General features: G+C 33.3%; 2 protein-coding genes across 4 annotated transcripts; both read right to left on the bottom strand.

The window, feature by feature from the left end:
* Window positions 1–7,783: 7,783 nt before the first annotated feature.
* Window positions 7,784–23,219, bottom strand: LOC140059198 (uncharacterized). 2 transcript variants are annotated; one of them, XM_072105059.1, is made up of 5 exons: window positions 23,121–23,219; window positions 20,540–20,623; window positions 16,975–17,088; window positions 11,476–11,538; window positions 7,784–9,963 (listed from the first exon to the last, which is right to left on the bottom strand). In XM_072105059.1, exons 2-5 carry the CDS (start codon window positions 20,580–20,582, stop codon window positions 9,182–9,184), a joined length of 1,002 nt encoding a protein of 333 aa, XP_071961160.1. In that variant the 5' UTR covers window positions 20,583–20,623; window positions 23,121–23,219; the 3' UTR covers window positions 7,784–9,181. The 2 variants fall into 2 exon arrangements, with proteins under 2 accessions (XP_071961160.1, XP_071961159.1); XM_072105058.1 differs by lacking the exon at window positions 23,121–23,219 and adding an exon at window positions 22,393–22,801.
* An 8,348-nt stretch (window positions 23,220–31,567) lies between these two features.
* On the bottom strand, window positions 31,568–64,868 carry LOC140058724 (uncharacterized). Of its 2 annotated transcripts, XM_072104444.1 has the most exons (14): window positions 64,574–64,868; window positions 54,433–55,386; window positions 53,123–53,212; window positions 52,743–52,908; window positions 52,136–52,366; window positions 49,692–49,850; window positions 48,932–49,178; window positions 45,061–45,308; window positions 40,214–40,609; window positions 39,989–40,123; window positions 39,556–39,790; window positions 39,128–39,244; window positions 35,679–35,821; window positions 31,568–34,895 (listed from the first exon to the last, which is right to left on the bottom strand). In XM_072104444.1, exons 2-14 carry the CDS (start codon window positions 55,301–55,303, stop codon window positions 34,583–34,585), a joined length of 3,351 nt encoding a protein of 1,116 aa, XP_071960545.1. In that variant the 5' UTR covers window positions 55,304–55,386; window positions 64,574–64,868; the 3' UTR covers window positions 31,568–34,582. The 2 variants fall into 2 exon arrangements, with proteins under 2 accessions (XP_071960545.1, XP_071960546.1); XM_072104445.1 differs by lacking the exon at window positions 64,574–64,868 and having other exon boundaries at window positions 54,433–55,396.
* Between the last annotated feature and the right edge of the window lie 7,221 nt (window positions 64,869–72,089).

The raw sequence follows: 72,089 nt of genomic DNA, 5'->3' as shown, positions 1-72,089 counted from the left end.
TCAATGTAATTGTTGTATTTTTTTTTCTTTGGACTTATTTTGTTTTGTTAACAGTAATAATAAAAATCAATTTAATATTGAAAAAGACATCGCAGTTCAGCACTTCATTTCGTCATTTTAGGTCCTCCCCTATTTCAAAATTCTGGATTCACATAGCTCAATGACAAACCATCCCAGTCTAAAGTGGATCAACAGCAGCACATCTCATCCATTTATTATATTGTTTAATTAAATGAATCAATTTTAATGTTTAATAATAAGAAATACGACAATAAATCAAGTTTACATACACGCAGTGTACAAGCAACACATTTGTTCTGTATTCAGAACAGTTTATTCAAAATCTAAATCACATTTAAAAAATACTGAATTATATTAATTTTAAAAGTGTAAAAACATGGTTAAACTACAATTTAAAGGATAAATAAAATGCACCATAATTATTATGTTTATTACTATAATTATTGATCAATGATTATGATCAAAAATAATATGTTGAAGTGATGTACTTTTTTATTTCAGCAGCATACTGTATATGAACAGAATATCAAACATCTGTATGCCTATAATAAAAAAAAAAAGGAAGCATTTAAATACTATAATAATATTTAAGTATTGTATAATGCAAGTAACTTCAACCTTAGTAATGCTGAGACAAATTTTCATGTTGTATGGTGGGAAACAGTATGGTGGGAAACAGTTATGTTTAAATATTTTATTGCATTTAAAAAAAGATATGTAGGATTGTTTTACTAAATTTAAGTTTATACCAGTTGTTAGAGTCAATTATTACCATACTCTCTATATGAAAACTGATATTAAATGTTTTAAAGACAAATGCTTTATTGAATGAATGCTTTAATAATATAACATTCAATAACATTTTGAAATATTTTCTGCATGAATTTGTTAGTGGATTTATCTATTCTTTTTACTGTGATTGTAATGTTTATAATGAATGAAAAAAAAAATATCTACTTTTAATTTCTTAGCAATTCAAATGAATAGAATATTTCAAATCAGAATGTTAAAAATTAATTTTCATGTATTGTCAGTTTTTCTACTACGGTACTGATAAAATTCAGTTTGTCTCTCTGAAAATGTTTGACTAAATTGTATCCTTCTTTTCCGAAGATTACTTTTGCAAACAAATACTTTTTCTAAATAGGCTTCTTCTTGGGATTTTACAGTATCTTGGTCATATTGAAAAATGTCCTAAAAGATGTAGGCCTAGTGGGTTGTATGTAAAGTATTATTCTTCAATTGTAAGTTGGGCCTATCTGTTACTTACCCTAGTTAATAGAAATGTCCATGCTACTGTACTATAACATTGATCAGAAGATACACTGTACACAATCTTTGATACATGCAAAAAATATGGGAAAAATTGAGATTTAAATAGATGACATAATTAATAACATACAGTAACAATAGCTCTGGCTCTACTATACTGCCAACCTACTAACTGTCCGAACTGTCTGGATAAGACTCATTCATTCAAAAAATAATTTTTAAAAAAAGTATAGCCTAGTAGTGCAGTGGGCGGTGGTGGCAGTGGTATTAGTAAAAGACTGTATAATGACTAGTCCGCCAGACCTGACCTGCAGTTAGGCAGTATAGTTACGAGTAGGCCTAGGCCCTAGTATGTAAAATATTCATATTAAAAAAATAAAATAATAAAAAAACAGATAATGAGGATAGGCCTAGGCCTAGTTGTTTGTAGTAGGAAACCTATCTACCTAATATGAGCCCATGTCATTTGTATTCCTCCCCTGCGGTAAGGTAGGCTTAGAAAAAAAAAAGCTCACATTTCATTAGTGGACAATAACAAATGGACTCCAGCTAAGCTAGTAGTAGTACTAGGCCTAGGCCTGACTGAGGTAGCCTAACTAAAACAGGACTAGCCTAGGCTAGGCCTAGAGGCTAGAGAGACTTAAATAATTATACTAATTAGGCCTAGGCCTCCTACTAGGTAGGCCTAGGTAGCCTCGAAGTCTGAAGAGAAAGCAAATTAGTATTAACTAATAATACTATTACTTCTACTCGCGAAATAAACTACGTATGTACGAGTACGCCAACAAAATCACCTATTATGGACAACACAATGGATGGCGCACTACTCCAATAAACTAGCCTATTGTGGACAAAAAGTCACCTATTTTGGACAGCCAATTATAGTCCGGTCCCTAAGGGGAAATGATGTTACCATAGTGGATACAAGTGTGCCCTTTGGCATGTTGATAGAACATGATATGGAGATACCAAAACAAAGTTACTGGAAATCTGATTTGACCTCTGTGACCTCTGACCTCAATTTTTATATTTCTATCTAAACAGCCATATCTCGGCAACGGGTTGGACAATTGAAATGACATTGGTGTCAAATAGATCAGAGGGTACATATTTATATTCGCTCTAATAAAACTTTTTTCAAAAAAACAACTGGAAATGTAATTTCTGAATGTTTTGACCTTTGACCTCGGCTTACTATATCTCAATAACTACTGGTCAAACTTTCTTGAAATTTGTTTCAAATTGTTAAGAGCATACATATTTATATATACTCTAATTAAACATGTTCTTCCAAATTCACAGGAAATGTCATTTACTGACCTTTGACCTTTACTGTTTGAATAAGTCTGTATCTCTGTAACCAAATATCATAAAAAGTTCAGTTTGGTGTCAAATTGTTCAGAACGTAAACATTTATATTACCTCTAATAGAAGATGTTATCATGCTATTACTGGAAATGCCAGTTATCGCAGTTTGAGGTATGACCAGGTAATACTGTTAAGCGTGCGTGTGTCATACTTATATACCCAAAATATAGATTTAATGGACCAGAACTTCATTCAATATCCTAGTTTGTTTACCTTTTACAATTTTCTTTAAACTTAAATTTTCATTTAATTTCAATATATAATTCCATCGCATGGTAGGCCTACACCGTAAGAGCAACACTTAATATCAACATAAAATTAGATCAACTTAATCTATTTTTATTTATTTTATAAAAAGAAAGAAAATCAAGATCTTAAAGAAAGAAAAGAAGAATTAACCAATGCGTTTTTATACTCATAAAACATATGACCTAATTACCAATTAATTGCTTGAAGTATTCTGAAAAAAATGAAATGTTGAAAACAGTGAGGAAAAAGCGTAGGAAAGAGTAAAAAATTAAAACATATACCGTATGCTTAAAAATTTGAAATCTGAAAAGGAACAAAGACAAATTAATTACAAAGCTGATTTCTTTCCAAGAACATACTGTAGTGGAATATAAAAGGAAAACGAACCAGTGAGCAGTAAAAAATATTACCTATACTACCTATATTATCTACTCTTGTAGAGAAAGAGGCTTTAAGGCAAATGCCAAAAAAAAACAAAGCTCCAACACTGATGATGAACATGAGGCAATGACACATCCAGCTCATAACACTATAAAACAAAATCTTAGAAACCAGAAGAAATGAAAAGAAGCAATGATATATACTTTAATCCACAAAAATATGACAAAACTGGCTTCAACCATTACCAACAAAAATAATCCAAAAAAATCAGAGACCGACTAGAAGTAAATAAACCAAGATATAAGGCTTCATAGAGTAGGACCATCTTATAAAGTTTATCAATCAATTAAAATTAAAATAAAATGAATATCACTAAATCTTTGATTTAGAGATTATCAGAAAGCATTTGACTCAATAAAACAGGCATTACCATATTAGAGGGAATTATTATACCTCAACAAAATAATATTATGATGAATGATTACGATCGCTCAACAAAGAGAAGTTAAGGAAGATTAGTAAGACAAGGAGACACTTAAGATCTTCACTGCATTGGAAGAGGTGTTTAATCAAAGAGCTAATCTAAAAAATAGAGTAAATATCACTTATTGACTTCCAGCCTTTGTTTTGCTTTGGATTAAATTTTTTTTTCGATCCAATTTTTAGTGAAAGTGAATAACTATTGTGTGCCATTAAAATTGCATATTCAACCAATTTTTGTAAAAATTAGTTTGTCAGGGGACAATAATTATATATACAATTTTATTAATTAATAATTATAGCATGTGATATCATTAGCAAATAATTCGAATGTAGTTTTGAAACTTTCCAGTAACAAACAAATGCCATAATTCTGATAACATTACAATACACCCATCCTCTGGGACTTATTTTCAAATGTAGCTTAAAACTTTCCAGTACAATTCCGGCCATTTTGATGTGTATAGATGCATGCAGTAGCATTGGAAAAGCGAGAGAGGGGGAGGTGGTTGTGGTGGATGGAGAGACATATTTGTGTTATATGTTTGTCTACACTATCAAACTAGTTTAACAAAAAAGATGTGATGTCCCCGAATATGGTATATAGTGATATGATGTCCTCGTGTCCATATATGGGCACATCACATTTTCTTGTCACATAAAGTTTGATAGTGTAGACAAAGTTTAACATTTGTGTAACAAACATGTAAAAAAATATGTGTCTCTCCATCCACCCCAACCACCTCCCCTCTCTCGCGGTCTTTTTATAGATTATTAGTTGCTAAATATATGCAAAACGATGGGTCATAGCTAAAATTGACATTTCCAGTTGAATTCTGACAAAATATTTTGTTAGAGCAAATATAAACGTGTATATTCTGAACAATTTGACACCAAACTGAACTTTTTAGGACAAATAGTTACCGAGATATCGACATATTCAAACATTGAGGTCAAGGGTAAAAAAAGCCTAATTTATGCTCATTTTTTTTTAAAAGTTTCTATTAGACTAAATATTAGATTTATTTTCTTAACATTTTGAGGCCATTCTCAAATCTCTGAGATAGCGCGTTATTGAGATATTAGGCGATCAAGGTCAAAGGTCAAACTGAAAAATAAAGCCTTTGCGGCCATTTTTGTACAGTTTTTTTCATTGTAGCGAATATAAATATATATCTTCCAAGTATTTTGACAACAAAATTAATGTAAAATGTCCATGAGTTGTCAAGATATGCCGATTTTTAGTTATATAATAGAAAAATATAACAATTGAGGTCAAAGGTCACAGAGGTCAAATCAGATTTCCAGTAACTTTGTTTTGGCATCTCCACACTATACTTTACCAAACTGCTATATTGAATAATTTGTATCCAGTCTGGTAACATCCCACCCCTTTTTCTCCCCTTAGGGACTGGACTATTATGAAAGTTACCTATTATGGACAAACAACAGCGCCCTCTAGTCCCTATTATGGACAGAAAGTCCCCTATTATGGACAGAAAAGTAACCTATTATGGACAGATTTCACCAACCCTATTGCCAAATTTGGCATGGAGCTTCGTTGGGATCTACCAATTGATTTTTGCCTAGGAGCCACTCTGGTCGTAATATATTTTTTAAGATGGCGGCCAATAAATTGGAAGATCACATTTCATTTGTTGCAGAAGTCACATATAGGCAAACTATCAAAACATAAGTATTCATGGTCATTGAAACATATTTTAGATATGTTGCATGCAGCGGTGGCGCCAGGATATTTCCGACGCGGGGGATAAATTCCCCGACAGGGGGGGCTATGCGAGTGAAGCGAGCATCACTAGGCTAGAGGCAAGGGGGCCGCCAAGGGCCCCTGGTGGGGCATGTTATAGCGTAATTTGAGGCCGTTTTAATCAGATTTAGGGTAGGCCTATAGCCAACTTTTTCCATTTTGTATGGTACATAAATAAAATATATGAATAGTATCATAGAAAATATACGCGAACGTAAAACCTACCCACGGGCCAAGAGGTATATCGTTATAATCGCAGAGGCGTAGGCAGGTTGCTGTCTGGGGGTGCGAAAATTGTAAATGCGCGAGACTAACACTGTAAGAACATTTTGAAAAATAGAGCCTGCTAGGTCCACGGAAATTGCAATTATACATTGGTATGAAATAAAATTACAAGTCTATCAGAGAACCAGCCCACCGAGGTTGGGATGGAGCAGTTAAACAAAATAGAGTTGTTAGGTCCCCGGATACTGGATTATAGTATTTCGAAAAAAATAAACAAAATATTTAAGTCTCCAGGACCAGCAGTACCATTAGGCTTGAGCTGCTTAGAAAATTGTGAAAAATAGACCTGCTAGGTACCAGGAAATTGCACTTATATAGGCCCTTATTGATAAATGAAACGAAATTATAAGTCTATACAGAACCAGCCCGCCATGGATGGTTGGGTGGAGCTAAGAAAATTGTCAAAAATAGAGCTGCTAGGTCCCTGCAAAACATTGAAATATGAAACGAAATTATAGGTCCAGCCCGCGATTTTTTTTTTTTTCGTACGTACATTGAGGACCCCTCATGAAACGTCACAAAATAAACCTGAATTATTCATCAGTTAAATTTTCTTGTTCCGTGTGCACCCAAGCGTATAGCAACAAGAAGTATCCGGACAACTACCCCCTGTACAATTACCACCCGGACAATGACCCCCTGGGACAATTACCCTCTAGGACAACTACCCTTAGGACAACTCCCACCCGGACAACTACCCCCTAGGACAACTACCCCCTAGGACAACTACTCCCTAGAAAAACTACCCCTAGGACAACTACCCTCCTAGGACAACTACCCTCCTAGGACAACTACCCTCCTAGGACAACTACTAGTCCAACTGCCATGCCCCAGGACAACAACACCCTCTGAACAACCACACCTATACCATGACACATACACCTTAGGTTATAATTACGGTCTTGTAAAACTTACTGAACTTCAAAACATAGGGAAAGAGATTGATCTTAAATGAAAGCTTTTGAATTTTTTAATATGCGTATCGTCAGCAGTTATTTTACCATGGAGCTAAAAATTTGAATTTTATAGCTCCATGATTTTACATTAAACGAGAATCGATCAAATTATTAAAACGTATTCCAATTTTATTCTTGTGTGACATGAAGATGCCGTATATAGATCTAGGAACATACAGTTTACCTAGCTGCACCAGTCAATCAAACAGCTTTTCATTTAAGATCAATCTCTCTCCCTAAGTTTTACATGATCGTAATTATAACCTAAGGTGTATAGGTGTGGTTGTTCAGAGAGTGTTGTTGTTCTAGGGGGGTAGTTGTCCTAGGGACATAGCAGTTGGACTAGAGGGTAGTTGTAAGATAGTGGGACTGGAGCAGCCCCTTAATATCAATAAAATTGACCCGATTTTGTTCTCTTTTTTCTTTTTCAAAACAAATGTTTTACTGTAAAAGCTTAATGTCATGCTGTTTAATGACATTATACGTTTACTACTACAAGTCCAGTAATAATGGAATATTGGTTTGGCTGTTACTACTTCATAGAAAAACTTTAATTGATTTGTTTTTTACATTTTCTCCCCACTCCTGAGAAAATAGGACAATAAACGTTTTTAGAACCTAAAGAATAATTATATCCATGATGTGTTTATAACATTTCTACTTATTTCATTTTTTCCAATTCGTATTCTACAACCTCTCAAATATTGTTAATGTATAGTACAACGCCCTCATAGTCCCCTCGTCACACACAATTTAATTTTACAATATAATACAATTTGCACCAAAAGAATCGTAGTTGTCCAATGGGCCAATTGTAATTTTCCTAGTGGGTAGCTAGAGGGTAATTGTCCTAGGGGGTAGTTGTCCTAGGGGGTAATTGTCCTAGGGTAATTGTCCTAAGAGGGTAGTTGTCCGGGGGGGGGGGGGGGGGGGGGAGGGCTTCCTGTGGTTGCGGCGTGCGATTTCATAAAAGAATAGCGGCGTTTTGTGTGGATTGTCGAAATAATCAGCCTTTAGTTTATGGTGTTTTTAATAGAATTTATTGCTAAAGTATTACGTGTTAAAATTATAGTTTCTATTAATACTATTAGGCCTAATTATTAGTCTTTAAAGCCCATGTCTATTCTAGTAGTCTGTGTGACGTGTGTATGTTAGGTATGACACAGTCCGAGTAATAAGTCAGCAAAATTAAACAATAATCCTTACACAAAAATACATTCTTTATTCTTGTAGGTCACGTCTAAGCCTTTTTTGGTCTATGTCAATTACTATACGGATCAACGTAGAAAGTTGAAGAAATTAGTTTTGCGCATTTTAACATTTTTTATGCGCGTGCCCGTGTAACTTTTTGTGAAACATTCCATTTTTAATTCACAGAAAGTTTGCCCTTGATATGACTTAAATTGTGTCCATAAAAAATTACGCGCAAGTCACGTTGCGCAACTATGATGTCTGTAAAAAATAGGAGGTGCACACCTTTACGTAAATGTCCATATGCTGGCAAAGTTATGAAATGTTATGTTTACCCAAAATGGGGAGAGAGACAGAACAATAATATAAGAGAAACAAGACAATTACACTTTGTTGTGGATATTTTATAACCAATAAAACAATTTACCATAATTAAATCCACTGTGTTTTATTATGTTTAATACAACTTACTACAGGTATATATGATTAAAGTCTACACAGTAGTACAACATCTATGGGATGATTAGAAGCCTCAAATATGAGAGCAAATACTTCACAAAATGGTAGGTTAGGCAAAAACACATAGTACCATTGTATTTTTTATTTACAGTAAAAAAACAAAATTGCTTAGACTCATAAAAAGATAGACGGTAGCTATATTGAAATTGTGTTTAATCTCAGCTACTTCTAATATTTAAAAAATATATTAAATATATTTAAACACCTCTACATACAGTATATCCTTGTCTTTTGGAATTTCGTTTTATAAACAATGGTTCCAATCAATGACCAGGGGGGTGGGGCTGTAATTTATTATCTTTTTTGTTATTTTTTGTACAATATATAATATTATATTGCATACAACTGAAAACCAACTTGTAGAGTGTGTCGACTACAAATCCAATTCAAGATGCAAGTGGTGGGTTTTGATGATAGCCAGTGTGATATTATACAAAACACTTTGTTTTGTGTAAAACTGTAGCATACACTGAATAAAAGAAACTGATTAATCTCAAAGATCTTGTAAGACTCATTTAGATTAATAAAATGTGGAAAATCTGTTTAAAACTTACTGAATTTATTTTTTGTAATGTTTATTGTTTGAAGGCACAAAACATTGGTCAAACTAAGTTTATTGGAAAGGTTTAAAACATACAAAATGAAAGAAAGATTTATTCACAGTAACATGACTAAAATGTAATACTGCATATTATTCATTTATAACTACACTGCCAATACTTAACGGCATAGTTCTTCCAACATAGCGACACTTATCATTTATAGCATTTTTAATTTCTTTAGCATTTAACTGAATGCCAGCTGCACTAAACTGAATGTCCATTTGCATAAAAATTGCTGTGATCTTTCTACTATCTAAAGCTTTCTTTCCTTTCTTACCACCCATGTTACTGACAGCCATTTCTTCCTTGGTGAATAATTCACCCATGAGAGCTTTTGTTAATAACGTTGGCTTTCGATTTGATCTCAAAAGTCGAGTGTAAAGATCGAAAGAAAACAACAATGGTGGTTTTATGTCTTTGCTTCCAAGTTCTATAAATCCTTCTTCATCCGCATGTATCACAACTGGTGTCAGGTCAAAAGACAAAGGTATCTTTCCACGATTATGGTTAGAAGCAGATATCTGTATTGATGGTGTGGCACCAGAAGGATCGTTTACTACTTGATAGTTGGATTTGTCAGAAGTAGTAACAAGCATTGATGATGTGGTAGCAGACTTATAGGCACCTGCCTGATTTGACTTTGTGTGATCAGAAAAAAAATGTCCTTGACAGTTAGGGAGGTGTGCAATAGGAACTGAAGTGACTGAAGAAGTGTTGTTCACTGCCATTAAGATGGCATCTAGTGTTGACTGCATTTTTTCTTGTCTCTTTAACATCTCTTTCTGTTGTTTCTGTATAGCTTTTATTAACCTCCGATTTTCTAACACCTCATCACTGCAATGATATTTTGCAGAATTACCAAAATCTTTTTCTGGAAACATTAAAACAAATATTATTTTGTAAACTCAGTGGTTCTTCAAACTGCTGGACAGTACTAGAATAATGTATTATGCCTGAATAATTTAAGTCTATTGTATAAAATTTCAATGAATAACTGAATTTTATAATATCTTCAGACCTTAAAGGCCCATTTAATGATAAATAAATAAACATACATTTTTCTTGGATAAAACGAAAAGAATTAGGGTGTCTGATCATTTCGGCCACCAGTCATTTCGGCTGCCGGATATGGAACGCCCAAAATCATGAAACGACAAAAAAGACAAAATATGTATTGTTCATTTCGGCCGTGAGAATCGTCAATATTATTAGTAACGTATGGCACACCTTAATTGTCAAAGAGGGTGTATACATGTGCCAATAAATAGACGTGTGTAAATCACACAGCCGATGTATGACTAATGAAGGGATTAGGCCTAGTTTAGTAGTTTTAACTAAAGTACAGTATTTCTACACGACTTACTTTATTTCACAGTGGTTGTTGTGGGGGGGGGGGGGGGGGGGTTTGTAGGGTTCAGGAAGAAGCCGGCGAATGATAGTAAAATATAGATAGCGCAACTCCATGCAAATCTAAAAGTATGATTGTTTTTGTTGATTGCTTGCTTTTTGAATATGCACGTCTATTTAGGCAATAGACACATTTATACACCCTTTTGACAATGGCAACAACATTTTTGACGATTCTGGCGGCCGAAATGAACAATACATATTTTGTCCTTTTGGCGTTTCATGATTTTGGGTGTTCCATAACCGGCGGCCGAAATGACTGATGGTCGATATGCACTGTGACCGAACTTAGAACAGTTGTTTTCGTTCTAGAACTATAGGATAATGATAGTTATGATGATTATGTATGCTGTATTTGATAAAAATAATATTTTTGAAAATCCAATTAAATGATGTCATGATAAATAAAATCGTTGTATTGTAACGATATTATTGTGCTTACTAATCATGACATCATTTGATTGGATGTGTGGTAAAATTATTTTCATTAAAAGCAGAATAGATGATAATCCTATAGTTCTAGGATAAAAACTTTTTTAAATTCTTTTGATTTAGGTATAAAAATGCATATTTATCTTTTTATCGTCGATCATTTTTTATTATAATACCCGTCACAACCTTGGGTATTGCTAAACTGCAAAAACCTTGCGAAAACCTCCAAACTACTTAATAATATTGATTATATCATGACTAGAACTATAACACTGAACAGACTATTTATTCAAAAAAAATAAAGGAATGATAACTTGACAGAGAAAATTCATCTAAAAATGAATGTTTTTAACCGAAAAGTCAAACTTACACAGTGAAATAATCAACCTGAATCACAGGTACCTGGCATTAAATCAGCAAACCAATTAAAAGTTTGCCAGAACACAATATAAAAGATCTTTGGCAGTCAAGGTGTGTTGGCGGTGAAAGTAGTAAGCACAGTTTAATATTCTACTAACATTTTAAAATACAGTAGTTATCTTACCATCTTCTGTATAGGTCACTGATGTGCAAAGGATTTGGTCACCAGATGAAATTTCAAGTGTATCTGAATAAATTAAGAATTTATTTTAAAGGTGAATCACATACAGTACATTGACAGTAGTCCACTACTAGTTCCAAAAAAGTTTATTCAACTGTGTGCAAGCAGCATTTTTTGCACCGCGGCTTTAGGCAGCTATTTCCCAGAGGACTACTCATTCAGAAGCTATATCAAGCGGAAGCTATAGTTCTAGAGGCTGACAGTTTTTGAATTTTGTATCTCGGACGGGTCATGCTCAAATTACAAGTTTAGTTTATGATTATATTTTTGTTCTATAGTAAAACTAGACTATATGTTTAAGTTACACAAAATGTTTACTGACTGAAGAAAAAACAATAATTTAAGATGTATTGTCCCCCAAAAACATAAATAATTAATATTAATAAATCAGACTATATAAGTAGGTAATTTTGCAGTTTTAAGTTATGATCACTTCTATAATTAATAATTTAAAAAAAAAATTATTTCAATTATAAAAAAAGAAATGTTTTAACCAAAAACCATTGTCTGACAGGTATTTTTTGCTTTAAATTAAATTTTTTACAGGTAAAAAAAATTTTTTTTCTGATCCATTTTCGGTTAAAGTGAATTACTAACTATTATGTGACAATAAAAATGACACATTCAAAAGCAAATTTAAAAAAAAAAATGTTTAGGGAGACAATATATCTTTTAAACTGTCAACAAGCGAGCAGCATTTTTTGTAAGAAATATTTCTTGTTTATAGCTTCGTTTTGCCAATTTTAAATAGAAATTGTATTACTTCATCCATGTTTTAGCATGTCTTTTAAGTGTTCAAAGTTTTGTTTAGTGGTGTATAGGTGTCTTCTGTTTAAGTGATTCATAGGAGTTTTCAAGTTCTTTTGCGCTGTCAGTCATTTTAAAACTTTGTACATCAGGGCCGTAGCCAGGATCTGTCAAGGGGGGGTTCGGACACTAAATATTTGGGTCAACCCCACCCCCCCTCCCCCAGCCTGATGCGAAGTGAATTTTGTTAAATGACACCCCTAGATGGCCGGAAAAGACACTCTCGTGCAGCATGCTATATAACCAATGAGCAAAAAGATCGTACCTTTTCCTCCTCCTCAAACACGTCGATAATTTAAATGACGATAACTATTTGTTGCCGTATGCTAGATGCGCGTGCTCTGTGCGGAACCGCCGATTGTTTCATCATTTACTTCGTATTTTGTTTTGCGTTCAAGTTCAATGCGAACGTATATCTACAGCCCCGAAAAAAGCACACTGGGTGAAGGCAAATGCTATTTGCTAGCTCTATCTATAATATTTATTTACAGCAATTTGTTGAGGAATATAAATATGTAAATAGGTGATATTGATACATTTTAGTACGTATTGCGTCGGCGTGGTCTAGAAAAAAATAATCGGATGCCATAATGTGAACTACAGTACTTGATACCATAGATATTATAGTGTAAAATATTAATATTCACTATAATCCTCTATGATACATTATACTTCATAGTCACACATAAATACTGATGTACGTCGGAAGGCTATATACTTTATGCATGCTGCCTGACTGCCAGTGATCTAAACAATTATAGGTACGCAGTTGTCTGGCGGTGTCCTTTGTACGAATCGTTCGTGCGCCAGCTCGCTATGAGACGCGTCAATATCATGTTACATGCAGGGACCAAACATTTATTTTTCAGGTTAAAATCGGCAACTCATTTGCAGCTTTTAGAAATTTACAGACACGTATCACTAGTTGACGCTCATACAGAGAAGAAGGTTCACGAACAAGTTTACGAATTTTTCAATTTACAAACAACTTTCTGTACTGTGGGGCACGTATTTGGAGGATTTTTGGCGATGAGGGTGAGGTATTGGGCATGTCGGGGATGGGGGTTCGCAGTTGGTTAAGGGGGGTTCGCTATAAAGGGGGGGTTCGCCCGAACCATAAAAACCCCCCCTGGCTACGGGCCTGTACATTGATGGAATATTGCATTATTGAGTCATGATTGCTTTTGCTTTAAATCTTCACCTCTATGGTCTTCTTTATTCCAGTGTACGATTGTTTTGTTTTATGACTTTGTGCTAGAGTTATTCACAAAGACGCATTATCAACATTGGTTGTCATTTATTATTTTCAAAGTTTATTAAACTATTTGATTGAAAATATGATACAAAAATTTAACTTAACTTGCTGATTTTGGTCGAAATAAATGTCTTAAATATTAAGTTTCATTTATTTACAAAAATAATTAAATCATGAAAAAACACAGTAATATAATCACAATAGCTTAATTTAACAACAATGTATATATACCTATATATATCCAATCTGCAGACAGTACTGTTTCAATCTTATTAGATCTTGTCAGTGCAGCTCAGGTTTCGAAATGAAATGTACCGCAGAACTGGCACAATATATAGGCTGAGCCAGGTATGCAGGACATGGTACACTGGTTATGAACACAAAGAGTGCACAAGCTCAACAAGCGTGCTTTGCAAAATGCTAATAGTATTCACAACAAAAATGCACTGTTTCGAACTGAAGAGTGCTCTACAAAACAACATACTATATATGTATAATTTATATTGTAGCAGAAAATAGAGGAGCCTAATATTATCCTATACATATATATATATATATCGTTTCAAATTAATTAATTAAATTTCAGTATATCACCGGGCGGTTTAGAATTAATGTTCATTGCCTGATGTGTTTATGTAAAAGTATCTCTTTGGAGATCCCGCCTCGTGAATAAAAATACTGAAAGATGAGGGCGTATCAATTTGATCTCTGGTGCGCGTGCGTACAACTGAGGACTAGTGCTGTTCCACCGTACCACGCCGAGAATGTTAAAGAGTCGCTATCCTATCGAGTTTGAACAATACCATGAAAGCTCCAGTGGTCTAATGGTTAGGACATCTGCATATCAAGCAGATGGTCCGAGTTTGAGTCTCGGTTGGGGCGACTTTTTCTCATTCTCACAGATTTCCTCATCTTTATCGTTTCAAATTAATTAATTAAATTTCAGTATATCACCGGGCAGTTTAGAATTAATGTTCATTGCCTGATGTGTTTATATATATATAAATCCAAAGGCAAATTACTGAAAAAAATGACAATGCTGTGGGTAAAGTGGCTGGATCTCAATGGAGATACAAAAATAAAAAGCGAAAAAGCTAAATCAAAACGATAAAGTAAACAGCCAGAAAAGTTAGCAGAGCTTTCGGGCAACACTAGCCCTTCATCAGTGCAAGTGAAGGAATTTGGATAACGTCATAGTATAAATCTGGCAAGTGCTGCCTGGGTATATATATAATATATATAAATCCAAAAGCAAATTACTGAAAAAAATGACAATGCTGTGGGTATCAGTGGCTGGATCTCAATGGAGATACAAAAAAAACCCCGAAAAGCTAAATCAAAACGATAAAGTAAACAGCTAGAAAAGTTAGCATTAATATAAATGTAGTAAAGATAATTATAGACCCATTGCACTTGCCAAGTATCATTTCTAAAATCTTTGAATCCATTCTAGTTGAATACTATATAATGTTTCTTAATTCAGATGATAATCAATTTGCTTTCAAGAAAGATCACTCAACTGATACCTGTATTTATGTGCTTAAACAAGTAATAGATTACTATAAAAGAAATGATAGCCCTGTATACGGCTGTTTTACAGAGTTATTAATTGATTCAAAAAGCTTATTAATAAGGGTATGCATCTCACTATTGTTAAAATATTGATATATTGATTGGTATAATAATCAGCGCTTCATTGTACGTTGGGAAAAAACTTACTCAAAGCCTTTCACTGTATCTAATTAATTAATTAATTAATTAAAATGTAGGCTTAAAAATTAGGTATGTACAAGTTTGTGTGGGTACATGTTATACATCGCGATAGCACCCACACGTTGAGCCTTGAATTGAGTTTGCTTAGCAAGGCTAGGCTTAAATGCTAAGCATACATTTTAAATAGTGTATACTGTATTTCTTTATGATTTAAGTCGTAGGCTGCTACTACAAGTTACAATAATTATTATTATTATTCTGTAGTATTTCAAACAAGCTACCCTCTGATTAATAATGATCAATTTGATGATCTGGGCTTGCTAGTTCTAGAAAAGTCAGATCTGAGTTTTCCAGATCTAGAAAACTCAGATATCTGAGTTTTCTAGATCTAGAAAACTCAGATATTTCTGAGATCTGAGTTTTCTAGATCTGAGATACCCAATTGCCCCATCCTTATCTGGGTTGCAGGGGCTTGTTGATACCTGTGAGGAATATGCGTCTAATCATTATATCATATACAATTCAAAAACATCTGTATGCATGTTACTTCGTCCAAAACGATGCACATTTAATGGTGATCCTGAAGTATTTTTACATACTATTAATAATGACCTAAAAGATGATGCTGACATAATGCGGCTATATATTTCTCTGAGTTTAAGAGAAAATTGTATTGATAGGAAGTTTAGTAAAATGTTCTGATAAGGTTAAAATACATGTTGTTTAGATCATATTGGTTAATTATTGTGAATCATTATGATCTAATTACAATAAGGGCACCTTGAGAAAGATACAAGTTTGTTAAAATAACGCATTGCGTATGATACTTAATTTACTATGACTATGGCACGGCAGGACAGACATAACTATGTCAAGTGACCTCGCTTGTGTTATGTAGACATTGCTCGTGTTGAGTTTACATATCTCTCGTGTTATATGGTGACATCGCTCGTGTTGAGTTCATACATTTCTCGTGTTATGTTGACATCGCTCGAGACGAGTTTATACATCGCTCATGTGATATTGACATCGCTCGAGTTGAGTTTATACATCGCTCAAGTTAAGTTTATACATCAAATTTTATATGAATATACAGTGGTTAAATAAAAAATATATTATTATCATAAATAGCATGATTTCCAACTTTATTATATCAATTTTTACACTAGTCCTAGTTGAGGCCTACTTTTAGAAAAGATTTTTTTCATATTTTATTGCGATAAAAAACTTGATATGCACGATGTGTTAAAACTTGTGTAAAAAATATATATTATCTTTCAAAGAAAACATCAGAAAGTCTATCTATGGTTTCTCACTAAGAGTCAACCACTCTAATAATATTATTCTGGTACAGAATTAGTTAGCGAGTTTTAAGTTTATTACCTTTATTGATGTATTTATATTTGCATGGTGGTTGAGCCACACCTTAATTTGCTATTGGCTATACATACTCACTTGTTTAAAAATTTAAGCGTCTTTTGTTAGGATCTAGCCTGGAGTACTTGGTATTTATTTTATATGAGGCATTATCAAATATAATTTGTATAACTTTACTATTATTTATTATGCTATATTGTCTCACTCATAGGAGATTTGTTGTTTCAGAAATGGTTAATAAATAGATGAGAATTGCATTAACAATGTGCATAAAATTGGCCAGAAATTACCTCTGTCTTTATAATCTACTTCATTCATGTTTTCTGTACTTGTTGATTCATCAAATCCCATTATCGCCACAGCATTGTGGTTCACATACAAATCTTCATCCATTGGAATTTCATCTAAAAAAAATGTAATGAGTGAATGGTATTTACACTAAAAAGGATTTTTGCAACATCCTCCTTTTCCTCAAAATATTTTAGCAGAAATTTTAATATTAATAAACAATTTTGTTAATAGATGCCTTTGGTAATTTATTTCAAATGAAAAGAAAGTGTTTGACATTCAACCATTCTAATCTGCACCTCATTATTCATAAGTTAGAGAGCACCATTTCAAAACAAACCTTCCAAAAAAGCCAGAATGTTTACCACACATTTGTGTAATTGTCTTTTAACATAAAAACAACCTTCGACCTTCAAACATGTTTGTGTCATGATGAAAACCAATTTGGGAAATACCATTATAGTGGTACATAGCAAACAAAAAGAATTTGGATATCTAGTCTACTCAGACAGTCAGGCTACCCACTACCTGTTTTGTAATCAGGGCACTGTAAACTGTGTAAATAAAAATCCTGTTGCATTTCTTCCAGCCTTCAGACATCAATGACTTCAAAAGCAAATACAAAATCAAATTAATGTGAAACATCCTAGTAAAAACGACCAAAAACATTCAGCATCTGGCAGCACAAATCATAGTCTTTGATTTAGTGAATTGGACATCCACAGCATAGAGAGAGACAGCGACATACAGAAGTGTTTGAAGCAGTGTTGCTTCAATGATGATGATGGTGACTCTATGTTAGACAACAGAGACAAGTTAGTTACTGAAGAGTTAACCAGCATTGACGACTTTCTACTCAGTTAACTTTCTTTCCAGTTAATCTTAAGGACCAGTATACTGTAGATACCATTTTAGTTGTTAAATTGATGTTTAAAAGAGATATTACAAGAAACCAACCAACTAAAAAATTATTTTCCCAACATTTTATTGTATAAACCATGCTAAACACAGACTGCTGTATAGCAATTATTATTATATTATTATCATCAGAGATATGATGAAGCAAACATCATAATAGTTTCTATAAATTAGTTATTGACAATTAAAACGGATTTAGGTTCAACGATTTGTCCCAAATAGAGGTTTTTTCCAAACGTGGTATACACTGTCTAATGGATGTCCATCTTGAAAAATACCTGCACACAACAATACGAGAATGATTCGCATTTACCTATCTCCTTCTATGATAATTGTTTTTAATTGCTGAAAACCGGTTGAAAAGCTCGAGTACAGCATCATGTTGAAGACAGGCAGATTTTTCTTTAAAAAAATACTATTTTGATGTATTTAATATACGTTTATACAAATGTATTGAGTTGCGATGAATGGAACATTCCAATATAACTATTTGGTTTAACACAAGTACCTGTAGGTAAATTTATGGGCCCTTGGGGAATAAACCTAAAACCTTAATAGTATTACAATACTTGGACAGTAAATATATATTAACCATTTTTGGTCGCCATTTGAATAGCAATTTTTTTACTGTGAATGTGGGTACTGTTAGATATAAACACATGTACAAATAAACTTATTACTGTGAGTGTGGGTAGGCTCTACTGTTATACAGTAGTATAAACGCACAATATACAAATAAACTGACAGTTGTTAGCATTTGTATTAATAATTACAAAAAATGATAAACGTTGTAGTTAGTGTATTGTTACATGTACTTTAGTATTTTAATCGACTATGACAGTGAGAGTTTTAACAAAGTATTAAAGCGCAAATGTGTTACTGATATTAAGTGAGTGAGTGGCCGAGCGGTTAAGACAGTGGAACCGTAATTACGTAGCCATAACATCAGCAGGGGTTCGAGGCTCACTCACTCCATGGTTCTGGTGGTAGAATGAGTCTTCTCGGATAAGGACTATAAACCGTAGGTCCAGTGTACACATCTAGCTCGTGTGCACTTTAAAGAACCTAGTACATCTTTCGAGACGAGTAGGGGGTTACCCCGGTGTATTAGTACATCACAGCCACTGATCACCAACTGGGCCCTTTGGGAGACCAGTCTTTGACTGAAGAGGTTACTCAGTATAAATATAAATTTCAATTCAATTCAAGTGGTATATTATTTATAGGCCTATAAAACATGAAAAAAATATTTCGTTACTGAGTGGATAAAGAATATATTAAAAAATTGTTCCTCTTTGTACCCATCCTCTTTCCCATCCCTCAAACCTAATGTTACATACAAAACACAAATTGGGTTCAATATTTAAAGATGTATTGTCCCTTGAAACACACAAAAATGAAGGTCAAAATATTCTAAATTTAAATTGGCCATATCAAAGTTATTCACTTATAAGTCTAAAATTAGAGCAAAAAAACAAGTTTACGTAATTAACAGGTAAATTAGTTTGATTACATTTCGTCTGGAAAATTGTCGCGAGCAAAAGTAAAAAAAGATTTCAAACCACGAGTACGCATTATGCATAAAACAATTAGGATTGTTTACAACTCGTCACGGTTGAAAAGATATTTTTAATTTTTACACAGATCATGAGGAAGTTTTATGATTATGCATACAGAGTAGCCAAACAAAGCGCATTTCATTATGGGATATGTTTTGATTGAAAACTTTGACTGGAAGTCAAAGTTATTTTTTTAACAAAAAACCGTCTGTATTTCAGTTAAATGATTTTTTTTTCGACAAATTTTTGGTGATAGTTAATAACTATTTTGATACTTCAAAATGACCCACCTTTTTTCGAAATCTATTATTTTTTGGGAATTAGTCAAAGGGACAATCTTTAATAAATGAGTCCAGATAAAAAATTAGGACTCATTAATATGACAAGTTTCTCTTTTGGATGTAGGCCTAATTCCCAGGGTGCTCATTTTAGTTGACTACATAAATCATCGAGTCTATTTATTCGTTTCTGTAAACGACAATGTATTATAGTCCTGCGGTATGTTCATTGGAAATTGCCAGTTTTTTACGCTGGAAATTACTGTGTATTTGAGAATCATCTGTGGGCACGACCTACAGTAATCTTGTCCTACCATCTAGTCTTGTTATTGTTCTTGTTTTTGTTCTCCTTCACTAGGACGGTCATGGGTCCACTTTGGACGATTTTGTTTAGGACAACCTTAGCTGGGAGCAAAAAGGGGAAATCAGAGACTTTACCCACTGAGAAAACTTAATCATTTTAATGTTGACAAAACTATTAAAATATTTTAAAACTCTTTGACAATTGATTTGAATAAACCTTCATAATTGGTGTCTACTTTTAAGAGTGCTGTTACAACCGCTAAAGTAGAAAACGCCAGCTAATGTCGAAACAACTGCTAAATATAGAACAATCCACCGCTATTGTAGTAAAACCTCCAGCTAATATAGAAACACCAACAGCTTTTATGTAGTAAATAAAAATCAACACCAGCTAATGTAGAACGGTCAACAGCTAATGTAGTAAGGAAAATTGCCTCCCAGCTAATGTAGTTATTATCTGCAGCTAATGTAGAATATATTATATATATTTTTCTTATTAATTTACTAACCTTTTTCAACCTTAATTTCAGGGTCATCTAAACGAACTGACATAATGCCAGAAACCTCCTCACTAGATTCTGATGCAAGAAGCTCTGAAAAACAATTTTTGATAAAATTATGAATTAGGCAAGACAAAAACAAATTAATATCCATATATAATATTAATAACAAAAAGTAAAAAATAACTAAACCATTTAATATCTAATATAATAGCACTAAGCCAAAATTTGTTCCTCTATCTCCTCCTACACTGCAAGTCTGATACTAGCGCCTTTTTATTCCTCTCTATCCATTAGTCTATATTAGCACGGCAAATTTATGAAAAAATGTGTTTTTAGGCTAATTTCTTCGAACGCTGCTTTCGTAAATTCTTGGCCATTTTTCTATTTCACAATTAAGTCACTCAGGTAATTAGCAATATCGAGAAAAGAAAGTACCACATGTGATCAGCGCAGCTGCAGTTATAGTATAGCGGTAGTGCTGCCGTGTGCCATTTCAAATGCAACGAGCAGTAAGTATAATAAAACTGTATTCTTGTTCATGTTTCTGGCACCTTCCAAACATAAGATTGAGCATCCCTTTTACCATATTTGCAAACACCAAATGCAGTGATAACACTAGGCTAGGTTAAGTTTCTTACTAATTAATATTCCAAAGCTGCTATATAGGCAATAGTTGAATGCGGGATGATTCGGCCCAGGTGTGACGGGACGAATCGGCCCACTTTTAGGCGGATATAATGTCTGACTAAGAGAGGCTTCTAATTTCATTATATACGAAATATTATGTTTTGTATTACATTTTATGTGAAATGTTATTAACATATTTTGGAAGCTTTTACAAACAACAATGAAATGCAGGATTATGTCCTATACCAAACATGAGGACGGAATATAACTGACGATTTAGGCTAATTTCACTACAAATACAAGCAGGTGTATGCGAATTTGGTGTAATGGTTTGTAACCAGCCTTTCAACTAACAATAGATTCTGTTGACTAACAATAGAACAGCAACGGCAAAAACAAACGGGTGAATTTGAAAAGAAATAGGTTTTTAAAAACAGACTACTTGTATCAAAAAACCTGTAACTTAAATCAATTTTTGTTTTAAACTTTATACAAATCACAAATTATAACTCTTGCCTCTTGTACAAAGATGAAGTTTTTTTGACAAGTAGTTCTTGAGAAAATGCAATTTCAGTTTACTTTTACCCTAACCTGAGTAAAACTGCTCGCCGGCTTTTTAACAATTCTGTCCTATCTTTTAACACTAGCAGGTCTGAAAAGTATACTAAAAAGTGGTCCAGAATTGGGACATTGGTCCCAAAATTGAATGGAATGATCCTTGACCACATATCTATCTGTATAATATTCATTTTGGTAAAGATCTTGTAATTACTTTTTGACTAATCCTGCTAACAAAAAGACAACCACGATCGATTACATTAGTCATTAAATTGTTTTTAACATCATGGGGGAATGAAGATGTTAAAACAAAAGAACAACGTGGATTAAAAACAGATATATTGTACACAAAAAGCCTATAAACAAAAGTAGTAATTATTAATGAGTTGCTATAATGATAATTAAAAAACAGACTTAATTTATAATATTAAAATAACAAATGAAACCAAGTAGTTTTCAATAATAACAATGGTTAATCATGGCCTTTTTTGAATGATACATTATTATGACTAATTTTGTGCACCATATATCTTGAACCCTAGCAGTAGTAGTACTAGGGCCTTGGCCTAGTAGGTAATCGTAATCTGGCCTATAGGCCTAGCCTAGTATGAATTCGTAGCCTAGCTAGGCTAGGCCCTAGTCTAGGCTAGGCTAGGTAGGAGGCCTAGGCCTACCTTGATTGATGAAAACACTGGATCGATTCGAAACACTAAAAAAACAGACACTTCTTTTTAACTCCCAAATAGGCAACACACTCTGCCAGCCCCCTTTCCTTTGTTTTTCATTGAGAGTAGGCCCCTGTCTAAGGGGATGCTAGTCAAGTCGCCCCATCGCAAATTCGCCCCATGCAAAGTCGGATGCTAGAGAGTAGAGTCAAGTCGCCGCATCTGTGCATGTTGCCAGTGATAAATTTTAAATTATGCCGTAGCCTGACTCAAATAATCCCAGATTGGGAAAAATAATGCCAAATCCCCAAAATGTGGCCCTAATTAAAAAACATCTGTAAAACCCCAACTGACACAAAGTAGGCCAAGAATGTGATTACATGTCGTTACAAATTTATATTTTTAGTTTTGTGTGTATTTAAATTCCCAATATCTGAGGTGCGAAAATGGTAACTAATTGCAAATAATGTCACCAAACACCACCAGCTACCGCCCCCCCCCCCCCACCCCAGACCCAATTTCAAAACCTGCTGCTACAGCCACGGAAATTTTATGATATTTCCAAACATATTTCAGCTAAAAAATTCAAAATTTCCGTGGCTGTAGCAGGTTTTGAAATTGGGTCGGGGGTGGGGGTAGGCCTAGCTGGTGGTGTTTGATGACATTTGCAATTACCATTTTCGCACCTCAGATATTGGGAATTATACACACAAACAAAACTAAAAATATAAACTCACCAACTCATTTGCATAATAACGCACGGCATACCAACTGTTTAATATTTGTATTGTATAGGGGTGCAATCAATGCAGGGGTGGCGCCAGGATCTTCCCGACGCGGGGGCTACATTCCCCGACGAGGGGGCTATGCGAGCGAAGCGAGCATCACTAGGCTGGGGGCCAGGGGGGGCCGCCAAAAGCCCCCGGTGGGGGTCCAGGGGGCGAAGCCCCCGGAAGCAACGCGTTCTAGCGTCATTTGAGGTCATTTTAATCAGATTTAGGGTAGCCATTTTTTCCATTTTTTATAATGCATAAATAAAATACTGCGTGCAAAAAAACGATGAGCGATGACTGTTTCAATCCATATTTTTCAATTTAAAAAATAAAAGTTCAATTCAAAGAAAATTTAGAAAAATAGAGTTGGAGGTCCCGGAAATTGGACTTATTATACTTCAAAACATGAAACAAAATATATAAGTCCCTATCATGGTTGTGACTGAGCTAAGAAATGTAGAAAAACAAAATAGAGATGTTAGGTCCCGGAAAATGCACCTTGTACTTCGAAATATGACCAGCTTTATTGTTGGGGCTGAGCTAAGAAAATGTTTAAAACTAGAGCTGCAGGTCTTCAAAAAATTGCATTTTATACTTTGGAAACATCAGGCCTAGAGGCTTAAAAAACGCAAGTAGACCTTTTTCAGTCGGGGAAATAAGTTTATTCCTCCCAAGTGTATGCGTGCGTACCATCTGGACTTCCGAGTGGTGAGAAATTCATGACATACAGGACATTGAAAATGTAATAACTTAGCTATAATAAGATGTTGGCTAAGCGAAAATGGCACGTTTTTTTTGTTTAGTAATGGATGAAAAATTTATTTTAGGTGCCCCACGGTACAGAAGGTTACTTGTAAATTAAAAAATTGGTGAAAATACGAACAATTAACTTAATTCGTTTTTGCTGTAGTGTAGCGTACGTCGACACAGTAACCGTCGGTAAACTTCGCCTGGAAAATAACTACAGTACACATTTTGGTCCCCTGATGGAACATGATACTGTATCACGCGTCTCGACCCAACGTTGAACGATTCGTACAAAGGGATACCGCCAGACAAGTGCGTACCTAGCTATTGTTTAGTAGTAAGTTAGATCGCTGGCAATAATGAATGCATATAAAGTGCATAATATCACTCTGACGTACTCTCACGGTCAATGAAACGTCGCGGTTTTCTAGGCGCTGAAGCTAGCTACGAAGTGAACGCGAACGCTTTTTACTGTATATTATATTCCCCGACAAAAAGTACCCGTGTTCCCTTCGGTAACCGTCGGTAAACTTCGCCTGGAAAATAACTACATTACACATTTTGGTCCCTGGATGGAACTTGATATCACACGTCTCAACCCAACGTTAAACGATTCGTACAAAGGGATACCGCCAGACAAGTGCGTACCTAGCTAATGTTTAGTAGTAAGTTAGATCGCTGGCAATAATGAATGCATAAAAGTGCATAGTAGCCCTCTGACGTACTCTCACGGTCAATGGAACGTCGTGGTTTTCTAGGCGCTGAAGCTGTATGAAGTGAACGCGAACGTTTTTTACTGTATATTATATTCCCCGACAAAAAGTACCCGTGTTCCCCGACGGGGAAGTAAAATGTAGTACATGGTTTGAAATCCTTTTCGTTTGTTCAAAGTTAAAAATTCTCAACAAATTGTGAAAATTATTTATTAAAATAATGCATGTAATTGATATAAATAGAGAGAATACACTAGCCAGGCCGCGATTTTTTTTTTCGTACATAAGTTGTGGACCCCCTCATGAAACGTCACAAAATAAACATGAATAATTCATCAGTTAAATTTTCTTGTTCCGTGTGCACCCAAGCGTATAGCAACAAGTGCGGTACGATTCTAGGCCTATCTCCGCTGTTGTTGCGGCGTGCGATTTCATAGAAGAATAGCGTCTTTTTGTGTGGATTGTTGAAATAATCAGCCTTTAGTTTATGGTGTTTTTAATATAATTTATTACTAAAGAATTACGTGTTAAAATTGGCCTAATTATTAGTCTCTAAACCCATGTCTATTCTAGTAGTAGTAGCTGTGTGGGTGTGTGTGACGTGTGTGTGTTAGGTATGACACAATCCGAGTAATAAGTCAGCAAAATTAAACAATAAACATTACAGTTTTACACAAAAATAAAATAGCAGAATTAAAAAAATACAGTACACAAATTATACACATTCTATATTCTTGTGGGTCTAAGCTTTCTTTGGGCTATGTCCAATGAATTAGGCCTACTACTTAGTTTAATGTCTTGCCTAGCTGCTGTCGATTAGCCTCGACTCGACACATTTTGCATAGTGGTGGTGTGTGTGAAGAAGAGTGCGCGAAGGCAATCACGTGAATTGACTTCGAATACTAGGCCTACTGTAGAAAGTATCGTATCGCAGTTGTGTAATCACTTCTCTTGTTGCTATACGCTTGGGTGCACACGGAACAAGAAGTGATTCTATGCCTATCTCCGCTGTGGTTGCCGCGTGCGATTTCATAATAGAATAGCGGAGTTTTGTGTGGATTGTCGAAATAATCAGCCTTTAGTTTATGGTGTTTTTAATATAATTTATTACTAAAGAATTACGTGTTAAAATTATAGTTTCTATTGATACTATTTATTAGGCCTAATTACTAGTCTCTAAACCCCTGTATAATCTAGTAGTAGCTGTGTGGGTGTGTGTGACTTGTGTGTAGGTATGACAGTACAGTCCGAGTAAAAAGTCAGCAAAATTAAACAATAAACATTACACAAAAATACATTTTTTATTCTCGTGGGTATAATCTTCCCATCTCATGTGATCATATTCATATACGCGAATTTTTAAAGTTCCTTTGAGTAATGCATATTGTTTGATAATAAAACCAGAATTAAAAAATTACAGTACACAAATTATACACATTCTTTATTATTGTAGGTCTAAGCTTTCTTTGGGCTATGTCCAATTACTACTTAGTTTAATGTTTTGCCTAGCTGTGTCGATTAGCCTCGACACATTCTGCATAGTGGACGTGTGTGTGAAGAAGAGTGCGCGAAGGCAATCACGTGAATTGACCTAGAATCCTAGGCCTATATTATTGTAGAAAGAATCGTATCGCAGTTGTGTGTAATCACTTCGTGTTGCTATACGCTTGGGTGCACACGGAACACCAAATTTAACTGATGAATTATTCATCTTTATTTTGTGACGTTTCATGAGGGGTCCCCAACTTATGTACGAAAAAAAAAATCGCATCCGGCCCTCCGGTTTATAGCAAGGTTAAAACTAGATTCGTTTCTTCAAAAGTACGTCATGAATATGCAAATTTATGACGTAACGATTAGGATGACGTAATATGAAGCGCGTATAAGACTATACTATTGTCACTTTTCATGATTACTCCTGTACATTGTGGCATAACGGGTTAGTGCTCTTCTATCGTTTGGATTCTACTAGCTGGGGTTCAAGTCACGGATTTCTTTTTTTTTTAAAATAAATATAAAATGTTTTTCTTATATTTTGAAAGAGAGATATTTAGAGAGTTAAGTTAATTTAGGTCAGGCAGGGGCTGGTCCTGGAGACTTATATTCTTTCCATATTTCGAAGTCCAATTTCCGGGCAACTCTATTTTTCTAAATTATTAGCCCCACCCAACGATGGTGGGCTGGTCCTGTAGACTTATAATTTTGTTTCATATCATTTTTATTTAACCATGTTTCATGGGGGTAGCCCATCGAACAAAGCTGATCATTTAGGCCCTCGACAATATACAATACATAATTGGTCAATCACGGCTAGCCTCGTCGATGGAGTCATCCTCCTTCTCCCTTCTTCTTCCTTTGGTTCCTTGGAAAAAAATATTTGAAAAAGTTGCCCATTTGAAAAAAACCAATTGGAACAAACCAGTTGATCAGTTGGAAAACCTATTGGCCAGTTGGAAACACCAGTTGGCCAGTAGGAAACACCAGTTGACTAGTTGAAAACCAGTTGACCAGTTGAAAAAAACCAGTTGACCACATTGAAATTTCCAACTGGTCTCAACTGGAATTTTTTTGGTTGAATTGTATTAAAAGCTGATGAAAAGTCAAAATACATCAGCCGCACTGAATGTCCTTTGCTAACTTGTTCTAAATGAGAGTTAGTCGGGTCAAAATATGAAAATATAGGGCCTAACCCCCAAAAAATTGCAAGAAAATGTTTTTTGATGAATTACAATAAAAAATGGTCTCAAAAAACATATATCAAAAGTTTACCAAAATCGGACGACCGCAAAGGTTAAAAATTTGGCGTTAAAAAAGATGGCCGCCAATTTTTGAAAATCGGTAACCGCTTGTAGTAGACAGCTGTATTTGGTGTCAAATTGTTCAAAATATATATGTTTATATTTACACTTTTTGAACATTTTGTTGAAACATGACCGGAAATTTCATTTTGTGACCTTTGACATATATGGCATGACGTTTATATATTTACGTAACTACAAATCACAGAGTCTTGATATTGGTGTCAAAATGTTCAGAACATACATATTTATATTTACCCTTTTTAAACATTTTGTTGAAACATGACCGGAAATTCCATTTTGTGACCTTTGACCCATATATGACATAAAAAAATGTTCATATCTACGTAACTAAAAATCATAGAACCTTGATATTGGTGTCAAAATGTTCAGAACATACATATTTATATTTACTGTTTTTGAAAATGTTGTTAAAAAATAATCGAAAACACAAGGTTTTCCCTTTGAAACGATGTCTATGCAGAGCCTGTAATATACAGGATCTGGAAGAATTGCATGTGAAAATGGATTAAAAGAAAGGCAAATGACAGTGAAAACAATCAAATGCAAACAATGGCAAAGGAACTCGATTGTGTAACTATACAGTTTGAAAATAATGTAAAAATAATAGATGCAAGAGAAAAATATCACGATACACACCAAGAAATGTCAACAAAAGGAAGAATTAAAACCATCTATAGCACATTGGCCTCTGATATGATATCAATGAGTTAAAAGCTGAACAGTTACAGATTAAATCAAAGTAAATTGGAAGCAATATCAAGGGAGAAGTGAAACAATGCAAACTAGCACGTTTACAAAGATTAAAGGAAGGAGGTTAAAGGGGGAGAAAGATGTAAGAGCTGTGGTGCAATAATGAAAACAAAATATAATGGAATTCTTCTTGAACATACCTCAAATCTTGAGCAAGCAAACTTGAAGAAATGACGAAGAAGTGAAAAAACAGAGTGATGAAGACGTAATATGAACATAGACATTACAATGATAAAATAGTTAAATTATGGATTTATTAAACAACATCAACAAAGTATATTGTTAGAGCTAGAAATGCTATAGACTACAGGTGTTTAACAACTTGGAGGCAGAGCCGTTATCAAAAATACACATGGATTAGTTGTCATCCTCGCAAGAACTGCTTGACAAATCCAATCATACATTACATCTAGATGGAACGTCTTAAAAGGAGAAAACTATGGCACAGTTGGAATTGTCACGAAACATCTACCAAAAGTTATGGGAAACTGGGAACCATGATGGCAAATCAACAGATGAATTAATTATCAAATTTGAAAGTGTCATCATCATTCACCACAACCATTATACAGGCTCTGCTGAAGAATCTACACCGCATCCACTTTCTCTGCAAATAATTTCAGACGAAAGACAAAAACTGTGAACAAAATCCAAATACTTTACAAACCAAAGATGACATAATTTAACTTTTTGCTACAAAATATGGCAACAAGAATCATAAAAACATCTGAACTCTCCATCGAAATGTAAATGTGCATCAAATATTCCCATTCCAGATTTTTTTTGGAAAGTGTGTGGAGCATTTATACGAGGACGAAATTACAAAAGAGCAGAAGAGTGGTATGTCGGAACAAATAATTAAACTGAACGTCCACAAACCTGGCAGTTATTACAAATAAAGATTCCTCTATATTAATCTATTCTGTAATCAAGTTAGGAATAATTTAGGTGTTTTATATTTAACAATTTTTACAAAACACTACGTTTGAATCTGCAACACGCTGTGTGTCTAAGTGCGTTAAAGCTGATTATAGGCTTTGCATGAAAATATCATTCGCGTAAAACATGCCTCATGTACATGTATGTGAAAATATTTCATGCCATAAGTATCAAAGGTCAAAACCTTATGTTTTCGGTTATTTTTGAAAAAAATGTTCAAAAACAGTAAATATAAATATGTATGTTCTGAACATTTTGACACCAATATCAAGGTTCTATGATTTTTAGTTACGTAGATATGAACATTTTTTTTATGTCATATATGGGTCAAAGGTCACAAAATGGAATTTCCGGTCATGTTTCAACAAAATGTTTTAAAAGGGTAAATATAAATATGTATGTTCTGAACATTTTGACACCAATATCAAGACTCTGTGATTTGCAGTTACGTAGATATATAAACATCATGCCATATATGTCAAAGGTCACAAAATGGAATTTCCGGTCATGTTTCAACAAAATGTTCAAAAAGTGTAAATATAAACATATATATTTTGAACAATTTGACACCAAATACAGCTGTCTACTACAAGCGGTTACCGATTTTCAAAAATTGGCGGCCATCTTTTTTAACGTCAAATTTTGAGCCTTTGCGGTAGTCTGATTTTGGTAAACTTTTGATATATGTTTTTTAAGACCATTTTTTATTGTAATTCATCAAAAAACATTTTCTTGCAATTTTTTTGGGGTAATGAAACAGTTTGACTCGACTAAGTATATTCTGTCATTTTTAAAAAGTAATGCATCTTCAGTGGAACGATTATTACAATACGCAAATTGCAGAGGGTCCATAGAGTTCTTTCTAGTGGCTTTAACATATTAACTACAATTTTTTCTGGAACTTTCATTGTCGTAGACGTGGGAGCTATTGGACGAAGATCATTTATCACACTGATCACTGGTCGTTTAGGTATTGGTACAATACATGATTTCTTCCAGATATTAGGAACCACCTGTTCTGTGAGACAGAGATTGAACAATCTGTTAAAAAACAGAGGATAACTGATCGACACAGACCTTCAGTACCCTTGGCAGTATCATATCCGGACCAGATGCTTTCGATGTTCGATGTGCCGAGAATGTTAAAGAGTCGCTATCCAATCGAGTTCGAACAATACCATGAAAGCCCCAGTGGTCTAATGGTTAGGACATCTGTATATCAAGCAGGCGGTCCGAGTTCGAGTCTCGGTTGGGGCGACTTTTTCTCATTCTCACAGATTTCCTCATCTTTATCGTTTCAAATTAATTAATTAAATTTCAGTATATCACCGGGCGGTTTAGAATTAATGTTCTGTGCCTGATTTGTGTATATATATATATATATACACACAAGAGGCAAAGAACATCTGTGCCTGAACATTCTCGGCGTGGTACCGCGGAACAGCACTAGTCCTCAGTCGTACGCACGCGCAACAGAGATCAAATTGATACGCCCTCATCTTTCAGTAGTTTTATTCACGAGGCGGGATCTCCGAAGAGATACTTTTATATATATAAACACAAGAGGCAAAGAACATTAATTCTAAACCACCCGGTGTGATATACTGAAATTTAATTAATTAATTTGAAACGATAAATATATATATAAGCTCTGCTAACTTTTCTGGCTGTTTACTTTATCGTTTTGATTTAGCTTTTTGCTTTTTATTTTTGTATCTCCATTGAGATCCAGCCACTGATACCCACAGCATTGTCATTTTTTTCAGTAATTTGCCTTTGGATTTATATATATATATAAACTCATCAGGCTATATGAAGGGCTAGTACTGATGAAGGGCTAGTGTTGCCCGAAAGCTCTGCTAACTTTTCTGGCTGTTTACTTTATCGTTTTGATTTAGCTTTTCGCTTTTTATATCTCCATTGAGATCCAGCCACTGATACCCACAGCATTGTCATTTTTTTCAGTAATTTGCCTTTGGATTTATATATATATACAGTATATATACAAATCCAAAGGCAAATTACTAAAAAAATGACAATGCTGTGGGTATCAGTGGCAGGATCTATATATATATATATATATATATTTTTATATATATATATATATATATATATATATATATATATATATATATATATATATATATATATATATATATATATATATATATATATATATATATATATATATATATAAAAATATATATATATATATATATATATATATATATATATATATATATATATATATATATATATATATATATATATATATATATATATATATATATATATATATATATATATATATATATATATATATATATATATATATATATATATATATATATATATATATATATATATATATATATATATATATATATATTCAAACTTTAATAACATAAATACTATAACTACATGTACACAAAGTAGCCTACTGGTGTATTGAATCTTTGTTTATAAATACTGTATCACTGACAATCGAGTCATATAATATATACAACTGAATAAAAGATCCCTCTGCATATTGGCTATACCGTAACCACTTTGATAGATCATTAGATACCGAAAATTATAATCTTTATTATGATGACATCTTAAAAAATGTAAAAGTGACAAACTCTAAAAGTGCTTTTATATATTAGGCCCCAATTATTTGAAGAAAAAAGGTAAAGGCTATATGCTTATTGTCTTGGTATAAAAAATACAGTTCATTTGAAAGTGACCCTTTCAAAAATTATATTTGATATACAAATAGCGTAGAGGTTATACATTTTCACAATTCAACTTTATAATAAATCACAGCTATGATTCACACACAAAACAAATTATCATATGGTTGATAATAAAAAAATAAAGGTTATATGGATGAAAGAAAGTTTTGCAATTAACCCTTTGAAGCCGTGGCCGTACGAGTTGACTTTTTGGTCACTAAATTGCACTTTTTGAGCATTTGACTTTAGGCCAAAACATTTCTCATAACAATAAAACCAACTAGATTTGAACTCGTCACTATGGACGAGTTAGATTATTCGCAGCGCAAACGCTACGTGCACGTCATACGTTAGAATAGTACGCACAGAAAAACGATTATGCCATTGTGACCTGAAGGAAATAAAATGTTAGTGTGCCCTATATTTTGTGTCTACCGGTAAGTATATACAGTATACACATTATACTGTATACATACTACATACAGTGCAGAAAAGGTGGAAATAACGGGAGCCGCCTTTTATTCCCATTTTTAACATGATGGGGGCATGATAATAAAAGGTGTAGATAGCAATTTTGGAATGGAATTATCTGAGCAACGACATATTAATGTGTTGAAGAAATTTGGATTCGTAGAATATGGATGCGCGCTCTTGACATGTCATGAACTATGACGCAAAATATGAAAATACGACTTTTATAATTCAACTGGCCATATAACTTCACAACATCCGATACGCAACATTTTGTACATAAATTTGTATGTACAATTCAACAGCTTCCAGAAAACGTTTTAACCATGAGTATCACTTTTCATTCTTAGGAGCTATAACATATTTAAATTTAATGAAATGATGAAAATAAGTGAACCAAGTTATTCACACTTTTGAACATGATGACGTCATCACAATTTTAAAAATGGTAATACGGAAAAGTGGAGATGCGCTCTATTAAATATGATGATCTATGACGAAAGAGACAAAAATCCTGTTTTTTTATATTTGAGTGGCCATACGATGACGTCACAATGTCCGGTGAGCATTATTGATCGGATATCCACATCTCATTTACTTCCAGAATATGGAATAAAAAAAAAACTTCACCATGTAGTTTAGAAACTATGACTGTTTAAAAAAGGCATAATTTTGAAGAGTTTTTGAACTTTTTCATCAAAAACGCGAGCAAATTGTCCAATTCGAAGTGCTCATATGACGTGATTTTAAATAAAACGTTTAAAAGCTGGTAAAATTACTAGAAAAGGCTGAAAAAACATAATTCATGCGAAAAATTTTTTTCTTCTTATGTTTGCCAGAATTAGAGATACGCTGCAAATAAAATTCATTGAAAAAAAGAAGTATATAGAAAAAGAAAAAAAAACCATCGTGCCAATATTAACAAGGGGTTATCATCCGCCAAGTGCAGATAACCAATAATTGCAGAAAGTCATAAAAATGTATTTTGCATTTTTCCTAAACCTATTAAAAATAGCTTATTTAGCCTTAGTCACTTGAGGTCTTGCGTCGTCAAAGGGTTAAACTACTAATTACTTTTGTTTTAAATTTTATTCTACTTCAGTTACCTCAATTTAAAAAATGTGTATAAAAATGACCATAAGTTAAAATGAAATGCCTCCTCTATATAATAATAATCTATAATAGATTCCAGTTTAAAATTAACATGCATGACCAATCAACATGCAGTACATGACACCGTGCACTTGGCAAAATCACCTTAATATACACAATGCTTTAATTGTAATTTGTTTTTGGTTTATTTCTGTGCTCTGTTCTGGGTTGCCCAACTAGCATAGGTGTTTAGTACCTGTTTGGTCTTTCCTTGCCTTTTATATTTGTTTTGTCTTCTTTGTATTGTATATGGCAGAAAATTGAAAAAAATAAATTAATAAATACCAACCACTATGCAAATAAGATTTGAGAAAATCAGTGGCCTACCACACGATTTCTCAAAATTGTAAAACCAACACAAAACGGAAAAGTCAACAAAAAAAAAAAAACACCCTTAGAAATCAACCCAATTTTTGAATATTTGGCTTCAAAACATATTTTAGAGCTGCAAATCATAAAATTTCATTGCAATTGATAAAATATTTGTTTGTGTTTTTAAGGTGTTGTTTTATGATTACAGTAACTCCTCGACATTTCATTAACCTCAAAGGTGGTGGCCCTTTTTTGTTAGCGCTATACATTCCAAATATACTAATATACAAATATACTAATATTAATAAGTAGCAAACAAAATCCAAAGTAGACTTATAATTAAGAGATAAAGTGGGCGGTCTCAGGGGTGTTGCCCTATTGAACCGGGTAACACCCTTAATTTCATACTAAATGTTTTTTCTGCTACTAAATTTAGATCCAATTTCACTGTATAAAATATCCATATAACGTTATAGAAGTCCAGGGCTGGAAGAGAGTATTTGTAAATTGGCACCGTAAACTGTAACCAGCAGTGACCAATACAGCGCTCAATGTATCGACAGTCAGCATATTTGTAGATATGTTTCTGAACATGCGCAGAACCAATTTCTAACTGCTGCTTCTAAGTTGCTTGTTTTAACCTCATCATTGCTAGATAGAATATACAAACAAAAAATTATGGAAACCATTAAACCACCTTTTTGGAAAATTTCTGGCCACTAAGAAATAGACGATGGTTTGATCAATGTCTGATTATCACCATACCAGCATTTAAAACATTAAATCGCTCGTTTTACTGGTAACTATTCAGTCTCTATTAATGTTGTATGTATATTCTTGCGATGACCAGGGTGTGTCAATGGTCGAATTTCATTTCCAGGAAACATTACGCTGGCATTTGATAAACTGTAGGTTAGGAAATCAGCTGCTGAAGTTGTTCGTTCAAAAGGTTTTATAAACCCAGTTGGAGCAATCTCAATTGTAGATGATGGAGAATTAATTCTTTCAATGGTCTGTTGAAGATCTGGTAAACCAGTCCCAGCAAAGAAGTCCACTCCTGTACCACCAATTTCTCCCCCCCATGGGGAGCGGCATCCAGAAGGTCCCCTGCTTGGACTAAAATAAATATAAAATCCAATGTAAATATATATTGCATCAATAAATGTTTTAGAATGCTTTAAGTTATTAAAATGTCATTGCCATCACTGATGTAATGTTGTTCAGTATAATTTGTGAAACCAGACCCCTACGGGGACTGTGTTTCTTATGCTAAACAATTAGTCTAGACTAAATGTATTAAAAACATATTAATCTAGGCAATCAGATAATGATCTTATAAATACAAAAATGTTTAACCTTTGACGTGAAGGCCAAATTGTTTCATTGTGGTGGGCATAAGGCTAGTGTTATGGCTGCGGAAATGCGATCTTAGATAGAAGAATCCCTCATGCATGCAACAGCAATGCCGCTCTTGGAGTACACGGTTACATAAAGCAGAAGGTGGAAACATTTTTTAAAGTACTATAAGTTTGAAATAGATTCACAAAACCTTACAGCAGCGGCAAGATCACTTGAGATAAAACATAATCCATACAACTTCCAAACACCTTTAGGGGAAACATCGTAAACCAAGGAATGATCGGATGATAGCTATAGGCCTAGTATTTAATACTTGTCTTAAAAATTGATTTATAAGTCTTCAAACATTTTTTAAGGGCTGCTGGATGGTTTGAAAAATTTGCAGAATTTTGTTGTTGTTTTGTCCATGAATTTCATATCCAACAATAATGCATTCAGTGATGTATTGTATTATTATATGGTCGTTGGTACTGAGCGGCTGGTTTTATGCTATTCCAAAATCTATTTTAGAAACTTGTTGGCACTAGCAAACTACAATACCTGAATCTGAAATCGTTTGGTAGAAAACTTCCATGATTAGCTTCTCTTTTACAGTTGATAACCTGCTTCAAGAAATCCTTTTTTGTATTGCCATATCCATTAAAGATGTGGTCACAGAAAACTAGTTTACCATTCATATACATCTGAAAAAAACAAAGATTTGAATATTATTTATTTAATAATAAAAACAATACATATTATTAAAGTACTCTTATCCACTATTATTATCTACTGTATATTCTGGCTTGGGTGTTGGGAGTTTGATTGTATATTTCTATTGTTCTAATGATGTTCATACATTTGTTTTGGTGGAAAAAATATTATCAGCCTAGCCCTGGCCTACTAAATGGGTTTTTAGTCTTTAGTTTTATTACATACTCATTAAGAAGCTTTATCATCGCGGTAGCTATAGTTCTAAGGCCGACAATTTTGGGAATTTGTAAACTGCTGCTGGACCCAAAAAACGTATGGGAAAAGAGAGTCTATGAGCACATTAAAGTTCAAAATTGACCATTTTTAAATGCCATTTTTTAATTAGTAGATTAATATTTGTTGGTAAATAATACATTGTTGGAAAGGTACAAACACATGTCTTCTTTGAAATGCTGTTGAAAATTAGCAGAAGAATCAATTATTCAATGAAATACAACCAGATTACTAATACCCACCAAAATGGGCATGATGTGATTTATAATTAAATAGCTATGTTAGATTTTGTGTATTTTTGCTATTACAGTACTGTATTATTAACCAACATATTTTTATTTTGTTACACGTTGCCATGGTAACAAAATGTCCATAAATTATTAAAAGTTGTTTATTTATATTACAATTAACTATTGAAAAAATGGGCATAATGTGATTCATAATTAAAGAACTATCTTTGATTTGTATGTATTTTTGCGATTAAAGGACATCTTTTTAATAATTAATCATTTAATATATCAGAAGAAAGAACAATGATTAATTCTAAAATGTCGAGCGGCGTTTTTTGTAAGAAAAATTTTGTTTAACATAAGTACGAAAGCCTAACTAATTTTTAAATGATAATCGACTTTGGGAAGAATACAGTAATTATTAAACAGAATATCATCACTGACAAAAAGGCATGTCGGATTACTGCAATGACCGTAGCAGTCAATTCTATGGTTTCATTAAAAAAAGGACCAAAAAACTATCAATCAACCAAAGAATACATTTCTACTACAAAAAAAAAAGACAAATTGTGTGAACATAGTTTTATAAATTTACCTCTGCCAAGGACTGTATGTAGTCAATCGTGTGTTTGTTTGTCTGTTTGTTAGCAGGATTACTCAAAAAGTTATTGAAAGATCTTTACTAAAATGAAACTACAGATAGATATGTGATCAAGGACCACTCCATTAAATTTTGGAGGAAATCTGGACCATGGTCCCATATCTGGACCATGGTCCCATTTCTGGACCACTTCTTAGTATTATTTTCAGTGTTAAAAGTTAGGAGACAATTTTCAAGAGCCAGCGAGCAGTTTTAAAGTAATGAGTAAACTGAAATTGCATTTTCTCGAGAACTACTTGTCCAGAAAACTTTATTTTTGTACAAGAGGCAAGAGTTATAATTGGTGATTTGTAATTTTAAAACATAATTTGATTTAATGTACAGGATTTTTAATAGGAATAGGAGTAGTTTAAAAAAACCTATTTCTTTTCATATTTACCCGTTTGTTTTTGGCGCTGCTGTTCTTTTGTTAGTCAACTGAAACTATAGTTAGTTGAAAGCATGTTACATAACCATTACACCAAATTCACATAACACATGGTTGTAGTGAAATTAGCCTAATCACACACAGCATTAAGACACAAAAATTAAGAAAAAATTACTTTTTTTTTGCCCGGAGAAATCTTATGTAGAGAAATTTTACATTAGGCGAAGGTATGCACTCTCGGAGTGCCTTTTTTCTACTTTTTAAATGTTATAATGTACAAAAAAGAATTTCTGATTTCAATTGACCAAATAAATGCTGTGAGAGCAGTTGACGGAGTAAACAATTGTTATTTATTTTGAAATGTTATAGTTATTTATTTGACCAAATAAATGCATCGGTAGCGCTACACAGTTGCCCGCTGAATACAATACACAATAGACACGGATGAACGCGTTATTATGATCGAACGCATTCAATTCAATTTTATCAGTTCCTGAAAAGAATTAAGCTTTGAAATTTGTAATATACCATTAATAATAAATTACAAGCAGGTTGCTGCTCTCTGGTGGTAAATTTGTTGCTCTGATAGGTATTTAGTAGGACCCCGTTAACTTTTTTAAAAAAACATTTCACCATCAAACATGATCAATAATATGTGGTTAAATATCATCATGTATTTATTATTCAAATCCTTTAGAGAAAATATACTATAAAGAAGGTCCATTTATTTCATTTTTGAACAAATTTGTGAATATTTCTGTAAGAGCTCGACTACAAAATTAAAAACCACCATACCAGTGGTATGATGTCATTGTAATTCAATCAAGCTTTTCTGTGATTGGCAAAGCTCATGGTTGATTGATTTTGGATCCTGTAGCGAGTGTATTTGGTGTCTGGTGTGGACCCACCGCCCACCCCTAATTCAACATGCTGGATGCGCCTCCTCTGCTTATAATTTGTTACAAACAAAATGCAGCTTTAATAAAGTTATTGAAAAAAAAAAGAAATTCATAATAGATATAAATAAAACTGTCAATTTAATATACTCTACATATTGATTTCAAATTGTTAACAGGAAATATTGAGCAGGGCCAATCATTTTGTTTGTCTGAATCCAGTTGCTTGTCAATACAGATCAATGTTTGAATGTATCACAGTTTTGGTGTATGCCAGTTTTATGCAATATAAATAGTGCAACCTGATTCCAGGGTATATCCACTGAATAATTTCCAAATAAAAACAGAACATAATTTGATTTTTCAATTGTAAGAATCTGATGATCTGATCTCATCTATCCCATATATATTATACAAATTTATAAAAGTGTCACAAACACATTAATTGACCAATAAATGGCCTTGGACCAAATAGAAATTAAAGCAATCACAAAAATGATATATTTGGAATGGATTTTCTCAATAATTATAATAAAACGCTTACTTCATCCAACTAATACAAATTACTGAAACTAACAACAAAGAAAACTTTATGGATGATAATAACAAAAATATTTGGTTTAGACGCCCATATCGGAAAAGTTCAAAATTGAATTCGGAAAATATATATTTAATTTGATTGTAAAATGCATAACTTTATGGCAAACAAAACTGCTTTACTAATTTACATCTTGCAAAGTGTATTGTAGTGTCTAAAATGTCAGCAAACATTCTGAAAACACCTTGGTTCAACCAAAATTTGATTTCTATTGATTGTCATTAGCCACATGCTGTAGATTCAAAGCTGTATAACAAAATACACGACTCACCAGAAACATGCCAGGGACCGCATTATGACGCCTTAACAACATCGGTTGATTATGCTCAGTGTACAAAGCAGCATTTGTAACATCATATATTAGAAGACGATATGGATCTAGGTGACTCTGAAAACAACATAAATTATTCCAAGTACATTTGAGAATACTTGCTCACACTAATTTGTTATACTCCATTGGATGCCTATAATAAATGATATCACACCATACACATCACATAAATCCATCTGCATGATATATCATTAGGTTCACATTCAGAAATTACAGTGAGTTTCTTATATCATGATGTTCTATATGATTATGAACCTGCAGAAAGTAAATTAAGTCTTTATTACATTCATTCATTCATTCATTTTTTTGGAAAGGGAAACAAATATAGTACAAAACAAGTGTAATAATATAAGGACAATTAATATTACCTGATAACAAGGTTTTGTCCTGTTTTTGTTTTGATGTTCATATAGTTTGGTGAGCATTGAGCGGGTTGTTAAATCAGGATAAAGCGTGGAAATAATGCTGATAACTACTAACTGATTTGGAGTCACTTCCTTATTGATGAAACAATCAAACTCAATATCGGTCAAAATTGGGATATGATGACGACTACATTTGCAAGTGGATATACTCTCACCAAAGAATTCATTACGTAATACACTGATGTTAGGTAATGTAAGAAAAATATCTAACACCAGCTAACATGGTCAATATATATGTACTAAACGAAAATTGCCTCACAGCTCATGTTTTTACTATACCAACAAATGTAGAATTATTATATATTTTATATACCTTTTTTCTACATTCTTTCAATTTCTAGTGTACATTACAAACAAAACTAAATACAAAGGATACACAGTGCAGCCTTTAAGAGGTGTAAGAAGTTGCTTTTTCTCATTTAATTCCACTACTGATGCATTTGAATATTTTGCAACTGGTGATGCATAAATAGAGATTCCTGCTGACAATGAAGCTGCATAGGTCTCAGGGCTAAATAAGACAAGGAATAGGAAATTTATTAACAACTACTAGGTGCAACTGGATTAAAATCATTTCTTAAAAATTTACATGTATACATACCAAGTTGATGGAGCTGGAGTTTGTGGTTTAGAATGCACAGACTGTCCATCGACTTCTATTCGCACTTTGTCTTCTGTACGCTTTCGACTAGATGCGAGGCTGTATGCTTTTGAAGCTGTAGAATAGGAACTGATGGGCCGTTGACCACTTCCATATTTAATTGGTGGTGCTGACGGAACACGAGAAGATATAGATACTTCTGGGACAAATGTTGGATTATATTCCTTCATCTCATCTACATTTTCTTTTAGACAAGGAGCAAAACAACCGGGAACAGATTTTGCCGAGTGTGTAGAGCGTGTACGTCGCCTTGGACCAATACTCATGTTGCGTAGATGTGGTGAGGTGATACCAATTGCTAGCCTGTAATGCTCCATCCAATCGTCACATATATTCCTAGTTATTTAAAAAAATACAAAACAACAATGTTCAAATTTAAAACGAGAAGATAAGACTCCTTCAGCAGCAAAATAAAGTAGACATTTTACCATGCAAAAAGAGAGCTCAGAAGATTTTAATTAGCATAGGAAAGGTAGTAAAGGCAGCTAAGTTTAAATACCAGCATGCTTGTTTATGTTATGAGATGCATGGACTGGATTTATCAAACTTGCTTTAATAGCAAAAAAAAAAATAAAAAAATCTAAATCCTTAATTTTAAAAGTCAGGTTTATTAATATTTCTAAGCAAAACTATTTTCTTAATTTTTTATTAAATCCAAGACAAAAAACACACCATAATTTATTTGCTTATAAGCACTTCTTTAATATTTTAGCTTAACCAAAAATATAAACAAATAATAAATGCCAACCACATTTCTTTAAATGTAAATGCAATTTTTTTCTTAATTTCTCTATAAAATGTCATTTTTCTATTTTCATCATTCATACAATACATATAAATCCAAAAGCAAATTACTGAAAATAATGACATTGCTGTGGGTATCAGTGGCTGGATCTCAATGGACATACAAAATAAAATAAGCAAAAAGCTAAATCAAAATGATAAAGAGGAACAACAAGATAAACAGCAAAATAATTTAGCAGATTAGCAAAATTAACTTTATAATGAGAGCTTAGTAAATGGTACAGTGCCCAATCAATGGAAAACGGCCTATATCTCACCAGTTACGAAAAAAAACAAACCCTAAGGAACTCAGTATCACATCTAATGTTGTTAAAGTGCCTAGCAAAAATTGTACTCAGGTAGTTGTTTGATCCGGTCAAATTCTTTCTCGATTCACTGCAATTTGCCTATCAGAGTAATAGAAGTGTTGAAGATCTTCCACTTACATAATATTTACAAACATATAGATGTGTCCATATTTTTCTTTGCGTTTTTGCAATCAATTTTTGTTTTTCATACCTTCTGTAGTAGATTTAATTAATTTTGATGAACTTTAACTGCAAAATAACGACGCATGTGCACGTTAAACTTTAATAAAATAATTGGATGCAAATATTTACACAAATTTACCTATTTTTAATCGGTTTATAGCTCCTCAGGATGACTGGTGACTCCATTTTTTTAAATGTATTATGGAAGCTGATGAGTTGTAGATATCAATTCATGTACAATTTGTATCTACCAGACGTTCTGATGTCACCATATGGCTAAAAGGATTTTTTCTCTTTTGCACTAGTTACTCCCATTTAATAGAGCCCATCGCGCTTGCTTACCCCATTTTCTTCTACATTTTAATATATTCTTTCTCAATCAATTTTCTTTCACATGCGTTTCAAAAATTTGAATTTCTTTAAATTGAAATTTACTGTAAAGATGAAAATAAGTGACCCACATTATTTAAATTTTTAGACAAAACAAGTTAAGCAGCCATGTTCTGAAGTAGTGGAATACACTTAATATCTTTCTCAGAGCAACCATGGAGCAGAGAATTACAATAATCAAGATGGGACAACACCAGACAGATAGCAACATGACAGGTAGACTGATCGATTGTATTTTCAAATTTCGTAAATGTTAAAATTAATTGATTTGGAGAGAAAAGTAATCTTATCTTGTAATATATGACTCATGACACACACAAGCAATCTAAACAGTCAGAAATTAATTCTGAGCATGTTCAGAAACATCCACATAAAAGAATACACTGATCGCCAGTAAACTGTGCGTGGTATTGTTGACTGCTGGTTAATTGTACGCTGCAGTCTGTCAATTTACATAGGCTCTTCCAACCCTGGTTATTATTATGATGAAATGGGATCTAAATTTTAATTTAGTGGCAGAAGAAACATTTAGTCCGCCCTTGGTTTTACCGGCGAAAAAAATAGACTACAATCATATTAATTTTTGATAACACGCTATTTTATGAGCACTGTAATTTCCATTAATATTTTAACAAAACACACTGAATAAACAACGAGCTCAAACGTACATCTATTCATAATTTGTTTCACACTTTAATTCTGTTTTCGGCGCGTTAGGCCCCGTGTCTAAACTAGCCTAGCCCTACTACACAGTAGGTCGTTGTTAGCAGGCCTAATTAAATATTTTAGAAGTTAGTGTACCATATATTTCGGTGTATAAGTCGCACCTGTATAAGACGCACCCCTACCTGAGAGTAAAATATCGGTATTTTGTATATCGTCAATGTATAAAAGCCCAGCCTCAACAAGAAGGGAAGTCCCCCATTCCGTCAGTTCTTTCTAACTTGTTATTCATGAGTTTCGCACCCGCAACATGGAGTGCATGACCGCACGTGTGTGTGTGGGCTAGCCTCGCTCGATCCTTTTATCGAGAGAGGCGCACGTTTTCACGGACAATCTAATTCGATTAGTATCTATGTATCCTAGAAGTGTGTACGCTAGGTCTATGCTATAATCAACTGGAGAATATACTAGTCGAATACTGTGTACACAATGTGGTTGCCAAGCTTGAAGGGCTAGCTCGCGCTGGGGGTACGACGGTCGTGCGTATAACTATAATACTATTCCAATCGTAAACGTTTACAAATGAAATTTTATCGGAGCGCTTTAAAACAGCTCCATAATGAAAAAATCTTTTCATCATATTTAGTACAAAATCACGCTAAAATGCCTTGAAAACTAGCAGGTTGCTGTTACGCTAGTACACTGTAGCTAGGCTAGGCCTACTCTTTAGACTTTAGTAATACTAATAGGCCTAGGCCTTACCTTAAAAAGCCCAGGCCTAGCCAACGAGGTGGCGATATCTGTGTGTTGAGGCATTTATGTTCGGTGTATAAGACGCACCCTTAATTTAGAGGTTAAATTTGCGTGTCAAAAGTGCGATTATACACCGAAATATACGCTACGTTATTTTTATTGTTTCATCCTCGCACACTCCATTTTTACACCTTTTCGGCCAAAAAAAATCATAAAAAACTTTTTTTTAAAAGCGCCCTCAACGTAAAAAAAAAACTTTTTCTTATCTCCACCTCAAATTTTTGGCGAAATTAGGGGCGGCGGATGACAGCAAACAAACTATTTTTTTTTTTTGGCCTAATGATTGTTAGAAGTAACTTACTTTGCCTATAACATTTTTTTTTTAACATATTCAATGCTCACGGTTACAAAATGTTTATTATGGTATAGTTTTCCTAATTTGACAGAAATATACCCTTTAACCAATAGATTTAACAGAATTAATCAAAAACATTAATTTTCCAGTTTTCCAAAAAATTTACTCTATTGTTCTTTTCAATCTAAGGCCCTGTTCAGACCCATGGCGTTAGACCGTTTTAGCGTACAACGTTACTAGCAAGGTCACGTTACAAACCGCAGAGAAAAAAACGAGGTGTTCAGACCCATAGCGTACGATTATCGTTACAACGGAACTACGTCATTCAGGTTGTTTCTAGTTGCATATTCATGTCCTCTTACCCACGTGTTTTCATCATTATTTCCACTGTGTATAGGCCTAGATCTCAGCCCTACAATTATGACAAAATTTGCCGTAAATAAAACAACATACCTCAGCATTTATTTAAGAAAAATATTGTAAAGCCAAATTTCTGTTTCTATTGTTTTTATTTTGTATTAAAAAACATTTTCCCCAGGTTCTTGTGTTACGAAAATAAAGCAGGCCTCCTATTCTAATGATGAGAAAAAATTGATTGTGATTAGTCTATCCAGTCCAGTCAAAGATATATATTCTTTGTTCCAGTAGGTTGAAAATAACCCTTAACTTGCTAATAAAAGGGATACAGCTCCCCTTGTTTGTTTACTGATTTTTTTAGGAGTTAGGGGGTTTTCAGCACTTGTCCAGTCTAGTCTGCCTTGTATATGAATGAGTGACTTGATGTCCCACGCTAGTTTTTAGCTTGAATGAAATGCGTGAATGACTCTAGGCCTAGCTAGGCCTAAAAGCGGATGGGATCTATGTTTAAATACAAGGTGCATGTATTTATGTCATTTGTTAGAAAATATAATGGTAATCAGTTGATAGTAGTTTGTAGCCTTTGTAACAGTTGTATTTGTAGTGTAGTTAGGCCTTATTTATTCTGGCCTTTTTGTTATTGAAATCCATCTCACACATTGACGATACAAGATGTCAGCCTAGGTCAAACCTTGTAACGCGTCATAACAGGAAACGTTCTGATTGGATACAACGTTGACTTACAGTAGCGTCGTACGCTAAAACGGTACTATCAACCGTTTTCCACTACAACGCTACAACCGTTGTACGACGCGTTGTACGCTAATCCCCAACTGTTCAGACACACATTCTTTTAGCGTCGTACGCTAAAACGGTCTAACGCCATGGGTCTGAACAGGGCCTAAGTTTTCGAACAAGGTCATTATAAACAAAGGCCTTGAGAGAAGTTTGTTTTTTACCAATGTCGGATGGAACTCAATGAAAAAATTTCTTACTTGATTTTGCGCAAGATTCGACTATGTTCCCGCTCATCTGGTATGCTATAGTGTACCTTCTCAGGAATCTCCATGTTTCTTATCAGTGTAATAAACTCTGTCTGTGGGCTAGTTTTAGGCTTAGAAGCTTTTTTGCCCACCCTCTTACCATCCTTAAAACTAGCCATTTTCTTGGGAGGTTGTAATGTGAGCTTAACACTCTCCTCTGCTGCTTTTGACATAAACAATTCTTTAGTAACAAGATAGCCCTTAATAAAAGATAAAAAAAGGTTATCTGATTTAAGATGTTGAAAGTTGCATTGTTAAATTCATTCTATTATAATACTTTATAACAGTATTGTAATTTTTAATCATTCTGCAGGCCAATTGCCATTATTGTTTATGCCAGAAATAATTAAGGTATCAAAGATGAAGATTGCCATTTTCTCGGTACTCTACTTTCAAGAAATTCACACATGTTATTTAAATGTATCAAATTAACACAAACCCATACAAATAAAAACAAAATGTATAGTATTTTGAGTAAAAACGAAATTTTAAGATACCAGGGTAAATTAGCGAAAATTACTCACGCCATTGCAATATTCTATTTCAACGGCCGTCGGAAGCCTCTATATTCACGACGTCACATATACACACGATGATATCGAGAGCGTGTATGCCGCCCGATAGTCAGTGAATGATCGACGGCCTGGAAAGATACGCGAAGCGTTGACACTAATACTAATTTATTCAATATCTAATGTTGTTGAAATATAGGTCCCTAAAATGTACTTCGTTTGTTCTAAAACCCGAATTTAGAAGGCCTACCTCCCAAACCTTTACTAGGCCTAGGCCCCCAATCCAGTGCGCGGAGTCGATCCACCACCCACATCATGCGGCGAGGCTCCGTTTCATGTGCATCCAAGGACCAAAGCGATATCAACAACTTGCTGCGCTCATTGTCAAGCCAAAGTAAAATATGAATAAAATTCGTTTTCGAACTGCCTGATTCGTGACAAATAAATTATCATCTCATATTACTAATTTAATTCTGCTAAACTAAAAACTAAAGAAACTAACACATTTTAGCAGTATAAATTACGAACGATACAAAATACACGAACGGAAAATATGGATACGCATCATTGCGCACGGAGCTGTATCCCGGACAACGTTGCCAGGCCAACTTCGGTATTGCCAGAAAAAAACCGTTGATTTTAAGATTTTAAATCGTCATTTACTCGATGAATAACCGTTTATACGGTAATAATTTTATCTAAACAAATTCTAAATACGTTTCTGCAAATGCACAAGCATTTTTTAGAAAATACTCCATAGATTTCAAGAGTTATACTATAGCCAAAAAACTGCAAATTGTCCATTGGAGGGATAGGAATATATTCGCAAAGTGACGTCACCCGCAAATTTTTTTGATTTTCAAATGGGGCTTTCCCCAAAAGGGTCAATTTATATTTTGTAACAATATACATTCTAGCAACACCTAATAGCCCCCAAAACATCATTCTAAAATGAAAAAAATCGAAAATCCATTTCAGGTCCATTTTAAGGCTGACAATGTTGTTTGAAACAGCTTATGATTACATGGATTACTCTTGTTGAAACAGCTTATGATTACATGGATTACTCTTGTTGAAACAGCTTATGATTACATGGATTACTCTTGTTGAAACAGCTTATGATTACATGGATTACTCTTGTTGAAACAGCTTATGATTACATGGATTACTCTTGTTGAAACAGCTTATGATTACATGGATTACTCTTGTTGAAACAGCTTATGATTACATGGATTACTCTTGTTGACAATTTTGTTATACAGTATTGTGCAAGTTTCAACATTACACCTAAATATATATATATATTCTTGCCATTTGATTGGATGACTGTATGACACATGTTGTTAGATGGTACTATTAAACAATTGTGTGATATTACTTTTTCTAGCTTTATTTGTAGGAAAACAAAAATGAAAAAAACCCAGGCCAACTGTGAAAATCCCTGTGTTAAATCCAAAAGCGATGCCTGTTGTTTTGCTTGACTTTGGCATATAAAAATATTTAAAAAATAATACTTAAATAATGAATGTTTTGTATTTGTGCAATGGTAAAAATAACTTCTTTTGGTGAAAATAAGAATAGAGAATTTCATCTTTCCCCTCATGAAATTATTTATACCATCGCACTCGTTATTTGAATACTATTTGAGAGAAAGACATTTATCTATTATATTCCAACAGTCCAGGGAGGCTATAGATTCAATCATCATTTCAAAGACCACATATTTACATTGAAGAGTAATTCATCTTCTTGTTAAATTGAGGTAAAACTATACATTAATAGCTTCCTGAGTTTAATATCCACAAAGGAGTGTACTTTGACAAATTTTATTCTCTATTTTTATTAATGAATTTGTTAAACTCCTTTATGAAAACAATTTAGGTGTAAACATGAATGTTCTCTGGATGGGAGGCTCTTTTAGGCTGATCAGGGCCATAGCCAGGGTAAATGACACCCCTAGATGGCCGGAAATGGTGTTCTTGCACATAACATTCATGATTAATGGCCGGAAAAGACACTCTCATGTAGCACCTATGAGCAAAACGATCATATTTTTTCCTCCTCCTCACACACATGTACTATTTAAAAGAATGATAACATTTGTTGCCGTATGTTAGATGCGCGCGCTCTGTGCGGAACCGCCGATTGTTTGATCATTCACTCGATATTTTGTTTTGTGTTCAAGTTCAATGCGAACATACGTCTAGGGGAAGCCCCAAAAAGGCACACTTTGGTGTGAGAAGGCAAATTCAATGCTTATTAGCTCTATCTATATTTACAGCAATTTGGTGTAGAAAATCCAAAATTTCTTTCAGAACTAATATACGTGGTGTACCGCAAACTTTATCAACAAATATAGTTATGTAGCACAACCAAATTTCTGTTGCCCTTCTTTTTTCAGTAGACCATTTATTCCATCACCTCACATCGACATGGATACGTTGGCCTGGGGCAAGTATGGGTCAGGCATTGTTTCACATCACAAAATGGTGTGACTGATATAATAAATGTTGTATTACAGAAGCATTGTATGCTTGAACAATACTGTCTTCTGTTTTCCACTAATAAACTACAATTTTGTATGAAGCGTTGCATTACGCTGTAACGGTTTAGACACATAACTTGCTGCTAAGTCGTTCATACGTCACCTAATGTATCACTCAAGAATATTACGAATATCTTGAACGATACTCGCTCTATAGTCGATTAAAATGTGCATGATATGTTTAATAGCCTGGGTACAGAACAGTTAATATACACATTTGCGGGAAAAAAGTATAGGAAAATTTTTTTTGGGTTTTTCTGATAGAGTGTACCATATAGAATGTCAGAAAAAATTTTTTTTTACGCCACTTTTAACACACAAATTCCTGTACACTACATGATTCAATCACTTTTATGTTTGTTCGGTGGGGTTTGCTATGTTTTTTTGAGGTTTTGCGGGGTTTAGCAATACCCTGTTTTTTCCGCCAAATTGGACGCCATATTGGATTCTGGCATGATGACGTCATCGTATCGACTTGATTCATCAACTACTATGAGAAGTAGTTATTAAAGTAAGCCTCTACTAATTTTAATCATTAAAACACAACTGCAAGTAACAAAAACCGTTAATTGATTTTCCCTATCCCCTATATATAGGTATTTGTGTGTGTTAATAGGCATTTGTTTGTGTTATATAGGCCAAAAAATTTCCTATACTTTTTTCCCGCAAAATTTGTACTGCACCCAGGTTATAAAGTCCAACTGTATAGAATATACATAAAGCACACACTGAGAATTACAAGCAATCATTAAACAGAATTTCTTACCAACTCCTCTTGGCTCTGTGGCTCTATACTATTTATATTATGTCCAACTTGAAACTTGACAGATTCTTTCTGACAGTAAAACCCTAAAACCATCTGGTTTCGGTTGATGCATTTGAAGCTAATCTGTTCATTGAGTTGAATAAAGATTGGTGTTGCAAGCTTTGTATGAGGTAGTGGCCAGTTTATTTTTTGTGATACCTTTCCATCAATCTCCAAAAGCATTGCTGTTTTCTCCATAGCTATAAATCTGTATTTAAAAAAATCAATAATAAGGTTTAGGTCTTTTAGAGTTTAATAACACAGTTTAGATTGGAGTGGAGCTGTAGCTTGGTGGTTAACGTGCTTGCCTTCCAATCCCAAGGTCCCGGGTTCACTCCTGACCTAGTGCAGGGTTGTAACTCATGACTCTTTCAACTCCACTCCCTAAGCCTCAAATGAGACTTAGTTTATAAGCACGATAAATTATTAAATAGTTTATCCATCCTGTAATTGGCGAGTTACTCGCTGTTGGATGAGTATGAGAGAGAGAGAGAGAGAGAGAAGATTCATTATTTAGCCATAAATTGCTATAAATACCATAGAAATATAATCTAGTAATTCGTAACACTACATATTCTTTTGTGATGCGTCAAAAGTCCAAATCTTCTATATAGAATTGTAAAAAAGTAAAATCCACACAATTGAGGATGAAACTACATAAGATATAAGTTTTAACTTTTGAAGACATTTTAGTGAGAGATTATGAACCTTTAATGTATACCTTGCAACTCCATTAGGGTGATAGCAACATGCTTTTCCATAAGGTGTGAATGTTGCAATCATGGAATGCTCATCTGTGTCTGCATAAACAATGGCATAGATTCCAGGTTTATCAATACCATTTCTACTGATGATAATGGCAGACCTACCAGAGAGGTAACTAAAAAGAAAGTTTAAGGAAACGTACTGAAAACCAATTGTCTGGTAGTTGGACCAATTAATATAGGCCCTATCCGAAAAAAATTGGTACAAAAGACATTTTTACATTTTATGGAGAATAACACATCCAAAATCGATAATTCATTTTTTAGACAAGTTTTTCTTTTAAAAAACAATTGATTCACCCAAAGGTATTTTTCATTAAGGCAATTAAAAAACAAAACATTGAATATTAAAAAAAAAAAAATAAATATAAAGAAAAATAAACCTAAATTTAAAAGATAAACTAAGTCCTTCCGGACATCAATCAGGTATTTTTAAACTGGCTTTCAGGTATAACACTATAAAACCAAATTTATGCAGTTAAACTAGATTTAAATACTGTACTGACGCGGTTATAAGCCCATATTCGGGTATAAGCCCATATTCGGGTATAAGCCCATCTTCGACTTTTTTTTAAACCATATTTACTGAGGGTGATCCATCCAGCAATTGCTAATCATTAGGGACCCTCAGACAAACATATACACAAGATGCTCTACATAAACAAAGTCTTATTACAAGTCTTTGGGAGTGGAGTTGTAATTTTGTCCTTAGAAAAAATCCTGACATATGACGGGACTTCAACCCAGGACCCTTGGAGTGGTAGCCAAGCATCATAACCACCAAGCCACGACTTCACTCCTTTTGAATAATTTTTATGCAAAATGAGGCACTCGAGTATAAGCCCACCCGGACGACCGCTCTAAAACATCATAAATCAGACGGTTAGATCATCTGAAAGGTTTTCCAGAGCTTATTACTATGAAATGACTATTTTTCTTATAGCTTGTTTTAGCTTAGGAATACTAACGTTTCTACTATTAGCTATAATAGATATTTTCTGTGATATGAAAATGGTCAGAAAGAAAGATAGAGGAACATTTACTCAAGATTTTATAATTATTGCTTCTACACACTATATTTTATATAAAAATAAATAATATATGGACCTATTAAGTTTTTCGCCATTAAACGGTTACAAAAAGTCAAGCTATAAATACCAGGATACATCGCGTGCGGGTTGATATTTCCATATTGTGATGTGATGCACCCACTTTGATTGATTGCTTGTAAAGGTAAACAAATTGTTTTAATCCCCAATTTGTATTAACAGATTCTGCCAAAAAAGGAGGAAAGACAATTAATTCAGCAACAAGATGTCCGGCTAGTACTATAGCTAGCATACAGTGTTTGTACGTTACCGCTCTTTGACCAGGCCTACAAAACTAAGGCTAACTAAGCTAGATCTAGAGACGTCTAGAATATTCGACGATAGCTACTTAAGTAGTGCATTGTTTTTCTCTTTTTTTTATACTTAACCTTAAACATACATTTAAGACAAGAAATGACCTGGTTTTTAATATTATATATGCATTATTTTTACAAAACATCAAGAATTGATGGGTATAAAGTTTTGTGAGGCTTCTTGTAATAATCTTGGCAGCGGAGTTTCTCAAAGCATTTTTACTATGGCATTGCCCCAGATAACACAGCAATAGTCAACATGTGAAGATAGTGTTTTACATTTAATTTTTTTCAAGTTTGTTTGTTTACTCCTTCATCCGTATAACTTGGTGTCTTTTCTGCTAATTTAGGGCCAAGATTTAAAAATAAGCATTTAGTGTAGCAGCAATGTCATTAGGGTTTGAAGTATTTTTACTATTAATATTTGCAATGTTGGTGTCTTTACAACTTTTTAGAAACAGTAAACATAATATTAAGCTCTGTCTACACTATCAAACTAGTTTGACAAAAAAGTGTGATGAAAAATATGATAGTGATATGACATTATCATGTCCATATGGGCACATCACTTTTTTGTCACATAAAGTTTGATAGTGTAGACAGAGCTTTATGAAAGAGCAAAGAGTTTATGATATATTTACTATTTACTGTATGAAGTCAAGAATTTAAAAAGAAAACATGATTTAAAATCTTCAGAAAATACCCACGACTGAGCTATTTTCAAAACACACGCACTCCTACTACCAGCGTCTAGCTCGCTCTTTGTTACACTGAGTTATTCGCCGGGCTGTAGGGTATATATATCTGAGGTTAACAGACCACAACACAGTACACACACATGCCCAATATAGGGAATATCTTCGGCGTACCTCGGGATCAAATGTTCATTTCGATCAAACCATATCTAAAAAGTTTATAAAGTAAATTTAATAGGCAAACATTAATTCTTTCTACTGTACATAATAACATTTACACCTAAATCAAGTACAAAAAGGATACTAAACAACTGCACAACCATCAGGCAGGCTAGTGTAGAACTTTGGATGGTTATCTTGAATCATTGTTGGTATCTTGGGATGTGGTAATTTGTTCATAGACTGCAAACCTTTTTCTTTTGCATTTTTCTTACTTGTGTACTTCATTATGTTTTCACGCCTCGTGTCACCATAATATCGGTTGATAAGTGGCTTGTCATAGCCCAGTTCATGCATTCTACATTGCTGCTGTTGACTAAAGACAAAAACAAACATAAAAATACAGGTAGGTGAATGGGTATGACTAAAAATATTCAATCATTTATGGCTCCATAATTCTCTGTTGAATGCAGCCAACCATTTCTGTTCTTGTGTAAGTAGTTGCTGCATTTGTTTAGAGGTGATCTCTTTATGTTTTTGTCTTATTTCCCTGTTGTCCACTGTCTTTCCTGCTAAATGACTTGCCTTTCTACATTTTGCGTTTACTAAATTTGTTCTTTGACTTATTATTGCGTTTTTAATTTGTGACCCTTAGTGTGACACTAATTACTTGTATTTCCATTCCATTTTTTTCTCTTCCTCACTTTGTTTCCAGACTTTTTTATCTAAAATCCTATAGGTTCTATTCTTACGCTTGCAATATGCTCATTTTTAATCTTTCTTGAGCCCAGTGTACTAGAGTCTGCTTGGCTATTTGTATTTCTTCTACATTCTGGTGAATGATCCATCCTTTATCCTCACAAACTTTAGATTGCATTGAGAAGTTGATGACTTGAAGAAAGCTAGGTTGATGAATACCTGGAATACAATAAAATGATTGAAATCACTATGAAGGCCTATATGCTATTTTTATCATTTTATATCCAAGTATGCTTTTTTTAAATATTAAAGAAATAAATAAACTAATTAATTTTATAATAATTTTTTTGCATATTTGTATACACTTAAGTCATTTATTTTGAAAAAAATGTCATAAGAAAATATGAATTGAAAGCAACAAATAAAAAAGTACTTTGTCCATCAGGATAACCTTCTGAAAACATTGACATGCTATCACTCTTGCTTCGTGTTGAGAGCACTCTTAACCTGTCACCACTGCTTCCTAAAGAAAAAAGCCATTCTTAAATTATATTCAAATCAAAAGTGCTATACATACAGTACATTAATATGGTTGCTTCCATCCATGCTGACATTATAAACAATTGCCAAACGTTACTTTTTAAAAACATTATCTAATTGTGTTAGAATTTTTAATCAAGCAAATTTCAATTAAAATAAAATATAATCTTTCATACTTGATTTAAAATCGCCTTTAACTATACCTATACTATAACTTTCACACCAAAAGCAAAACTCCGGAGACATCCCGGAGTTGACGCCCCGCTGTTTGGTGTGAAAGGTAAAATCAAGCAACTCCGGAGTTTAAAACTGCAGGGTTGAACAGCTGAACATTCTCCGGAGAGCGAACTGCGGGGACACTCCAGTGTTTTGGTGTGAAAGGTACCAACATCAAACTCCGGAGTGTTTCGGGTCAAAAGGTCATCCTCACACGATCACTCATTGCTTTAGTTTTATTTCAAAATACTTTAAATATTTGTACAAAATATATATCGGGTTTAAAAAATAATAAGTAGTATCAATAAAACATTATATTACTTCTGAGACTTTTGAAAGTAATGATTAAATTTAAAATAATATTGTTAATTAAAATTATTCTAATGATCGTCGCTATGTAAACAAACAAAATAGAGGGCGACAGTTACAATTTTATTTTATAAACCCCGGTGTTGCTAGGTTGGTGTGAAAAGGGTATCTCCGGAGCTCCTCAACGTTTTGAATGGTCATAAACCCCGGGGTGTCTCCGGAGACACTCTGGAGTTTTGGTGTGAAAGGGGTATTATTTCTATGCAAAATTAGTATAAGGTTCATAAATTATAAGTCAGTGGTAAAACTTGTCAAAACAGTTTATCAATACAGGTAGACTTCTTTAGTCTAGCTGGTGAGCCAGACAAAACTGTCTTGAACACAATACAAGTAAAGGTTATAACCACTGGTTTATAATTTTTGTTACCTAAATTACTACATTGAAACCTGATGAAATTGTTTTACAATTTTATCCATGTTATTGTTATTTAAGCTTTGTTCCCACTAGGAAGGATGAAATGCAAAATCGTAAAGTGCAAAGCAAGCGAGTTGACCAAAGACAGGTGAAAATTAAAATAATCCGTTACTTGTGATTGGTCAAATTACGTTTTGCGTCCAAGTGGGAACCAAGCATAATCCTGTCAAATAAAACACAAAGATAAATGTATTCTTACTTACCATGATCTGGTTTAAGGCAATTCCTATTTTTTTCACTTCTTGATATAACTCTGGAATGGTGATGACCTAGACTAATATGTGAGGTCTTTGAGAAGTCATTACTTTTTACACATGTCATCATCATTGCCTCATCTTTATTGCTTTTATTACATGTATCACTGTCATCTACTTCTGATTTTTTTTTCCGTTTTTTTTTCTTTTCCCCCTCAACAAAAATGTCATTATCATTCTCTTTATTTTCAAAATGATCTTCCTCAATTAATTTTGCATTGACAGCATTTTTGGCATCCTCATTTTGTTTGTGTATCAACCAGTTCTCATGACACTGCCATTCTCGCTTTGTGTACTGAGCTTCTTTGATCAAATCTTTAAAGTTGTACAGCATTTCGTTGATAACCTCTCTAGGCATATTTAAATGCTCATTTTCAAAAATATACAAGACTTTTGCCAAATGTAGGAGAAGAGCTGGTGCGGCGACCACTGCTTCCTTATAAAACTGCCTTTGTGCAAATTCACCTTCAAATTCAAATGCTGCATCTTCTAGAGTGCCACCGTGAAGGCTTCTTAGCATTGAAATTCGTCGAAAGAGACTTTCACTTCCATGGATATCAGGGAGGATGCTTCCTTTAGTTTGGTCACCCACCACATCTTCACTGATTTCACAATTGTCAAACACTGTTCTTTCATTGGCAAGTCCTTCTTGTTTCATTCCAACAAGCCTTTGTTGTTTATCTTGTTGTGAAAGAAAGGCGGCTAATCTAGGATTTAAGTTCGCAAACCTAAGACTTCTTGGGAGTTCATCTGGAAATTTTCGTGACCTCTTCTTTAGTTTGCGTTGAAGTTTCTGATCAAAGAAATAGAGTTTTGACATAATGCTGCAATGGTGAGCATTAGTTTCAGGTACATTTGTAGGAAATATGCTTAGCAGAACCTGCACTGTATTGATTTGAATACCTAAAAAAACAGAAATTTAGGCATTTTAATTTTAAAAAGTCAAATTAATAAAATTTTTATGAAACAAGACAAGATCGAAAACATCGAGCCATTCGAAAAAAAAACTTGTCATCAAAATAAAATGGAGGTAACACATACGATAGATAATTGATTAACAAAAAATTGATAATCTTTTATCTATAACTATTTTTAATCAATTAATAATTAAGCACCTTCAGAAATCCATCGCCAGCTTGCTTCGTGAAAATCATCGCTAGGCCTGCCGATAAAAGTATGGAGGAACCATAAATAATATTAAATATTAACAATAGACATACTTGTCAATAATTGCAAAAGATCAATAAGTACATACAAAATAAATTGCAAAATATCAAAACCAGTGAAATAAAAATAAAATGTAAATGAATAAACTTAAAAATTCATGTTTCCGCAGCAATGGGTTTTTCATTCGATTTGTGTCCACTTTTTTATTTTATCTCTATGTATCAAATAATTAATACACAACTAAAAACACCCAAAATAATATAGCTTGGCATTTTATACTTTCGTTATGTGTTTGTGTGCATCATCTAATTCACACAGCATAATTTATCTTTAGCGTCTTTTATTTTCGTAAAGTCTGAACAGTCAAAAGTAAAGTCTAAAGTTCCATCCACTATTGCTTTTATTTTTTAGCCTATAGGAAGAAATTAAATATTGTTATTCAAACATTAATTAGACGGATATTTGATTATTTTAAATAAATTAATTAATATTGTAAATATTGTTATTAACTATAACAAACATCAATAATAATTGATTATTTGAAATAAATAAATTAATATTTTACATATTGTTATTAACTATAATTAGTAAGTATGGGTACTGGCAAGATAAAGTGTTATAAAAAATAAGGTTTTTAACTAATTTTTAATGTTAATGTAAAGCTATAAAATGTACATAGAAAGAAATTAAATATTGTTATTCAAGCATTAATTAGACAGGTACAGTATTTGATTATTTGAAAGGAAAATATTAAGTTAAGTTTAGTATGAAAGAAAAAGCAGTTCCAACTTCTTTGAATGTTATTGTTAATGAAAAAAGTAAAATTGTTGCTAATAAATATTCAACTAGTTCCATTTAAATTCTTTTTTCTTTTAATTCTTTTGGTCACCAAGAAGTGTCTCACAGGGTCAAACATTCAGAGTCCTTTTTTTTAAACATATTTTTCAATTAATTTTGAAACATACAGGTTTATATTTAATAAAAAATAATATTATAAAGCTACAACTATCTGGACATTTTCACAGTAATAGTAGGAATTTAGTAACTGCAAGAATTTTATTGAAAAATTTCGAAATCAACATAAGGGCAATTCCATGCAAACATGGACATGACCAAAAAAATTCAAATTAATTAGTCAGCTCAAAATTTGTGTTTATGTTACTCTTTGAATATGTGGGAACTAGGTTTTTAACTTTTTCAATTCATTTATGACTTTTTGCAGCCAAAAAATTACGTTTATTCAATGTTGAATATATATTTTTTTTTAGGTGTGAAAAATAGGTAATTACGTTAACTGATTATTATTTTCCCAACAAAGCAATATTTATAAAGTAACATGTCTAAGTAATACGGTAGTACACTTAAGATGTATGGAAAATATGATATAACTACAAATGTTGAATATCCCATATAGGAGTGCTGTGTATATTCTGTTATATATTAGGGTATGTAATGCGCGTGACAAAAAAAATGATTTTTTTTTTATACCATCATGATGATAATTTTTTTTAATGAAATTTTATAATTTAGCTATACTACTTTGAACAATTAAAATTTGACAAATAAAAATAAAAAATCCCCGTAAATACAAAATTGTTGAGACATTGAAAAGTGAAATGCGAGTGACATGTAATGCGAGTGACGTTAAAAAATGGACAATGTAATGCGAGTGACATTACTAAAACTCTTTTTTTTTGTAAAGTAAAATAGTAATTAATCTATCATTAGTTATGAATTAGTCCCAGAATTAGTATATACATTAATTTCATAATACAATGTGTGATTTGGCCCTTATTTGGAGGCACTACAGTATAATAATTATAGCATTAGGTTTGTTGAGGGCACAATCCCTAGCAACGACCTTTTTGCAGTTAAATCATTTGAAAAATCAATCATTATAAGAGCTCATTAAATAAAAAACACTAAATCTGGTGAGATTTAACAAATTTGGTACAATCTTTTGTGAAGATAAGAAGGTAAGAATAAGTATACATTTATATTTAATCACAATTTTTAAGTTTTTTTTCTTATATTGTTAGTGTTAATTATTTCAAATTCTATAATTTGAAAACACCGCATATAGGCCTAGGCTATAATAATTTATTTATATATTATTATTATTATTTATATATTATTATTTACTAGGCATATTTTACACCACCAGGTCTAAAGCATTGTAGTTTTAAAAACAAAATATATAATTGCTTATTATTTAAAAATAATTTTAAAATATCATTCACATTTGCATCCTGCCTTTAGAAATGGCCGAACGACAGAGAAAGTACCTAGAAAAACGGAAAGTCGAGGGAAAATACACCTCATACAGAAACAAACAAAATGAAATTTCGAAAAGAAGTAAAAAAGTAAAAGAAAAGAGAAAATTCTAGCTCTGCCACCAGCTTTGAAGAAGCAGAAGATTGATGCTCTTAAAGTTGCTAATAGAAAACGTGTGGCTATTAGTTCAGAGCAAAGAAGGCTGCTTTGGCATCAGACGGGCCATCACCTTTTAGAAGTGCTATGGCTTTGCTAAAGCCACTACCAGGGCAAAAAGAATGCTTGATGCTGGTTTGCGAAGAGCTTTGAGTTCCATAATTTGTAAAATGGCTGTTTGAATTTTCTATTTTCATTTTTAGTGACCGTATAAGTGTTCTGTTACTGTGTTTGTAAAAAATCAAGATATTCTGTTAGTGTTAAAAATAGATGATGTCCTTTAGAACTTCATCCAAATGAGTTGAAATAAAAGTTTTTACTTGAAAATTGATATAAAATTCTTTGAGTGGTTTAATGTTGCATTATTTAATTATTGTCTACTTTTCTTTCTGCTTTGCTTAGTAAATACTAAGTTCATTTCTTACGGTAATGCGAGTGACAGTAATGCGAGTGACGGGACTTTTTTGTTAAAATGTAAAATATTTTTAAAATCTATGTAATATTGAATTTTTTTATTATCCTATTTTATACTTTAAAAGTACAGCAATTAAAAATATAAGATCTTTTGATTCATATATTTTTAGTTTAAGGACACGTTCTTATTAAATCTAATCAAATTTTTGTTGTGTCCTTTTTGTGTAATGCGTGTGACAGAATTTCGCAATGGCGTCATTGTCAAAGTAAAAGACATACAATTTTTTTTATAGTATTTTATTAAAGACTTGCACCTAAAGTATGTTCATATAAAACATTGACTTAAAAATCCAATTAGTATAGAAAGTACAAAGCTTAGACTAACAAAAATGACTGTAATGTGTAATGCGAGTGACCATGGAATTGCCCATCTCAATATTTTTTATTATAACACAAAAGCCACTACTTATTTGGCTAATATTTAATTACTAATACTAGTACAGAGTATCAATTCAAAAAATGTACTCGCGCTTTATATAAACATCATATGAGTGGAAAAATTAAATTTGTCTGAGAATTTTAACAATAAATGTTGAATAATTAGCAAACACTAGACTCAAATAAAAAATTTGTGGTATTATAATTATATAGCTACAAACACCATAAAACCAACTAATTGCCACTTCTACAGCTTACTGTGTTAACATTTTGTACTTTTAAGCTTTACCATGATAAAAACTGTCGTTTAACAAGGATTGTTCATTTGGGGTATTGCTAAACCCCGCAAACCCCCGCAAACCTCCAAAAAAACATAGCAAACCCCATCGAACCAACATAAAAGTGATTGAATCATGTAGTGTACAACCCACTGGGTATATCCATGTAAAAAAAATAATACATTTTTACTGTTAGTTAACTAATTATTTTTGGGGTAAAACATCATTTTTTGGTCAAAAATGATTGCTAAACCCTGCAAACCTCCAAAAAAATATAGCAAACCCCATCGAACCAACATAAAACTGATTGAATCATGTAGTGTACAACCCACTGGGTATATCCATGTAAAAATATTAAATTTCTACTGTTAACTACTTATTTTTTGGGTAAAACATCATTTTTTGGTCAAAAATGATTGCTAATATTTAACCAAAAAATGATGTTTTATCCCCAAAAAAGTAGTTAACACTAACAGTAGAAATTTAATAATTTATATACCCAGTGGGTCGTACACTACATTATTCAATCACTTTTATGTTGGTTCGGTGGGGTTTGCTATGGTTTTTTGGAGGTTTGCGGGGTTTAGCAATCATTTTTGACCAAAAAATGATGTTTTACCCCAAAAATAAGTTGTTAACAGTAGAAATTTAATTATTTTTTTACATTGATATACCCAGTGCGTTGTACACTACATGATTCAATCACTTTTATTTGGTTCGGTGGGGTTTGCTATGTTTTTTTGGAGGTTTGCGGGGGTTTGCGGTGTTTAGCAATACCCTTCATTTGTGTCGGAGACATTTTTGGACATGAATAACAGTATAAATAAATTAAAAACTTTGTTATTATATTAAGCATGAATTCAATTTGCTATTTTATGCATAAGTACATGACAGTGACACCAATTGACACAAAACAAAAATGTACAACTACAGTATAACACTCATGACCACGCCTAAAACATCATTTGAGTAAGACAAAATTAAATTTGTCATAGAACGTTTTATCCAAATCAAAAAATTAATGGTCTTACTATTCCATAAACACATTAAAACCAACCAGTTGGCACTTCATAAGTGTACAGTGTTAAACATTTTGTACTTTTTAAGCTTTAGTATGATAAAAACTGTCTTTTAACAAAGGATTGTTAATTTGTGGTTGATTTAAATAAAGATAATTGATTGATTGATTTTCTCAGAATCTTTAGACTTATTTATATATGATAGGATCTTGCTAACGCAAATACAATAGCTGGTATCATAATCCGATCAAAGATCCTTCTGCGTATTATAATGTCATAAACCACATTTGTGTTTTTATCTAGATTTCATTATAAATGTGTGTAATGTGTATAATCTATACACTAAGAAATACAATTGAACAAACAATACGGATAAAAAAAAAAATCTTTTTTTGTTTCGTTTCCCAAGGTGAGACTCGAACTCGGTACCTTGAATGCTATAGACACGAGTAAAGACCACCGAGCCAAACACAACTGACTAAAAGTTATAGAAAGATTCCTCGTGTATTTACTATGCAGTAACCACTTTGGTACAGATAGATTATTACATACCGCAATGAATTGTAATGTTTTTCTATGATGACATCTTTAAAAAAATGATGCACTGTCAAACTATATACTTTTAACTTTAATAAAGTTAATGTTAAGTTCGTTATTTCGACCTAAGAAAATGTTGTTTGATTGTCGAAATTAATTTTTTAAAATTTAATATGCCATTAATGATGACTAGCATGATTAGCATATTTTCACCATTTTGTTAACTTACACACGTGCGTAGCCTGTCACTTTTGACATGCTCGCATAACGCTGTTTCGCGTTGAAAATATGATATTATTAAAGAAAGGTTATACAACAGTAATCGGACAAAAATAGTGCGCATTAACGTGGCAATTTTTTAAATGCTTAAAATTGCCTGAAACGTACTCTAATTTCATCGAAATAAATTCTGACAATTTAGAACTTTTTACGCATGCATTATATGCGCTACGCACGTAATTGTATTGCCATATGATGAAATATGACCTGAAATTTATGAGTACCAAATTTTGTTTAAAAGTGATTCATGCTTGTGAAGATATGATTACAAACGTGATTTCGTTAAATCGCGCGTAGACCGCGTAATGTTTGATTGCGCACCGTGAAAACATAAACACATCGATTCCTGGCCATAATGAATATACTCTGAAAAATTGACTTAGCTAGATGAAACTGATAATGATATCAAGATAATTCACGGACAAAATAGTGCTAAGGAAAGAATAAATAAATAAAGATCCTGACAGAATCAAGAGGTTATATGCATATCATATCATTGTCTCATAGTTGTTAAAAAATCAGCCATTTTACTTTGATCAAATATGTGTGTCGGAGTGGACATTAAGTGAACACCATATTAGAGTGCATTACAGTGAATTACTTGGGTTTAGAAACATTATATGTACATTATATTAATTGTAGTATGTCAGCTTATAATTTTTGCTATGAATATTCAACTTTTTATATTATTAACATAAAAATTAATAGTAGTTTATGAGGTGTCGGAGTGGACAGATTTCGATTCCCCGGCACTCAGCCAAATTGTCAGTTAAATATATTATTTAAGTTTTAATGTATGGTCAATCTTATTAGTGTTGTATATAGATGAAAAACAGTAGACTTGCTTACTTATTTGCTCTGGATAAAGCCAACGTGTCGGAGTGGACATTTTGAACGGACAGAATTACAATAATAAAAACAACAAAAAAGTTAAACATGTATACATTTCACACTCATTGTTTACACCTTATACGTTTGGGGGTAGATCAACCAATTTAAATGTACATAATTCTTATAAATATATATACATACAAACAACAACAATGCATTTCATAAAAATGATCTTTTGTAATGAGACACTCAATTTTGTCCAAAAACATGACATTTTTGGCTGCTGTAACAAAAGTTTTCATCGTAGCTCAATACAATTTTTATTTGTAGTTTGCCCATCAGGTGATTTATCAAAAATGACAAACTAAATCAGACAAATACAACCTGATGAAGAGCTATTTGCTTATTTCTCAGTTATTACTGATGGCCTAGGTTACTGTGAAATTGCCCATAACACTGTTAACACTAAACAGTATAGAAAACGTAAATGGGCAGTTTTGAAAAAAATGGCTCCAAATTGGGACATATTGAATTTTTTTTCTTGCATATTACTACCATTTATGTCTTATTATGTTGACACAAGGTTACATTCTAGGGAACAAATCAAGGATCTGACAAAACAATTTGATTAACCTTTTTTTTTTACATGTTTAATACAAAAAAACAATTTTATTTTTTGAAAAAAATATGTAAACACTTCTTTTGATTTTTATAAGTATTTATTAGTATAATATTTGTAAGTTTCAACTGTCAGTATACTAATTGGATAACAGAAAAAATACAATTTTTTTACATACAGTAGACAAAGATAGAAAAAATATAATAAATATAAAAAAAAAATCATATGTTTTAAAACCAGTATGCTAAAAGTTTTTATTTTTCAAATAATCTGTTGTACAGAAGCTTGTAACTATTTTTAAAAATGACAACTTGGTAAAACCAATAAATACTGAAAGTTTGGATTTCACTACAGGGTATGGCAATACAGTGTTCCGCTATTGTAATGCTATACAGTACATTGCTCTGTGGGGTATTACACTCCTGACATTAGTATTTACTATTATAGCATGGTTATGAGAGCAAAACAAGTCCCTTCAAAATCATGAGGTAGACATAATAGTGGTAAAAAAGATGTGTGTTTACACAAACATTACAATTCTAATGGGAAATACTGTACTTATTATAACAATATACATTAATCGCAATTCTAATATAGTTTAACCATAACACTCCTGACATTTTGGGGTAGTTGATAGGCAATTATGAACCATTCATTCATTAAATTGATAACTGCATTCAATATCATATTTTTGAGTGCCACAACAACTACTGTCAGCATTCAACAAGAAAGAAAAATGGCTTAACTTCCTACCTTATTTAATATTTTTAATATTTTTTCCAAATATTGCAATTTGTCCTCGTTTTTTAATAAGTGGTTTTGACTGTCTTATCTATGAAATGTTGTATATCAGACAATTAAAACCTAGTCTGAATAAACAAAGTGACTCTGTAAAAGCTAAGCTTTTCATTTGACAGGATGTTAGACAATAGGTCTTTTGTTATTTAAACTTTGACCCTTGGCTTGTGCTATTTAATTAGTTGTTTTATATTTTATTCATTGGACTTGATAATGACCCCATGATGGAGTCGAAACGTCGTTCTTTTTTAAGCGTTATTTTTATATTATGGTTTATTAATGTCATATCAAATATTTTAAGTAAGGTATACAAGATAAATGTCATCATGATTGCTTTTTTTTAAATTTATACAATTTACTTTTTCAGAATATGCATCTGCCAGTTAAATTTGAGGAGTGGTTTTAGTGTACAGATCTTTGAAAATGCATATGCATTTTTTCATGTCTAAAAAAAGTGTTACACTCCTGACCATTTCTGCATCATAATCGGGCATAATATTTTTTTTACAAACATGTAATTGTAAGAAGATAATCTTTTGACATAAAAATAGTATTATGTTTGCACATATTTCAGAATAATTCTCTAATCTGGAAATGGCTTCAATTTAGTTATACTAGGCAAAAACTGAAAGGAGCCATTTTTTTCAAAACTGCCCAAATATGGGTGCTCCAATCCATACTAATGTAACAGCCCCTTTGCACAGGAAGTCGAATTGAATAGCGGTCGGAGTACATAACATCGCGCTAAACTGATACGGCGGCCGGAGTGAATCGCGGCCGGAGTGATCGGCTTCCGCCAAGCAAGGCCTAGCTAGAGGCCTAATTATTGTTTTACTGATTACCTGAATGTGAAACAAGTGAAACGATTGATTGTAGATACAGAAATCTTTACAATTATACACAGTAGGCCTAGCTAGGGCCTAGGCCCTAGCCCTTATAGGCTATTGCATTGCCATATTGCTCTTCGACCGTAATCCCTAATGTATCGAATTACGATATCTAGGCTAGGCCTAGGCTAAATAGGGCCAACTAGGCCTAGGCCTAGAGGCATAAATAAATTAAGTTACTAATACTACTACTGGTACTAGGCTAGAGTCCTAGGCTAGGCCTAGTAGGTAGCTAGTAGAGGGGCCTAGCCTCTCTAGCCTAGGCAGCCTAGGCCTAGGCTACTATTATATTATTAGACCATGGAGGTATAACCCCTCCATGGATGGACCATGATTAGACTACTGTATGATGTAGCCTAGGCCTAGGCTAGGATATTGAATAAATTGCCATACATGCTAGGAACAAACGGGAACAAACAACTTATTCTTATACGGCCGGGGGATGATGATCTTGCTGCAGGAGCATCATGCATGCGACCAAAGAAGTTCTTTGATGCGACACACACTGCCTGGCTGTTATTTGTTGTACGTCCGCCGTGTTGCTATGGTGAACAGACGTACAGCGTTTTTGCCAGCGATAAAATTTAGTCTCAAATAATTCCAGATTGGGAAAAATAATGCCAAATCTCCAAAATGTGGTCCTAATTAGCGCCACCAACGGTTGCATGTCTAAAAAACGTCTGTAAAACTAGCTAACTGACACAAAATAGGGCCTAAAATGTTATCCCACGTCGTTAAAAATTTATATTTTTAGTTTTGTGAACTAATATAATTTATTGGAGAAGGTCCTTCCAAAGTGATCATTGAGAGTGTAACACAAGAAACCGATCTGGGGATTTTAATAGATCATAAATTGAATTTTTCGGCTCATACTACAAAAGTTGCTAGATCTGCAAATATGATGCTGGGGATAATATGTAGGTCCTTCAAATATCTTGATAGCTCTAGTTACATGTATCTGTATAAAGCTATGGTTAGACCCAAGATGGAATATGGAGGTAGCTCATAGATCCCACTATATCAAAAAGATAAAGACAGACTGGAGAAAGTTCAACAGAGATCAACAAGGCTGGTGTCCTAATTAAGACACAAACCATACGAAGAGAGGTTGAAGGCTTTGGACCTACCTACGTTAGTATTTAGAAAGAAAAGGGCTGATGTATTACAAACATTTAAAATATTTAATAAGTATGAGAAAATAAATGATGAGAAGCTCTTTGCAAAATCTAATTATAAACAAACTAGAGGACACAGTTTCAAGGTCTCTAAACCCAAGATAAAATTAAACGTTAGAAAGAGTGCATATTCGGTAAGAGTGGTAGATGATTGGAACTCATTACCCAGTCATGTAGTAGAGGCACAATCGGTCAATGAGTTCAAATCGGGCATTGCTAAATATTAATTGGTCTGACCACTGACCACCACATCAAGTTTCGCCCGTACGTTAATGAAGAGTCTGCAGTTATGACGATGGAGGGACAAATGAGCTAGTTCTCAATGTCCGAAGTTCAAGGTAAATTCAAGGTAATTCAAGGTAAATTCAATATATGGGGTGCGAAAATGGTAATTGAAAATGTCAATATAATTCCCAGAAATTTGAGCGAAGCGCAGGTAGGCCTACTGTGCGTTGCTTTGTATAAAAAACTAATACTCGTTTTTTAGTTACGAATATGACTGGTGATATTCGTAATTTTTTCAAGTAAATTTAAATCGATTTTTGTAGCCTCAAAGCTAGGCCAGTGCTTAAAATAGAAGCCAACTTGAAAGGAGAGTACTGAGGTTAAAAGCCAAGCCAAACAACCCTATTGTCTTTACCAGCATCAAGCTACAATTGATTACATATAATACTTCCTGTACTGAAGAAAGCCAAGCTTGACTATAACAAACTATGGCGAGTTCACCAACTCGATCCCCAGCTTCACAGAACACAACAATCACAAATAAACCTGTAACCTGTACCAACAATTGTACTATAAAATCTTACAAAGGAAAACCAATTGAGGGCTCGTTATGCCATGGTGCTTATAATATCATCCACAATGTATTGGATTAACCGGAGCTGGCAAGCGAACTTTTTTTTAAATTCAGTATAAATATGCAAAAGAAAAAACAAAACCGACACAGCGGTGACATGAGGCAAAACAAAATTAAATTCTCAAAAGGCAAAAACAAAAGGCAAACATAAAATGTAAAAGGTATATCTTCTTAGTTATCCATTTACCCAAGACAATAACTATGACAAGATTATTTACAGCATTGTAAGCATTACCAAATGAAATGCATTCTCTTGTAAGGGGTTTCTCTAAATTATAATTCCTTCTATTCATTTGTTTGCTTTTAATTTGTTGAATAACAAAAGCCCACAAAGTATTTGCATGGATACAACCATAAAATATATGCTGAATTGTTTCAGTGTAAATTTTACAAACAAAGCTAATACTATCTACTGTATGCCCACGTGGTGATGAAGAAATACTCCAGCAGAGAGTGGATCGATTGAACGTTAACATAACATAACAGAAATGGCTAAGGAAATGGATTGTGTGGTGTCTGACAATGACTTATCTTTTAAACTTTCAAACAATAAATGCGAAACATCTACTTTAAACAGAAGTAAACTACATCTAAGTACTCAGGGAACCAAGCTTCTTATCAATAACATCAACGACGTTCACCAAATAATTAAAATCAGGAAAACTCATCAAGGTAAGAAGGAATTTCAACCCCGTTTACACCAATCACAAACAAAGAAAACAACAAGATGTTACTTTTGCGGAGAAACGAATCACGTAATGAAGGACTGTAAGCATGGACAGCCAATCAGATGCAGATCCTGCAAGCAACAAGGCCACAAGGAGAATCATAACGTATGTAGGAATTTGGCAAAGAAGATGATGCCGTACCCACCATGGGAAGCCATCTGAGCGGAAAGATACTAATACTAACTTAAGTGTAAATTATGATAATATGTACAAATATAAACTAACTAATTCTTATGTTATTAACCATTCTTTTAATTTTGATTTATTGTTTGATGAATGTACTGATTGTTTCTCTTGTACTGATAATGCAAATATGATGCAACCCCATTAATCATGTTACCTCTGTAAATAATGAGAAACAATATTATGATGATAGTTATGTAAATAATGAACACAATAGTTCACCCTTAAAACGAAAAAGAGTTAGAAGAGGGAAAAAGAAATCTTTAAAATTGAACTCAAACATCAAAATTGCCTTTCATAATATTAGAGGATATAAGAGTAAGAAAAAGGAAATAAGTTATATCATCCAACAACAAAAATTTGATATCTTTGGAATGGTTGAAACTTTTCTAAATAATGATGAAGTCATAGATATTACAAAAAACAGACAAAAGGGTGCCAAAAAATCACAAGGGGGAATTGGATTGCTTATAAATAAAAATATTAAAATTTTGGAAAATGATCTTTTAAATTCACAATCAGATGACTTAGAAATGTGTTGGACAAAGGTACAATTTGGAGGTAACACAGACTTTATATACCATGTTGCAGTTTGTTACTTCCCATGTGAAGGGTCTGATAAATGCCTCACCGATGAATTGTATACAGCTCTGCTTTCGGAAATTTTTATAATTAAAGATAATAATGAAGATGCCAAAATCATTATCCTTGGGGATTTTAATGGTAAAGTAGGTAACATGATTAAAGGGGGAAATCCTATTACTAATGATAATGGTCAAGGGTTAATTGACCTTTGTAATAATGGTGAATTAACTATGCTTAACGCCTCTGACAAATGTGCTGGTACTTTAACTTGGGTACAAAAGAACCAAGCCAGCATACTAGATTACGCCATTGTTTCACAAGAAACCTATGGAGTAACAAAAGAGTTGTTTATTGATAAATTTGGACTGTAAGTGATCATAACATGCTTGTAATCACAGTAATAGAGAATAATATTTGTAAAACCAGTAAGGTGACAAAAACTAACACAAAACATTGGAATATCCCTAACGATTGGAGTGATTTTAGTACTGTTCAATTAACTATGACTCTAGTCGTTTAGATGTGAACGATGCTTGGGTAGAGGGGAAAAAAAAAGTTACGCTAGTTGCAGAGAATACAATAGGCTATAAGAAAACGAGATCAAACAAAAAGATATGGTTTGATAAAGAAACAAAATATGCGATAAATACAACGAAGACAATCGTGTCGAGCACATAGATTACATAATATTGATTTTGATATCAATTATTGTAATTCTCTATGAAAAACATACCAAGAGAAGCGGAAATTCTTTAAATCACCTTTTAAACGCAAAATTATGCAAAAGAAAATATCAAATTGCTAAAAAATTATAATACCAGGAACTTCAAGATATTTTTCAGACCATGACGATATGAAAAATTCGCTAAAATTACACTTCGGCAATATTGCAAAATTTAATACAACTAATAATAACGATATTCTTCACTCTTCCCACGATAATAATAATAGTAACAGTAATGATATTCAGTGTTGTTATCATATTTTTGTTATCATTTGATGATGTCGAGTAGGATCCCAATCTTAAAGTCGCTTATGCTATATCAAAGGCAAAAAATAACAAAAGTCCAGGAGGTATTGACTCTATAACAAATGAAATGTTAAAAAACAGAGGCAATCTAATCACATTATCACTCCAAAAATTGTTTACCAGAATTATACAAACTGAAACTATACCGAATGAATGGAATGAAGGGATAATTATCCCAATATTTAAAAAAGGAGATCGACGTGATCTCAACAACTATCGAGGTATCACACTTAATTCATGTGCTTCTAACATTTTTAATCGAATTATTGCATATAATATTTCTCAATTTTTAGAAGAAAATGACATCCTTGGTGAAGTCCAAGGGGGCTTTCGGACAGACAGAAGATGTGAAGACCACATTTTTGTCTTGAAAAGCATTATCGCCACAAGGCGTGCTGAGGGTAAAAAAAAAACATTTCTGGCCTTTTTGGACTTTAAAAAAGCTTTTGATTCAGTCTGGCGACAAGGGTTAATTGCTGCTGCCAAAAGAATTGGTATCCGTGGTAAACTCCTTAACTTACTAAGAAATATGTACAATGATGTTAAATGCAAATTTTTTTTCAATGACAGAATCTGATAAGTTTAGCATTAATGAAGGCTGTTCATTGTCACCAGTTCTTTTTTCTATTTACATTAATGAACTAAATAACCTAATCAAATATCATAAACTAGGTGTTCAAATCTATGGCACACAAATAGGTGCAATATTCTTTGCTGATGACGTGGTTTTTAATCGGTGACAATGAGTCTGAACTTGTAAAAACTACTTAAAGTAGCAAGTGATTATTCACAAACATGGAAATTAGAGTTTAATTTTGACAAATCAAATGTGCTGGTCACAGGGCAAAGAGTTAATCCATACAGAACATGGAGCCCATGGTAATCATTATATCACAGAAATAGAAAGGTATAAACATCTTGGTGTAATAATATCACGTTCATATACAGATTCAGACAATATTAATGAAGTAAGCAAAAAGGGAAATCGGATAATAGCCTATATTATTACCTCTATTATAAACAATCAGAATGATTTCAATAGGGTATACTGTACTACGGTGATCTTTTATGGAGAACAATAGGACTACCAACAATTAATTACCCCTCTGCAATATGGTTATGTAACTCTAAAGGTTCACTAAATAAGTTAGATAATTTACAATACCAAATGGCCAGAATTATTTTGAAGGCACCAAGAAACGTCAAGTGCAATCAAAATGGGTATATTAGTAGCGCACAATGCTAATATAAATCCTATTTATTATCACTGTTCGCGAGTGCAAGCAAAATGGGAATTATAGCGCACAGTGCTAAACTAAATCCTATTTATTATCACTGTGCGCAAGTGCAACCAAAATGGGTATGGTAGCGCACAGTGCTAAAATGAATCCTATTATCACTTTTCGCGAGTGCAATTAAAATGGGTATGGTAGCGCACAGTAATAAACTAGATCCTATGTATTATCACTGTGCGCGAGCGCAACCAAAATAGGTATGGTAGCACAGTGCTAAAATGAATCATATTTATTATCACTGTGCGCGAATGCAACCAAAATAGGTATGGTAGCGCACAGTACTAAACTAAATCCTATTTAATATCACTGTGCGCGAGTGCAACCAAAATGAATATTGCAGTGCATAATGCTAAAATGGATCATATTTATTATCACTGTGCGCGAGTGCAAGCAAAATAGGTATGGTAGCGCACAGTACTAAACTAAATCCTATTTAATATCACTGTGCGCGAGTGCAACCAAAATGAATATTGCAGTGCATAATGCTAAAATGGATCATATTTATTATCACTGTGCGCGAATGCAACCAAAATAAGTATGGTAGCGCACAGTACTAAACTAAATCCTATTTAATATCACTGTGCGCGAGTGCAACCAAAATGAATATTGCAGTGCATAATGCTAAAATGGATCATATTTATTATCACTGTACGCGAGTGCAACCAAAATGGATATGGTAGCGCACAATGCTAAACTAAATCCTATTTATTATCCCTGTTCGCGAGTGCAACCAAAGTGGGTATGGTATCGTACAGCACTAAACTAAATCATATTTATTATAACTGTGCGTGAGTGCAACCAAAATGGGTATTGTAGCGCCGCACAGTGCTAAACTAAATCCTATTTATTATCACTTTTCGCGAGGGCAAATAAAATGGGTATGGTAGCGCACAGTACTAAACTAAATCCTATTTATGTTAACTGTGCGCGAGTGCAACCAAAATGTATATAGTAGCGCACAGTGCTAAAATGAATCATATTTAGTATTACTGTTTGCGAGTGCAACCAAAATGGGTATGGTAGCGCACAGTGCTAATCTAAATCCTATTTATTATCACTATGCGCGAGTGCAACCAAAATGGGTGTAGTAGCGCACAGTGCTAAACTAGATCCTATTTATAATCACTGTTTGCGAGTGTAGCCAAAATGGATATGATAGTGTAACACTCTGACCATCAGGTCAACAACCCTTTTTCACTATTTCTCCCTACTCCATCTATTAACATTCCTAGTGGTTTCTTCCTATCCCTAGGTACTCTTTGTTCACTCTCCTATAACCCACATCCTTAATCAATTACTGTTTCCTCATCATCATGGAATGTTCCCTTTACTAAATAGTCCCCTCCCAGTACATGCATATTAATTAGGACCGTTCCTTAAAATATGGATGTACTGGTAAGAGGAGAGAAGAAAAGGAAAAGAGCTTTGTAGAATAAAACATTTATAATAGAGAGAAGAAAAGGTATGTAATATAGCCAGAACAGACTGTATTACATTGCATATTTAAATAAAGCTGTATCTGACCATAAACCATATTTGCTGTTGGTACATTTTGTGACTGTGTGAAATCCTGCCACTGAGACTATATGGTATAGTAACGGATACACTAAAATACCACCGTTACAATAGTTCTAACCTAAATCCTATTTATTATCACTGTTCTCTATTGCAACGAAAAGGAGTACAGTAGCGCACAGTGCTAAACTAAATCCTATTTATTATCACTGTGCGCGAGTGCAACAAAAATTGGTATGGTAGCGCACAGTGCTAAACTAAATCCTATTATTATCACTGTGCGCGAGTGCTACTAAAATTGGTATGGTGACGCACAGTGCTAAAATGAATCCTATTTATTATCACTGTGCGCGAGTGAAAAATGGGTTAGTAGCGCACAGTGCAAAACTGAATCCTATTTATTATCACTGTGCCCGAGTGCAACCAAATTGTGTATGGTGACGCACAGTGCTAAAATGAATCCTATTTATTATCACTGTGCGCGAGTGAAAAATGGGTTAGTAGCGCACAGTGCAAAACTAAATCCTATTTATTATCAC

The sequence above is a fragment of the Antedon mediterranea genome, chromosome 9 (assembly GCF_964355755.1).
Source record: "Antedon mediterranea chromosome 9, ecAntMedi1.1, whole genome shotgun sequence".
NCBI lineage: Eukaryota > Metazoa > Echinodermata > Crinoidea > Comatulida > Antedonidae > Antedon > Antedon mediterranea.
This window is presented reverse-complemented; position numbering and strand designations above follow the sequence as displayed.

What these genes read in the sequence shown, in the direction of transcription:
- LOC140058724 (XM_072104444.1), bottom strand. Translation starts at nt 55,303, where the DNA reads ATGTCAAAACTCTATTTCTTTGATCAGAAACTTCAACGCAAACTAAAG. An exon ending in CGAATCTTGCGCAAAATCAA is followed by an intron (nt 40,610 to 45,060) that starts GTAAGAAATTTT and finishes TTAAATAACTAG; the next exon opens with GAATATATGTGACGATTGGA. An exon ending in CGGTCCCTGGCATGTTTCTG is followed by an intron (nt 35,822 to 39,127) that starts GTGAGTCGTGTA and finishes TGTTTTTTTCAG; the next exon opens with ATGTATATGAATGGTAAACT.
- LOC140059198 (XM_072105059.1), bottom strand. Translation starts at nt 20,582, where the DNA reads ATGTCAGTTCGTTTAGATGACCCTGAAATTAAGGTTGAAAAAG. An exon ending in AGTAGATTATAAAGACAGAG is followed by an intron (nt 11,539 to 16,974) that starts GTAATTTCTGGC and finishes TAATTTATTCAG; the next exon opens with ATACACTTGAAATTTCATCT. An exon ending in AGTGACCTATACAGAAGATG is followed by an intron (nt 9,964 to 11,475) that starts GTAAGATAACTA and finishes TAATGTTTCCAG; the next exon opens with AAAAAGATTTTGGTAATTCT.